This window comes from Pinus tabuliformis, chromosome 1_1, assembly GCF_031772625.1.
Source record: "Pinus tabuliformis cultivar Carrire ecotype Pingquan chromosome 1_1, CPIR1, whole genome shotgun sequence".
Classification (NCBI taxonomy): Eukaryota; Viridiplantae; Streptophyta; class Pinopsida; order Pinales; family Pinaceae; genus Pinus; species Pinus tabuliformis.
In genome coordinates, this window is record NC_142297.1 from 435,056,894 (window position 1) to 435,128,982 (window position 72,089).

At 38.4% G+C, this 72,089-nt stretch overlaps 2 protein-coding genes across 2 annotated transcripts; both read right to left on the reverse strand.

Moving 5' to 3' along the window:
- Positions 1–34,552: 34,552 nt before the first annotated feature.
- Positions 34,553–36,027, reverse strand: LOC149213586 (uncharacterized). The gene is made up of 2 exons (XM_089389080.1): positions 35,944–36,027; positions 34,553–35,797 (listed from the first exon to the last, which is right to left on the reverse strand). The coding sequence occupies exons 1-2, from the start codon at positions 36,025–36,027 to the stop codon at positions 34,829–34,831; spliced, it is 1,053 nt and encodes a 350-aa protein (XP_089245206.1). The 3' UTR covers positions 34,553–34,828.
- Positions 36,028–43,253: 7,226 nt separating this feature from the next.
- LOC149213587 (disease resistance protein Roq1-like) lies at positions 43,254–46,800 on the reverse strand. Its single transcript, XM_089389081.1, has 5 exons — positions 46,253–46,800; positions 45,036–46,128; positions 44,622–44,900; positions 44,094–44,480; positions 43,254–43,703 (listed from the first exon to the last, which is right to left on the reverse strand). Exons 1-5 carry the CDS (start codon positions 46,798–46,800, stop codon positions 43,254–43,256), a joined length of 2,757 nt encoding a protein of 918 aa, XP_089245207.1.
- Positions 46,801–72,089: the final 25,289 nt, after the last annotated feature.

Genomic DNA, 72,089 nt, shown 5'->3' on the forward strand with positions numbered 1-72,089 from the left:
CCATCAAAAACGTCAAAGACACCTAAAATTATGAATTTTCACAGCTTTTACTTGGATTTACAAAAATCCTTTCAAAATCTGGCCAGAATTTCCATAACTTTCAAGGAAAAAAAAGCATAATTTTTAAACTACGGCTATATTATTCATTACTGGGAGGAAGACCGAATATTGCATTACTTCGGTTTCCTTAGAGGCCACCTTCAGTCCGTTCTCTGTTTGGAGGCCATTGGTGATCTGCTCCTCAGTGGCTCGGCTGATACGACGATTAGGGTTTGGAAAAGGGAAGAGGGCAGCACCAGAATATGTTGCATTGCAGTGATGGAGGGGCACAGTGGTCCCGTCAAATGCATCAGTGTCACTACCTTGGATCTCCATGACAGTTCATTTATGGTTACAATGGAAGCCTATACAAAATGGTGAAGGTGTGGATGGGTCGTATAAAAACCACCATGATAGATATTAAGGGAACTTTATCAATACCCTGCCCAGAATTGAGTATATCATAGTAAAGCTGGTCCGGACTCATTTCTTCTTTGTAGCACAAACCCCAAGCATTTGGACCACCAGTAGCAACAGAGTAACCACATGAAGTTTTAGCTGCAACATTGCCAAGGAAGGTTGCAATCTCCTTCTGTTGCACCAGCTGTCCTCCAGTAGTACCAAATCCTATGCCCTCGAACTGTGAAGCCGCGTTGATGAAGGAATAGTAATCCTAGAAACCCGACGCATGAGCCACCAGGGTATTCCTCTTGGAGAAGAGTTCTTCGAAATTGTCCACTGTGAAAATTTCCGATATAGTCTGGTTGCAGCAATAAACCCCCTTGCATTCCCATCCCTTGTCGCAGATCTTCATTTTCTTCTTCGACGCCAGTGAAACATTCAAACACAGTGCCAATGCCAACAAAACAACCAAACAAATCCTTCCCATTGCCATGACAGGCGAGATCTCTGCCAGATCTAGGAAGATTTTGAAGCTTAAGGCCAATATTCAGGGTCCCAGAATTGAGTATATATCTTGGAAAAGCTCATAAATTAATTCGTAATGTTGACTTCTATCAAGTTTTCCTTTGGTTCCCCTTAAACACATTATGAATGCACTCTCCTGTCAAGTCCAATCTATGGCATGAAATCAGGCCTGGCCACCATTTAAGGTCTGTTGGAGAAAGTGGTATGGTTGACTAAATGATTTTTGATATTTTTTTGTGGTTAGATTCTCGAATTTCGTAAACAATCCTGAAGTTATCGAGTGGGTAAACATATTGGAGTCTGGGATTTCACAGTTGGAGGAAGCCAAGAACTTCCAGCTTGGTTTGTATTCATAGGTAATTCTCTCTCTGTATGCATAATGATCGATTGGAATTTTTTTCTTATATTAAGACGTAATAAGTTTATTTTTCTAGGATGATGCCGATGAAAAACAATGACTTCAATACATAAGGCGTGGAAAATTAATGATTACGCAACTTTTATAATAGAGATATTTGTTCAATGCACATTGCATTTAGAATCAATTGCACAATATAATATTTCAATTTAGGTGTTTAGACTACTCTGTTTATCTAAAAATAAGAATAGAAATTAGCATGCCATAGTCAGATTACATTTGACATATTTGTTGATTAGATTTCAATATATTGTGGTTTGATATAAATAGCAGCAGTTGCAGAGAATCATTTAAGGTACAATTTTACAAATATGCATTTTCTCTACTGAACATGAACCCCTGTTCTACTAGCAAAAATTCAAGCATAGCTATATTATTTATTAGGAAAACTTACAAGTCAGTGATTATTCTTAGTCAAACCAGGTGGTGTTTCTTGATTGGCATTAGCATTGGCATTGGCATCGTTGTGCCTCTCCTCCTCCTCTCAGAGTTTCTGCATTGTGTGGTCTAGTCTTGTGCATCTGTATGTTTGGAGCTCCATGTGTTGTGTGTGTATGAGTGTGGTCTGGTCTCTGTTGTTATGTATGTTTCTGTCATCTATTTGGTGAGTCTATCTATGTGGTGTGGTTGTATAAACAATTTATGCAATGGTTTTCCAACCTTGAAGAAAAACATATGACCTTAGAGATGTTCTCACCTTGTCAGAATTCCAGTTGTTGCTCTATCAGAAGATTCATAATTTTCAGTCTTCTCTACTTTCTGGCAGTGACCATCTATTTTTTCAATATTTTTTAAAACATTTACTGAACAAAATGCACCAACTACCTTTTCCTTGTCTAATTATTTATGCTTTTCATTTGTGAAGTTTTCAACACTACGGTCCAATGATACGTCTTTGTTTGATTCTTGTGCAATAAGTGGCTATAGAATTCTTACTCACTTGGATGTGCACTTGGGAGATTCTGTGTGTTCTATGCAACTGTTATCCATACCTCCTAACCAATTTACAGCTTGCTCCTCCCAAGCATCAAAACCGTAACCAACATCTTGTGTTGCAGAAGACCTTTTCAACTGCCCACTCCTAGGATAAGGTTCCTGAGTTTCCCCACCCCTGGTTGTAGTCACGACTGAATTGGACCTCAGCCTTTTCTTTAATCCTTTTGACAACAAATAAAGATGTTAAAATCAATCTTGCATGCATTCCACTATTTTATTATTCAAGGTTACAACATCCTAATATCTTTGGTCTGATTTCCACCCATTCCTAGACCTTGGCTGTCAACATGGCATTGGGATGGAAACTCCACAAAAGCTAAATGAGCACTTTGATTTAGGGGTTGAGTCACACCAAAGAAACATATATCTTTTTCTTCTGCTGACATCATTCTTGGACGAAATTTATCGCAAGGAAGCACCAAATCCTAAATAATAGAGCAAAGCATGTCATATACCAAGACTCGGTGAAAGAATAAAATTACCTAGGCAAGTTTTGCCTAGTGGAGCATAATGCATCCATCTAATGAACTTAAACATTACAAGACCCACTCCCAAATTTAGTATTCCTTATGTCTCCATGCAATATAATACTACTTTGCAACCATGTATAAACGCCTTTTGAAGAGTGAGAGTTGGAGGTAGAGGCATGCTTGTGTTCTCAGAGAGGCAAAGGCAGGTAGCCTATCAATTATTGAATCAAGACAACTTTGCCGAGGGATCACATAGTTAAATGAGGCATCAAAACTCTGCCCAGGGATCACAGTTAACTGAGGCATCCGACTGACTCGATCACAGGTAAATGAGGCATTCTGGTAAATTTATTTTTAAACTCTTTGTATTGATAACTCTGATTATGGGTTGTGGGCTGCAAATAAAATTAAAATTATGTGAATGAGAGAGGAATTGTGACTTTGCATAAAATAGGCTTCTTGACAATAAAATATTTACATGGATTCCCATTTATTATCAATTTCTTCCTCTGTAGTTTTAGAACCTTTCATTCCATTCCATCCAATTCCTTATTGGCACACATTAACTACTTTTTCAAATGCTTGATTTTCAAATAATTGCTCACCATTAACAAAATTCTCATGGAAGAGGAATGGAATTACTCTCTAAAAATAACATTCTTTCCATGGGCTGAAAGGAATCTGACTTTGCATTGTACTCTTGAATCCTCTATTTTCTCCAAAACATTCTTGAAAATATGCAATGTTTTTTGCACCTTCATCTACTGACGCTACTCTAAAAAAATGCACACTTGTCTAATTTGAGTTATCTCATTCTTTGATGTTCAACCCTCCATCAAGCATAGCACCTACAATTTGAGAATACATTTTTTCATCATGTCCCAACAAACTGATCTTCCCTCCATGCAACTTCAAGATTTTGTCCCCTTTAACATTGGCATGGTTTTCACCATCCATTTGTGACATTGGGTCTATCCCAGCTTTCCACTCTTTTGTACTATGAATTTTCCTTAAAGGATAATGTACCTCTAGGGAGCCCTTTTCAACTATTTTTCTTTCTCTATGTTTCATAAAACTTGTCCTTTTCATGACCAAATTTATTTCTTAATATCTTGTTACTTTTAACAAATGGCATTGGAAATAACATTTAGAACCAAACATTTCTCCTCAAAGAATCGTGGTCAATTTTTTTGGGACAACATATTATCCTTATAAATGAAACTAGCAATAGGAAATATCTTGTGCATACCACTAAAGTTGTTTGCATACATTACAAATATCATCATGGAAAAGATTCAAAACACCTTTGGATTTTCAATCCTTCCCTCTTTCAAAGGGTAGTTTGTGTTGCTTGCTTTTTATTCTTTCTTCTCATGGATATCAAGGATATAAACCACCATTTATCATCCATAATATTGTACAACCATTGTTCCTTTGTATCTAGTTTTACTTATCAATTACAAAGCATATTTCTTTCCAAAACATTGAAAAATAGAGTAGGCTTTATAATTTCACTAACTAAAAGAAAATTTTACTTAAAATAGGAAAACAAAGCATATTCATCAACATGGAGGTATATACCTCTCACCTTGACCTACGCATTACAATTCCATTCAATAGAGTGCTTCTTTTTATCACCCAAAACCACCACAAAGTGGTTTTGTCTTTTACAAATGAAATAAACCAATCATTGTGGTTAGTGATATGCTTAGTAGCTCCATAATCAAAGAATCACTCTGTCAACTTATCTCTTGCTTAAGATGCAATGAAAGCATAAATTATTCTTCATGTTTTGTGACATTGATCTACTTCTTTCTCAATTGCCAATTGTTATACTACTCATCTTGAAGCAAGAGGCTTGTAGTTGTTGCTAGTAGTTCCTTCTTTCTTCTACTTTCCTTTGTCCTTAATATTTGCTTCAAAGGTATTTTGGGGTGCTTCATTACACTTTTGAATACAACCTACCCATCTCACGCCAATAAACATCTACACACCAATCATACTTCTATGAAAATAAACTTTGGATCTGCTGGGGAATTCTAAATTGCATGAGCACATAACCATGCCCAAATCTCAGTTGCCCACCTCGTTAAATTTCCTGAATACCTACATCCATACGAATCAGTTAAGCCCATAGGTGGCCTACATGCCTATATCTTGCCTATGAGGCATTTCAATCTTGTAAAGTGCCTAGTTCGATGATTTGTAGTGATTATCTACTCTCGCTGGTGTCAATAACCTTACAGTGATCCATGCACAGGTTTGAGAGTTCTAATCCTTTTGATTACATACTCATGAAACTAACTAGTTTTGTCGATACGGATTTAACCTATAGCTCAATTGATTAATACATGGCATGCCATACTAACATAATGGTACTAAAACACTTTTACAGAACATTATGATTTAATTAAGCAATCTAGATAACAACATGGCTATGACTTCTCCTAATGGACATTTAACGAATAACTTACCAATCCAGGCCATATTACAATTCATTTCATATATAGTGAATTTATTGATTATTCATAACTATAGTGTAGATCATGGACAAAGGTGTAGCATAAGAAAGATGAATAGAACTGCTTTAAAACCCAAGGCTCCCTGCTACATAAGGACATGGAGTAATTTGAGATTTGTAGCACCGAAAATTGAACTTTTGACCAAAATAACTTAAATATGAATAACGTAACAAAGAAAAAACAAGTCATGATTAAATAGTGACTCTATACCTTTGATGGTTCCTTGTCTTGAACGCACGATAGAATTGGGTTTTTTTTAACTTGCAGAATTACGGTTTATGGTTGATAGTTAAAGCCATCAGTTACTCTACTAGATGGCGGTCAATCTCTAGCACCATGCACCCATGCTTAATTCAAAATTTAACTATTTCTTAGGTTATTGGATTTGTAACTACTCCATGCTCCTAAGCACTGCAAAAGCATTCATAAACCTGTAATGATTTCCAAAGAAAATGGAAATTTGTCTGGTAATTAAGTGTAACTTCTTACTAGTAGTCTACAGGAAATGGGGATTAATCCTTCAGGATTTCCCTCAGGTCTACCTAGCATCATTTCCATGGTGTAGATAGTCACTTGAGGAGTCTTAATACTCCCAAGTCATTTAGTACTAGAGTAAATTAAGGCAGTTAGGGGACAATATCCCATGAACCCCCTGCCATGTAAATATACATGAATGTATTTGTAAAGTTCAGCAAAACTGTCTTTACGATTTGGGGGCTATGGTCACTACCCTAGTGTTGAGAGGAAGTGTTGGGCTTGGAAGTTGCTCAGGCATGATTTGACTACATTTATAAAACAATATCAACAACCAAGTAAACAACCATATAAATTATCATACTTCATACATTCGACATCATCATATCAATTCAACACCCATACTCTGAAATTCACTGTACAAAGAAAGCATGAGAGGTGCGTATTTCAATTAAGACCAGGAAACTGAGCTCGGGACTTCGAATTTCCACTTAATCATAGACAAGCTGCAACCAGGTCTCTCTTGCAGTCCCCAAGCCAGATTCCAGGATTTCAGTGAGAGACTTGCTCAAGGATTTAACTGATATTTCTAGCTAGAACAAAGACTCCAGAAGCCCAATCACCTCCACCCACCAGCTAAATCACAACACCCAAATATGCACAAGGACTTTCTGAAATTTATCACTTCCACCATAGCTACCAATGAAGTCCAGTCTTTCTCGACTCTTCAGAAATGTTTCTTGACACTAGTCACATCAGTAGTGCACTTAAATAACTGCATAGGTCCTGGTGGAGCTCTGCCACGCTCGAGTTCATGCTTGGCCAGCCAAATTCCCCCAATAATTTCCTAACTCTCGAGCTCACCCACATCACTGGGAGTTGAACCATTGGCCAAATTCCACTCAAAACAAACTACTGAAGATTCTTTCATAAGCCTATTAATCCTGCACTGATATACATGTCTTCTCAGCAATATTAAGATGTCTTCCCAACAGCTATACGATGATTGTCTTCTTCAACACTGAGATTCATGTTGTGTCTACTCTAAGGTCCCAACAAATTAATGCACGTAGTTCAGTCTTCCTCCTACCTACGTATCTCCTGGCCTACATATACTTCCTGCAAAAAGTTGATTCTCTTATACCTACATAGGACTCCCTACAACAATTTGATTTCAGGTAAGTGTGTTTTCCCCCGTTTTGTTGTCTCTAGGTTTTGTGCTTTCTTCCTCTCCCCAAGTTAGTGCTCTCTCCCCAAATCCTCTCGATCAATCTAAGTTGCTCCATCTGTCTCTCTGTTTTTAGATTTTTTTTTGTTGGTTAGCCTTGTCATCCTTGGTTTATTTGTGTCTTGCTACCAAAATATTACAAGCCAATCACCATGGTGCCACTTAATCCTTTGACCCTTGCCACTTGTCAATCTCCATTGTGATAATAAAAACAAAATATATCCCAAACAATAATCTTTCTCAGCATTGGAATCTGTGTCTTTTATTTAATTTATTTACCATGCTTATAATATTTATAAGGATAATGAGGCTATTACATGTAGTGTTTATTTTTTTGGGTAATTTTCTATCAATAAAAGGCAATTATATTTGCATGTAACATAGCTTTATGGTTATATTATAAAGATTTGCAAAGTTAGGTGAAAATGAGTTTTTTTGGATAGCTATTTTTGTTGGTGGGTTATAATGTTTAAATGGATAATAAGAGTTTCAACATGACACTATGTATTTGTGAAAAATTGAAAAATATTAAAATATGGTGTGTTTAGGTCAATATGTATTGTATTATGTAATTTATTAGGAAAAGTAGTGAAATCGCTATTAGGGTGCACCTTGTCCTGCAAATAAGGGGATCTTATAAATCAAAGCCTAGTGTCTCACAAGGTCATGACCCTAAAGTTAAATTAATTTTAATTTTAATACTCTAATGCAAAACATGCATTATTTGTTGGATACTAAACATTAGGTTTATCTCTATCAAGAAATCTTTCGAGAAATCCAGTTCCTAGCCAATATAAGATAGGGGACAATTATCACCCTTGAAATGAAACTTGACAAGAGCATTACGAATCTATTTCAATGAGTCAAAAGACCCCAAATTGGAGACGGTTAGGGAGACTTACCCCTATCAAGGATTAGGAGAGGGATTGTCACATTGGGTAAAAAGTTCAGACCCATGGTTTCATGGAAATGACAACACTACCCTAAAACATGGGCATATTATGGATGAGACCCCGATCTTTCTGAGAATCATACTCGACAACAAAACCTCTTTAACATAGGGATAGCTGCAGATTTCTTCTTAGATTACCAACACCTAGGTTGTAGAGATCCATTGATTTTGATTTGTAAGTTTTGCCCAAAGTCTGTTGAATCTATATTTTAACCCATGCCAATGATATATTTGGCCTAGATGTTGGCATTCTCATCTATCATAATGGTTAGTGCAAGGGCCTCTTGGGTCATACAACCTTGCCTAGAAGAGAAGGCAAAATGGTAACCTACACCCAAACCTAACATGAATCCCTCTTTAAAGGATCTATTAAACCTATCAATCACTAGATTCAATCTTGGTCGACAAATTATTGCATTGCATGGGGCCAAGAAGACGGTGGTCACAATTCGAGAGGAGGAGATTCTTATTACTTTCATACTAGATTTGGAGAGGCAATGGAAATGTCATTGTCCTCTAGGGTCATAATGATTTTAGAAACAATTAAAGGTAGATTAAGAACATTCACAAAAGAGGAGAAAAATGTCATCAAGAGACAATGATGAGGGAGATAGAGGCGTCCATTGGAGAGAAACTAGGGTAATAAATAAACCAAGTGGTCATTGGAAAGTAGCAAATGTTTTTACTCTAGTTGCAACATATGTCATAAAGTTTGTTAAACTTCAACCTTGAGGTTTGAAGTTTGACAAACCTAAAAGAATTTCTCAAGTTCCATCAGATTCGCCACACCTCAAGTCAAAGATTGAACTTTAAGTCGAACTCAAACCTAAAAGAAATTTTGATCTTTATTATTATTTTTTTTCTAAATTATAAAAATAAATTATGCTAACCCTAATTATTATATATATATATATATATCTTATAACAAACCTCAATTAAACTTTATAAAAAGTTTCAAATTCAAATCAAACATAATAAGATTGTATATATATATATATATATATATATATATATATATATATATATATATATATATATATATATATCAAAAAAATTGAGCCTAGAGGCTCATTCTACAGCCTAGTATGATGTGTACATCAAAATTGAATTGAAATTTTTCTCATGTCAGCGAAAATAAAAATTATGAAAAATCTAAAAAAAAAAAATAACTATACAAAACATTTAAATAATGTCGGCTCATAAACAAATTTACACGTGAAGAAATTGGATTCCTCTCGGCTCATGTTAGATCTGTATTTAAGATGGATCTATGCTGATATTTATAGAAATCTTTGAGTCTAGAGGCTGATTCTACAACCCAATATGATGTGTAACCCTGGCTCATCTTAGATCCATATTTAAGATGGATCTATGCTGATATTTATAAAAATATTTGAGTTGAGAGGCTGATTCTACAACCCAGTATTATGTGTAACTCTATTAGTCTGTCATCAAAGTTGAAATTTTTGCTCATGTCGGCCCAAAAAAAAAAATAGATAACTATATAAAATATTTAAATAAAGTTGGTTCATAAAAAAAATTACCCTTGAAGAAATTGAATCCCTCTCAGTTCATGTTAGATCCGTATTTAAGATGAATCTATGTTGGTTATAAAACAATTGTCCAATATTAATTTAATATTATAATGCAACCGGTAATAAAATCTTTAAAAAAAAATTATGAAGATTAAAAGAGTAATACAACCTGTAATGAAGATTATGTTTTATTAATGAAAACCTAGATCAGTTTAGTAATCCTATTATTTCATAAGCATCTATTAATGGAATCCCTGTTCAGTTTCAAAATAATGCCCGCTAATAGTGGAAAGATACAACTTTGAGAAAATAAAGGGTGTACTTTTAAATGGATTTCAGTAACAGTGAATTTTATATAATTCAAATAATTACAAAAAAAATATAATGGTTATAGCTGGAGCGTCCAAAACACGTATCGATTCCCATACACAACTCTCTTATTTGCAAAACTGCAAGTTTTTCCCCAGCAGGCACAAAAACAAGCTTTAAGATTCTGCCTGCGCAAATCTTTCATCGTCACCCTTCACCCTTTTTGAGTGCTTCATTACACTTATGAATCTCTCACAACCTTGACCAAATTGTGAAGGAATTTTTCACATCGTGCTCTTGTTGGAGCATATAGTACATCATGAACCTTTGTATGAAGTATTTGCGTATAGTACATCATGTTGGAACCTTTGTATGAAGTATTTGCACCTGTGAACACACCCATATTTTAGAGGATTTGGGACATTTATATCTAGGAAGAAATGATTTGAGAAACGGTGGCAGCTAGAGTTGAGAACGTGAATGGCCTAGTAGTCATTGGTGGGAAGAATAAAGATGAGAAGGGACTAGGAATGGTAAGAAAGATGATAAATGTCTCATTCTGAGAGGGAGGACCTGAGGAATGTGACTGGTTGCAAATGTCACAAGAAGGGATGCTATGCAAGCCAATGTTTAAAACTTTAGAGAAGGGTAAATTATGATGACTCTCATTGATTCTGAGAGTGCTCGTAACATCATTGATGCAAAGATGGTAACTTCTTGCACCTAAAAGTAGTCCAGTTATAGAATTTCCAAGCATCAGTGGCCAATGCTAGTATGATGGAGTGCAAAATGATGGTCAAAGGGATGAAATTGCAATTGGACAACTATGAGGGCTGATGTTGTTGTTGGAGCTCAATGGTTGAAGACCTTGGGCGAATTCCGCATGACTATGGAGGAACTTTACCTAAAATTTGAGGAAGGACAACAATTGATTAGTGTTAGAGGACTAGAACTGAGTGCAAACGACCTGATTACACCAAACAAAATTTCCAAATAGCTTGCTAAGAATGAGCTAAGTTTCACTTTCCTGTTTAATTCCACGAAGGGTTTGCATAGTAGGGTAAGGACCCAAAAAATAACAATACTAAAGGAGCAATGGTTGATTGATGAATTTGCAAGTATCATCCAAGACCTATGCCATTGACTACCATTGGGTAGAGGAAATATCTACCAGCAGAAGAGGTGACATAGTGAGGCCTAGATATTCTACAATACCCAACATTACAACTAATTTGGGAGCAAAGCATTTCAAGGAGGGGGGCTATTACAATACTTGATACTCAACCTCAAAAGTAATTATCATGGAGCCATTTTAAGCATGGCCATATTCTAAGTGGTTCAGATGACACACAAATCTGTTCGTGGGACATTAATGCACCTACCAAAAACAAAGTGCTTGAGGCCCAACAAATATATAAGGTGAGTTATTTTGACAAATGTTATTCAAAGTAACTTTGTGTCTGACTGCAAATAAATAGACCCATCATAATGCCCTCTTATTATCATTAGGTTGGAATCTGAATATAGTTCATGAGTTGGATGAATTTTCCATATAATAGGATTGGTTCATATTTTGTTGTCTGTCAGTTGCAGCTTAGCAGAGGATTCTATATGAAATTGAACACACACAGGTTTTTAGGCTTCGAAAGTTATTTTCTTTAGGTTTGTTAATGTTTCATGCTATTCAAGTTGTGTCAAAAGCCATTTTCATCCTAAAGTTCATTGGTTTTACATTATGGTAGCATGGAATAAAAAAAGGGTAAATACATTATTAGAACTGAGCTCACAACCCCACAAATGTGACCATTAAAAGATGCCAAGATTATTCTTAATGTTTACTATCAATTTTTTTGTAGAAATTTAATGGGATTTGTTGGTGAGTTTTTGTTTATGTGTATTTTTTACTTTACAATGTCAATTTTGTTATCTTTGTTGAAAATGTTTGATGACCTCATGTTAATGTAGGTCCATGAGGGTGTCGTGGAAGATGTTGCATGGAATTTAAGGCACGAGTACCTTTTTGATCTGTTGGATACGATCGCCATTTGTTGATATGGGACTTTTGTACATCTGCAACTAATAAACCACTGTATTCAGTAGTAGCTCATCAATGTGAGGTAAGTCAACTTAGTGTATGCCTAATTATGAAATTTTGGTATTAGATGTAGTTTCAATATGTCATTTTCCATGTTTGCTCCATCTAAATGCTCCTTCCTATGTTACAAATTTAACTTTTCATTTAATAAAAAAGGAAAGACATACTCCTGCATGTTTGATTTCTGTTACAGATTGGTTTCCTAGCTTTTTGTTTGGAAAAATGCCAACTACAGTGATTTTCTTCTTTAATATAATGTGTGTAGAAGTTTCTCAAAATATAGAATTCATATTAGTTTTATGATGCATTTCTTAATATATCTTGTTTTTTCTGACTCTTGGTCCCCTCACTCATCCTCAGCTGTAAGCTCTAACAAGGCTTGTTGTCCTTTCTTCTCTTGCTCAATACTGATATTTTTAGAGCTTTTCAGTTTATAACATCTATATTTGTAATGATATCTTAGCTTATACTCTCTTTTTCTAGATAGTTAACATCCAATTCGTAAATGCCTTGGCACTCACATTTTTTACTAACAATAGATGTACTATCTTTGTTCCTTTGACATACTTTTGTGGTCATTTGGTGGACACAAATAAAATTATCTTATCTTATACTTGGAACACAACCTGTATGTGTATTTTTCCATATTTGTTTTATGTTTTCTTGTTGTTGGGTTAGCCCTAGGATATTTTTTGTCTCTATAATGAAATCGTCATAGAGTGAATGTCTCTTTGTTTCTTGTCAAGCCCAGGGACATTCTGGGACCCTGCCTGTGTGTTCTCTGATTGAATCTTTAGAATAAATGGGTTAAATGCAAATGTTTAATACAACCAATAATTTATTTATGGATAGTTCCACTCAATCACATAAGTTTGAGAGTGTGCACCCTCATTTACCATTATGAATAGATGCCTGCGTCTCTAGATTTACCAATACCTTGTAATGTTATTTTTCTAAATTATACATGAATTTCACTAATAATGACATGGATTTATATATTTATTTCAGCACCAAATTGACATCAAGGTAACAATACAAATATCCCATTAAGTATGAGCTAAAGATGATTCAAATAATCTCACCTTTAGCCTAAGCATGTGGCAGAGTAATTTCTGAGGTGTGAAGTTTTATTAGAGACATTGTTTGTTTGTTTTTTTTGGTTAGAAAATGGTCTGCGCTTGGTTTTATGTGACTTTCAATTTATCATTTGTAGCATGTTGAGAAATGGGAAAGAATAATGTGTGAAATTTATCTTGCAGGAATTGATGTTGAATGAAAGTATACAGAGTTTAACCAAGCTACAGTCTCCTTTGGTAAAGGAAGAGGAACATCTTAAAAAGTTTCCTAAGAGTACGCCATATATGAGTTTGAACACAAGTAATATATGGCTTTTTATTTTGCAGATATGTTCTTTTTTCTACCCAAGATATCATAGCAAGAAAAATATTGATATTGTAGGAATTGTTTGAGGACCTCATTGAGGTCAATTTTTCTGATGTCCTACTTGATTGATACCTTCTCATGACTAGACGACTTTAAATATGAATTAATATGTCCTTGAAACAAATCAGATTCAAAGTTTATAGATATAAAAGATAAAAACAAATGTCAATGCCTATGTTTGATTGTTACTTTACTCTGGTGTGGGTAGGTTATAGGAAATGGGATTGGAAAAAGGTTGGGGAGACCATGTATAACATGTCTTGGATATGATTCATTTGTTGTTGGAGATCCTTCAAGCATATGATCCATCAACTTTGGAAATGTTTCTAGTAGGGATTCCTATGGTTTTTAATGTTGTGATTCTTTCAACTCATGGTTATTTTGGGAAAACAAATGTTATATGAATTCCAGACACTGGTGGAAAGGTATTTTTTTTTAATTGCAATGTCCATTCCATGATATCCTCTCTTTATTGTTGATTGTATTTTGAATGTTTCCTTTTTTTTTAACTATGAAATCGAAAATATTTGGTATCATGTTCATTTAAACAACATCCAAATCTTGAAGATGAAATTAGTATTACACGATATTGATTGAAATCCTTTTAATTGTTTTGTGTTAAAATATTTTCATGACTATTAGAAACGTTTAATTTCATGTTGTTATTTGAGCACATGATGCATTAGAGAATGAAATGCTATTGAGAATAAAATAACAAGGATTAAGCATCACACCTCATATTATTTGTTTTCACGAGTTATCTACAACCTAAGCTTTTTAGCATGTAACTTAGTTGGCATGATTGTGCCTAAAATTATCCTAAAGGTTCAATACTAAGTTACTAAGGTGTTATTTTATATGGTAACGTTTTATTTTCTTTGTTTATACAGGTCATTTGGCCACATAGTGGCCACTATCACCCAACTGAAGAAAACTTGTTCGAGTTTCTTGCTTTTCTCAGGAAATATGGCATTGACATTGTTGATGTTAGGTATATGTCATATAAATCCTTTATAGTTTACTTTAGTTTATATTCCAGTGTTCATCGTTTTTTATGTCTTATACTCTACATTGTTACTTCTTTCGTTTTCAGAAGAGGAACTCAATATTGATGGTAAAAAGAAAAAATTGAAGAAAGAGGAGAACAATAACACTAGAGCGACAAATGCAGAAAAAGGGAGAAGAGAACCAGTCTAGTGATCCTTTAAAGCCAATATCCCCCATGAGACACACACATAGAGATTGATGGTCAAGTCTTCAGAGTTGGTGAATTCACCTGTAATGCTTTGACAACACAATTATAATGTTTTGAAGTGATGAAACAATATTTCATGTGTAAATTGTAGTCCAACCAATATTAAGTTGGAAACTCATATTGTAATACTTGACATTTCATATAATATAATTTATGTGGTTGAAATTATTTATAGTTGTATTTGATATTATTTAATATTGTAATTAACATATGCAACTTTGCGTTTTCATATTAGGTGAACATTGTATGACATTTTTTTAATTTAGTCACAAAATCATACTAATTAATTTATGTTGATTAATAATGAACACATAAAATCAATCTAAAACTACTAAATTAGCAGTTTGTATTGATTATCGATGAACACAAATAAAATGAATATACAACTAAATTAGTCGTTTATAATGATTATTAATGAAAGTAAATGACATGAATATAAACTACTAAATTAGTCATTTATATAATGAATATGAAACTACCAAAAAAAGATATATGACTACTATAAATGATAAATTTGTGATTACAAATAACGACTAAATTTTGCATATATACGACTATTAGTAGCTAATTTACAGTATCTTATAACACGACCGAAATTTAGTCATATTTATTTGGTCATTAATTAGTTTCAAATCATGACTAAAATTTGCATATATATGACTATTAGTAGCTAATTTACAGTATCTTATAACACGACTGAAATTTAGTCATATTTCTTTGGTCATTAATTAGTTTCAAATGATGACTAAAATTTGCATATATATGACTATTAGTAGCTAATTTACAGTATCTTATAACGTGACCAACATTTTAGTCATATTTCTTTGGTCATTAATTGGTTTTCTGGGATGATCATATAGTAGTATATTTTGTTGTGTATTTGGTCATTAATTGTGGCAATTAATGACTAAATCAATGACTAAATTAGTGACTAGATTTATGACTAAATATACTACTAGATGATAAAATTGAGACAACCAATTAATGACTAAGCTAAAAATGACTAAAAGTTGGTTGTGTTATAATATATTGTAAATTAGCCACTATTGGTCACCAGCTGAAAAGTGGTCGTTTATATGAAAATTTTAGTTTTTGTTTTAGTAATTAATTAGCCATTTTATACTAGTGATTCCTATTGGATGGGGCACAATGTGACTTCACATAAATGGGTAGTGGTTTCTTCCAGGTAGTGGTACAAGCAAGTGTTGCTTCGGTGGGCTTGTTCTTGATAATAAGTTGCTCCTTTGCAAAAATGGGTGCATTGACAAGGCATGGAGGAGGGATTATCAGGAAGAATAAAGTAGAGGGTCAAGGGAGGGGAGACAAGAGGTACAGGAAGCCTGGGGGAAACCATGTAGAAGGGACATAGGAAACAGAGATAGCTCTACTAGAGCCATAGCGAATGGGAACCACTAATAGTGTCATGGGTAGAAAGTAATGGAATCAACTAGAGAGAAGTGAAGTGGAAATAATAAGGCAAATTGGAGTCATAGATCAATGGCTAAGGTCACAAAGAAGAAATTATGGTATGTGAGCATAAAGAGAGTAGGGTCGATTAAAAGAAAATATAGAGAGAAGCACATAAGGGAAGGAAGAAGACGAAAGAACGAAAGAGAGTGTATGCATACAAAAACTATTGCCAAGCCAAGAGAAATCCAGTGAAGATGCATCCAAAGCCTTTTACTAGTAGCAATGAGTATATGAACTTTGATTGTTTGGTACCCTGAGTGCAGGGCATTTGGACGGTCATCTAACCTGCAAGAGGAAGGAAAGTGAAAAAGAAACTGAAGGCTCTCAAAAGCATGGAAATTTTCACCTGCACTATAGTGCCACAAAGCGAAAGTAGGAGTGACTCCACTAAAATGGTAGTTTCCCAACAAGTGATGTCAATTTTTTCCATGTCGAAGCATAAAGGAGCATAATAGTGTAGAATGAAAATTGAAGCTATCACACACCACCAAAGGTGAGACAAACTAGTTGTCCTTCCCACTGTCTATTGCGAATTTGAGCTTGGTATGGGAGAAAAATGAGTAAATCAGTGGCCAAAATCATTGTCGTCTAATACTTTACATGGTGACTAGAGCCCGAGCTAAAAAATTATTTGCAGGGATTACAATTAAGATCGGAGTGTGCGGTGCCTAGGGCATTGATGTTTTAAATGATGATTGACATGCAACTAGACTGAAAAATTCATATTTTCCACCAGGGCATGCTACCATGTGCCCTGGTCCTTTGGCTAAGAAGGATTAGGGAGTTTTTATTTATTAAATTCAACATAGAATAGGGATTTTTGATGACCAGTATAATTTTGGTGGAATGTTGTAATTTTGATTTAGTTATTATAGTTTAATTTTTAGTTAGAAATGATGTATAAAGTTGATGGACATATCAATGTTCGTCATCCATTTGAGTTATATAGCTATGCTAATTTTAATCTGTTTCTTTTGTGGGGTAGATTGTATTTTCTTTTAAACAATGAATTACATAATAATACTAAAAATTCTTACATCAATATTTCACTAGGGAGACTAGGTCCAAGCCAAAAGTTCACTCTTCGTAGAGAGGAAAAAAAAATCGAGTACTATGGTAATTCAAATTTAACATACAAAAACTTAAAAACTAGTCTAAATGAACTTGGAAGTGGATAGTAGGAACAAAAAACCAATAGAGAAATGGCATGATATAAAATAGGAAAAAGGATCAAAATCAATGGTTGCAACCTGGATGGGATCTTTGTTTTCACTTGGAATGCCTCTAGGTGGGGTTGGGATACCAAGGGGTTGTTAAATGTTCTCCATCATTTGGTATAGTTCCTTCATATGGTGATGCATATTCTCAAGTGAATGGATGACATCCACTCGATGCTCGTGCCAATCCAATAAGGTTCTACCAAGGAGGAACTTCATGTGCCAATACAATTCAACTATGTGCATACACTGGTTGAAACATTCATAAGTGTGCTTAGTGTCTAGTACCAAATATTCCATCCCAGTAAGTACCTATGTTTCTAAAAGCTAGAGGCTATGATAGGTTCCTTACTCCTCATCAAAGTTTAGTTCCTATTGGAGGGTACCCAACGTGAATTTGAAGAAACATGAAGTGGTTTCCTCCAGACATTGGTGTGATCATGTGTTTCCTTGGTGGGCCTACTCTTGATAGCAGGTAACTCCCCTGTGGACACATTTGCACTGATGAGGCATGGGTGAGGGGTTAGAAAGAAGGAATTATAGGTTGAGGGAAGGGGAGACAAGAACTATAGAAATCTAGGGGAAATCCACATAGAAGGGACACGGGAATGAGAGACAGTGCAATAAGAGTTAGATCCAATGGGAACAACTAATATTGTCCAAAGGTAGAAGGTATGGGATTCAGTGTGAGGAAGGTACGTGAAAAAACACTGAAGTGGAAGTATGGAAACTACCATCTACACTGTAGCACCATAGAGCGAAAGTAGGAGCAAATCCACTAAAATTGTAGTTTCCCAACAAGTTATGCTCACTTTTGCTAAGTTGGAGTACAGATGAGCATAAAAGTAGAGAATTATAATTGAAGCTATCACAAGTCACCATTGGAGAGATATAATAGTTGTGTTGGCCACTTTTTCTTGCAAATTTGAGCTTGGTATGGGAAAAATGCACAAAGCCATGGACAAAATCATTGTCTCCTAGTACTTTGCATAAGTGAAGTCCCAGTTAATAGATGTTTGCATGGATTATAGTTAAGGCCTGAGTGTAGGGTGCTCAAAGTATTGATGTTTTGAATGAGAATCAACATGAACCTAGCTTGAAACATTCATATTTTCCATGGGGCCATGCTACCATGTCCCCCAGTCCTTCGGCCAAATGGGATTAACGGTTTTAAATTTATTAAATTGGAAATAGAAAAAGAAATTTTACTGACTAGTAGAATTTTGATGGATTGTTGGAAATTTGATTTATTTATTGTTGTTTAATTTTTAGTTAGAAACTAATGTATAAAGTTGATGGACCGATGAACGTATGTCAACTAAAATAGTTATATATCTATGCTAATTTCAATATTTTTTGTGTGGGGTAAATTGTATTTCCTTTTAAATAGTGGATTACATGATAATACTAAAATATATTATGTCAATTTCTCATCAAGGAGACTAGACCAAAGCCAAAATTTCACTCTTTTTAGAGATACTAAAGAAAACAAAGTATTGAAATAGTCCAAATTTAACGTACAAACACTCAAAAGTTGGCCTAAACAACCTTAGAAGTATATAGTAGGAATAAAAAACTAATAAGTAGAAACATGAGATAAACTAAATAGAATGATCAAAATTCATGGTTGTAACTTGGATGGGGTATTTATTGTTACTTTGAATGCCTCTAGTTGGGGTTGGGATACCACGGTGTTATTCAATGTGCTCCATCCATCGGTCCAAATCCTTCACATGGTGATGCAAATTCTCAAGTCAAAGGAGGAAATCCACTCAATCCTCGTGTTGATCCAATAAGTTTTTTCCAAGGAGGAAATTCATGTGCCAATATAAATCAAATATGTGCATATATTGGTTAAAGCATTTGTGAGTGTGCCTAGTATCCTATACCCAATCTGCCATCTCAACAAGTGCCTTCTTGTCCAAAAGTTGGAGTCTATGAGAGGTGCCTTCCTCCTCAGCACACATTATTTCCCCCTGGATGGGGCCTGGTGCAAGTTTGCGAAAATAAGTTGCGGTTTCCTCTAGGTGGTGCTACATGCATATGTTGCCCCAATGGGCCTTCTCCTGATAGTAGGTCACTCCCTTGTGGACATGGGCACATTGACGAGGCATTAAGGAGGGGTTAGAAAGGACAAGAAATAAAAGGGGAAAGGGAGGGGAGATAGGAGTTGTAGAAAACTGAGGGGGAAGCCATGTAGCAGGGACATGAGGAAGAGAGATAGTGCAATAAGAGGCATAGCTAGTGGGAATTTCTGACAATGTCCAAGGTAGAAGGGAGGGGAGTTGGCTAGAGATAAGTGGAAAAAAAATAATATAGTCAATCGAAGATGTAGACCTGTGGGTAAGGTCACAGAGAAGAACCATGTTATGTTAGCATACAAAGAGTAGGATCAATCAAAATAAAATAGAGAGAGAAAGACAAAAGGGATGGAAGAAAACCAGAGAATGAAAGAGGGAACATGAATCCAAAAATAATTGTTAGGTGAGGACAAATCCAATGAAGCTACATTCCAATCCTTCTACTAGTAGGAATGAGCACAAGTGCATTTGGACGACCATCTGACTTGCAAGAGGGAGGTAACTGAAAAACTAATTGAGGTTGTGGGAAGTATGGAAATTGTTATCTGCAATAAAGTTCCATAGAGTGAAATGTATGAGAAACTCTACTAAAATGGTAGTTTCCCAACAAGTGATACCAACTTTTTCCAATATGAAGCACAAAGGAGCATAATAGTGGAGAATGAAAATCGAAGCTATTATAGGACTCCACTAGTGAGATAGACTAGTTGCGCTAGCCACCATCTATTATGAAGTTGAGGTCGGTTTAGGTGAAAATGTGTGAATCCATGACCAAAATCACCATGGCTAGTACTTTGAATGATTGGAGTCAAAGCTTACATATTATTTGCAGAGATTACAATTAATAAATGATTTCATGGTGCTTCAAGTATTAATTTTTTAAACGATGGTCAATAAGCAATTTGATTGAAACACTCGTATTTTCCATAGGGGTGTGTTGCCATGTTACTTGGTCCTTTAGATAGGTGTGATTAGGGGTTTTTCATTAATTAAATTGGACATCAGATAGGGATTTATGGTGACCAATGTAATTTTGGAGGATTTTTGGAATTTTGATTTAGTTATTGTAGTTTAAATTTTGAGATAGAAACTGATGGATAAAGTTGATGGACCTATCAACATTCGTGATCCATTTGAGTTATATAGCTATGCTAATTTCAATCTCTTTTTTTGTGCGGGATAAATTGTATTGCCTTATAAACAATTGATTATATGATATTGCGGAAAATCTTAGGTCAAGCTCTCACTAGAGAGAGTGGGCCAAAGAGAAAAGCTCACTCTCCATAGAATTTTATTGGTGTGGGTATTACTAGGAGCAATTATATCACTCACTTAATATTCATGGATGATATTATGCTCTTTGGGAAACTTTAAATGATGGAATTGGAGCCATATTATTTTCCTTTTTGGAGATGCGACTGTATTATATATGAACAATTCTAAATCATTGTTGATTTATTCATTTCCCAATGAGGCAAAATCTTGGATATTGTTGGAATTTATATTGTGGATCATGTGTTATTAGACATGGGCTTTAAATATATTGGTTTCTTCCAGAAGCCGAAAAATTATGGCAATAAGGAGTGGCATTGGATTGTTGATAAATTTGAACATGTGTTGGCTACTTGGACACATAGGTGGATTACACTAGGAGGTAGATTAATGATTGTTCAGGTGGCTCTTCAAAGCATAGTGGTATATTGGTTTCAACTCTATTTATTACCTAAACATATCATCAGGAGGATCAATTCTATCATTTCAAAGTTTCTATGGGCAAGGTCCATGGATGTTCATAAATATCATATGGCTCGTCTAGAGGTCATATCTCAAAGAAAGGAAGATGGGGGATGGGGTATTAAGGACTTAAAAACTTTTGGGTGGGAACTTCTAGTGAAAAGTTGTTGGAGGGAATTATTTGGAGATGGAATATGATAGCAAATTATTAGGGAAAGGTACATGGCGAATATATCATTGGCGGCATGGATAGAGGATGGGGTTTTTTTTCTGCATGTTGTCTCCTACATATGTAAGGGATTTATGAAAGCCATGCATTTTCTATTAGGGAACATTAAGTGTCAGATTGAAAATGGTACGATGGTTGAGATTGGGCTTGATCCCTTCTCTACAAATCTACCTTTGAGATCTATGTAGAAAATCTGACTGTAGATTAACTCGATAATGCAATATACCAAATCAAAATACAATAATATACTTCTACAATCAAACTTGCGGAAGCTTAATCAATTTGAGAAAGATCAAGCAGAACACATATAACAGAGAAGAAGAATCAATACACATGAAACACATAAGAATACTCTGGGGAAAGCCTCAGCTAAAAGCCCCCCTATTTGTATTATCATAAAAGGTGGAAATATTTCAGAATTACACAAAGCCTTAGCTGTCACAGCTAGCCAGCTCTCAGTACAATCCTCCTGGATGCTCACAAGCAATCAAAGCTTCTCACAAGCCTTCTCCTCTACCCTCCAAGCTCCTATTTCCTTATGTAGTTTCTTCTGGGTGATCCAATTGTCACCAAGTGTGACACTGATCACTTACACTGATCTTACACCCTGTAAAACTGTGCAATCCTCAAGGAACCTTGTTCCTTCTGCATGGATGAGTTTCCTTTATAGGAAAATTCCTCCAACTGATAGTACATTGTCCCTGTCTTTAATTTCAACTAGGTCTTTGTCTGAACTGACATGCATGAGTTATTTATGAGAGAATATTGAGTTATCTGGAGTACACTAGTTGCATGCATGCATGTAGGCATTGACTAACTGCACTCACAACTAGTTCCTTAAACTATTTGGAACTAATTTAACTGGACTTAACTCAGTTAACTGAGCTAACTAATTACAACTCAAATACAACTCATCCTTATCTCCTTAACTAAGGGATAATCTCCTTAATTTAGGGAATAACTGTTGCATGACTTCACAAAGACTTCTAGCTTGAATTTCTCCAACTAATTAATCCATATTGAATTAATTAATTATTTTTCAAGCAGCTGGTGAGACTAAATTCGAGTTTTAATTCTCAATTTTAATTCAAGTACAAATTAAATTGGAATATACTGAATGCTATTTTTATCTTTTCTTGTTGCTATTCTCAACACTCCCTCTCAACAAGAAAGGCAATCAACTCGATCCCGATCTTGAACCTTTGGAATGTTCGGCATGCAACACTTCTCTCAAGTGTTGTTGCTCCAGCAACTCCAGAAACAAAAAAGCATGCAACCTGAATTAGAATGATGCCTCTGTCATCAAAGTCTCTGAATACTATTGCCTCTATCGACTAAAAACTATGTGCTTCTGCTGACTCAGCCTTTCTACATTGTTGTCAATCCCTCTCTACGCTCTTCAGTATCTGACTTCTCTAGCCTCTGTCACTTTGATCTTTGACTACATCAATCCCATTGATTCCTCCCGCTACTATGTACTTTGGGCTCCTGTACCAAGGTACGATCCATGAGATAAAACCTCTCAATGGACCCTGCCCAATTTCATCCTTCTTGACACTATCACTTCACATCGCCCCACCTCACACCTGGAGGTATGGTTGCATGTGATCCCTCTGCTGACTTCTCCAATTGTGGCTCCTCCACAATTGTCTGAGACTTCTTCAAGGACTTCATGTTGAGAGGTAATTTACTCTCCCTATCAACCACCAAGTCTCTAACATTTTCCTTGCTCCTCAAGGCTTTGCATGCATCTTGAACCTCAAGAGCATACAGGTTCTTGACTCATGAACCGATCTGCTTCACCCATCCCGTGGTGATGTGTCTAAGGAAAACCTTTCCCTTACTGAAGACAAAATCATAGCCTTTGTCCTCCAACATCACGATCGATACCAAGTTCTTCTTTAGTCCAGGCACATACTTCACATCTGTCAAGGTAATAAGATCTCCATGCTCCCTCTGAAAAGCAACCGTGCCTACTCCTGAAACACTATACTTTTCATCATTACCCATCTCTATGCGAATCTTGAGGTCTTTCTCCTCCAAGGTACTAAATAAAGTTTTATCATTGGTCATGTGGAATGAGGCTCCATTGTCAAGATACCAACCACAACCCATCATCAATGACACCATGCATGCGATGAGAGTAAATTCCATCTCGAACTACGAGGCTAATGCCCCACCTTCCGATCCTATCGAGGATCCCTTCTTGGACTTCTTCGATGGGAAATTAGTCACATAATGACCCATATCATGACAAATAAAGCATCTCACTTTAGATTTGTCAACCTTCTTCCCTCCATGAGAATAATTCAATTTGGAATGAGAATCCTTCTCCTTCCCTTTCCTTGCGTTACTTGCGAAGGCCGAATTTTCTTCACCATCCTTGGATGAAGAACCATCTCGTGTGCTCCTCCTGATCTCCTTCTGCATGAGATCCGACCACAGTCGTTCCCAGTCCGGAAGTTTCTCCCTTCCATTCACAGAGTCCTGGTAGCTATGCCAGCTCTTTGGAAGGCCAAGGAGAGTGAGGCTCACCATATCATCATTGGTAGTAGTTATTCCCACACTTCCAAGCTCATCTCTACAAGTGGTGAGCTTGTTCAGATATGTGGAAATAGTATCACCGTTCTCCATCTTGATTCTTTGAAGGTTGTCCTTGAGAGCCAATTTCCTCTGGTCGCTACTGTTCTGGTAGAGGTCCATCAATGTCTTCCACATTGAATATGGAGTATCCTTCCCATGGAGATTTGAGACAATATGGTCTCAAACTCCCTCAAGGATGATCCGTCTCGCCCTCACCACACACCTCTTCCATTTAACCAACTCTTGTGCATTAGTTGAAGCTGGTTTTTGGATTTATCGATCAATCAAATCATTCAAGATGTTGTCTTCTAATACAGCCTCCATGCGATCTTTCCATGCTATGTAATTCAAGCTACCATCCAGAGCATACTAGAGTTTCAAGCCATTGAATGCCATTAGTGAACTTTGAGGTGTGATAAGAATTCGATTTTGCACTTGCAATCAAGAACTTCAAAACTTCAAATTTCCTTTCTCTGTATACTATTCACCGCTTCGATCACCTTTTCTCTGATATCATGTAGAAATTTCCTGCAAATTCTCTACAAATCTACCTCTGAGATCTATGTAGAAAATCTGACTGTCGATTAACTCGATAATGCAATATACCAAATCAAAATACAATAGTCTACTTCTACAATAAAACTTTCGGAAGCTTAATCAATTTGAGCAAGATCAAGCAGAACACGTATAATAGAGAAGAAGAATCAATACACATGAAACACAGAAGAATACTCTGGGGAAAGCCTCAGCTAAAAACCCCATTATCTGTATTATCATACAAGGTGGAAATATCTCAGAATTACACAAAGCCTTAGCTCTCACAACTAGCCAGCTCTCAGTACAATCCTCCTGGATGCTCACGAGCAATCAAAGCTTCTCACAAGCCTTCTCCTCCACCCTCCAAGCTCCTATTTCCTTGGGCAGTTTCTCCTGGGTTATCCAGCTATCACCAAGTGTGACACTGATCACTCACATTGATCTTACACCCTGTAAAATTGCGCAATCCTCAAGGAACCTTGTTCCTTCTGCATGGATGAGCTTCCTTTATAGGAAAATTCCTCCAACTGATAGTACACTGTCCCTATCTTTAATCTCAACTGGGTCTTTGTCTGGACTGACATGCACAAGTTATTTATGAGAGAATATTCAGTTATTTGGAGTACACTAGTTGCATGCGTGCATGCATTGATTAACTGAACTCACAATTAGTTCCTCAAACTGTTTGGAACTAATGTAACTGGACTTAACTCAGTTAACTGAGCTAACTAATTACAACTCAAATACAACTCATCCTTATCTCCTTAACTAAGTGATAATCTCCTTAATTTAGGGAATAACTGTTGCATGACTTCACAAAGACTTCTAGCTTGAATTTCTCCAACTAATTAATCCATAATGAATTAATTAATTATTTTTCAAGCAGCTGGTGAGACTGAATTCGAATTTTAATTCAAGGACAAATTTAAATTGGAATATACTAATTGCTATTTTTAGCATTTCTATTTTTAGCATTTCTTGTTGCTATTATCAACAGACCATACACTTTGTTCTCAACTTATTAGACATATCCATAATCAAGGTATATACTATCTTTAATCATATTCGGGTCAACTATGGACTCTTCCCTACATAGGCTAGCTCCTTGGATATTGGTCTTTATGGTGAATTGGCTACTTATTAGGACATGTCTATGCATACATTTTCTTTAGCTGGTATTGTTTTAATTGATAAGGATGATTCTTTCTCTTAGATCACTTCTTCGTTCTTGAGTTAGTCCATTTTCGAGGCATACTAGTATATATCCCTTCCAACTTTACTATCTGCATCTTACTAGTGGTACACGAATATTTAGGGTTGGAATATCCCTCTTAAGCTCAAATGTTTTAGTTGGTTAACTTGGAAGAATAAGGTGTTAACACGGGACAATTTATGTCAAAGAGGTTTCAAAGTTCTGGGTAGATGCATTCTTTGTGGGGTTGATTTGGAGGATGTGGTCCACCTTTTTCTGAAGTGTTCATTTACGATACAAATTTGGTTTGATGTGTTGAGATTTTTTAACGTTAAAGTTCTGTGGAACAATAATTCCATGGAAGAGTATCTGAAAGAATGGATGACTTGGAAAAAGGTATATCACTCTCCTCCCTTATATATTATCAGGGGCATTTGAAAATTTCGTAACTCATATATTTATGATAACTCTCCACCACATATTAATGGAACAATTTCTAATATTTCTCCTTATTTTGACGAATCTAGGCCTATATTGAGAAAATGGTTAGTGCAGAACATTCTTCCACTAAATTCTATAGGCAGATCCCCGCGGGGTTCCTTGATGGGGTGTAAAAAAAAACAACCATGGATGTGGTGCTTATATTTTCATTAATCCGGGACATCATTACCACTTCTTATGGAATGGAGGTGTTGGCACTAATACTCGATTTAGGGTTATTGCCCTTTGGGGGGTACTTTTTTGTGAAAGGTGGTTTGATATTTAGTCATTGGAAGTATTTGGTCACTTGAAGGTGGTGGTGGAGTGGGCTACTAAGCATACATTATTCAACTCTTTGTTGTTGCATAATTGTTTACAAGGAATTAGGATGATTTCGAAACAATTTCAGGTGGTGACTTATACACACATTCACAGGGAGGAAAATGAAATTGCAAACACTCTGTCTAAGGCTGGGCTTAATTATAACTTTGGGTAAATTATACACACTTATTATCATAATTTCACTTTTCAAGGGAGTGGTAAAATCCCATTTACATAATCCAACAATTTGGCTAGTGATATTGTCATCATTTTTATTTTTATTGGTTGTAGATATGATGTGGTGGGTGTTGCAAGTATAGGAGGTAACTAATATTACAATGTGAAATCTTTGTTTCGTAAGATTTACTTGGTCATATAGGGATTCTACTTACATTGTTGATTGCTCATTTTTTTGTGCTCATTATCTATCTTGGTTTGCACATTGGTTGCAGTGTATCAAACAATATGGTTTCTGGTATTATATATTGCTATATATGCCAATATGGTTTGGACAGTGGTGCTTGGGGTTGGTCGATACTAGATTTTTTTTTGTTCACACTCCAGGATAGAGATTTTTTCTCAGCATTATATTGATGTAGGGCCTATTATTGTATATTTATAGAATAATTGTAACGCATTGAGTTTTGATACACAAGTGATGTAGTATGAAGGCGAAATGTAGGCTTCAACAGAACAACATTGATTATATGTGGAAATTAGATCTACTTGACATATGTAAATATCTATTATTAATAAAAACTTGTTGGTTTTTCTTTGTTGAAAAAAAAATCTGTAGAGAGGAAAAAGAAAAATAGAGTATTGAGATAGTCCAAATTTGACATACAAAAGCTCAAAAGATAGCCTAAATGGCCTTTAAAGTGGACAATAGGAACAAAAAATAAATAGAGCAGAAGCATGGCATAAATTAAGTAGAAGGATTAGAATCTATGGCTGTAATTGGATGGGGTAATTGTTTTCACCTAGAATGTTTCCAATCAAGGTTGGGATACCAAGGTGTTGTTCAATGCACTCCATCTATCAGTCCAAGTCCTTCATATGGAAATCCATATGATCAAGTGAATGAAGGACATCTACCTAATGCTTATGCAAGTCCAATAAGGTTCTGCCAAGGAGGAACTTCATGTGCCAATATAGATCAATTGTGTAAATATATTGGTTGAAGTGTTCATGAGTGTGCCTAGTGTTTGGTACCCAATTTTCCATATTAGCAAGTACCTCCATGTCCAAGAGTTGGGGCTTGTGATAGGTACCTTCCTCTATAGCATGAGTTAGTTCTTCTTGGATGGGTCCCCATGTGGTTTCATGAAAATGAGAAAAAATTTCCTCAAGGCAGTGGTGCATTAACATGTGGCCCCAATGGGATCAATCTTGATAGTAGATCACCCCCCTATAGACACAAACACGTTGATGAGGGATAAAGGAGGGGTTAAAAAGGAGAAGAAAGTAGAGGTCTAGGGGAGGGAAGGCAAGAGCTATAGAAAGTTGGGGCGAAGCCACGTAGCAGGGACATGGCGAATAGAGATAATGTAACAAGAGCTATAGTGAATGGGAACTCCCAACAGTGTCCAAGGTAGAAGGGAAGGGAGTTGGTCGAAGAGAAGTAGAGCATAAATAATAAATTCAACCATAGACGTAGACTGTAGAATTTCCAATGTAGATTCAAATTGCTAATTTTAATTTACTAAAACAATATACTTGAATCTACTCTACTCATCAACAGAAATAACTAATTGATGGAGAAATCAAAACATAAACATGAGACAAGATTCAATCACATATGCTCAAAGATTTACCTAAGGGAAAACTTGCTGCTCAAACCCCTTCCTATCTGTATATTGCATTATATCAGAAAAATAGAGAAGATTTGCAATGCTTGCTCAAGCTTGAACAACCTTTGCACTAGTGCAATCTATCTCACTACCTCATATGCTGAATTTGGCCAATACTTAGCCAAATTTGTTGCATGCCAAATTCTTATTTCCTTGTGTTGTTCAATGAGAAATTAGGCTTCTATTTAATAGGAAATTTCCTCCATTGGATTGCGTAGTTCCTTTAGGCTCTTCCTCTGACTGCATGCACCATGTGTACAATTTGAATAATTATACCACAGAGAGCACACTTCCATTAAACTAAAATCTCAACTGGGTAAATCTCAGATCTGACATGCATCAGTTATTTATGGCTGAATTATCAGTTAACTAGTTGAACACATGAAGCAACACCCCACTATCTGTTGTCCTACTAGTTCCTCCATCAGTTGGAACTAGTGTAACTAACTTTAACTCGGTTAAACTGAAATAATTAATTACAACTCAAATGAAAATCAACCAAGGCTCCTATAAAGTAGGAGACACTCTACATGACTCTAGTTAGACCCTCAACTCGAATTAACTGAACCAACTAAGTCAAATTAACTTAGTTAACTTGTCCAAGTTGTCTTTTGATGTGGAATTACAATTTTATTCCTAATTTAATTCAAGGGAAAATTAAATCAATATTTTCTTGTTGCATTTTCAACACTCCCTCTCAACAAGAAATGGATTCACATCTACCCTGATCCAGTACCTTTGGAATATATTGCATGCAACACCTCTCACTATTGTTGCTGCTACTGCAACATCTGCAATTGAGAATAATAAATAAAAATAATCATTGAATCAATATGCAACTGTTTACTGGGAAAAAGGTGCTACTACTAACTCTGCTATTGAGCCTCCTGCTATGCACTCCTCAATATCTGATTGACATTGATCATCCTGCTACTGAATATTGTGGCCCCCCATAGCAAGGTAATAATCCACGAGACAAAAACACCTCAATGGAACCTGCCTAAATTTCTATAATTATTAGACTAAGGATCTACATCGCCCCACCTCTCCTAGAGGTATGGTTGCATGCATGGTGAAATCTGAACTACTCATATTGTTGTTGCTACTTCTCTGTTGTTTCTTCCACACTGTTGCTACAACTATTGAAATAATGAGTCTGATCTCCTTATATCCTAAACTACTAGCTTCCATAGGGATGCCCCCTTTGAAACTAGACTCCCTCTGAGTCTCGATTTCCCTATGGGAAATATCTCTGCTCCTCATTCTTCCAATATCACTTATCACAACTCATGTTTGTGTCACTAAACATTAGGTCACTGATCTTCCCACTAGCAACCTTCTAGCTCCATTAAGAAGTCTGCACACAGGGTCTTCGGGATCTACCCTGAACTAGGACTTCATAACTTTCCTCCTAACAAATCATTAGTTCTTTAATGATCAGTGTACATAAGGACTTCAAGGACTAGTTCTAATGTGATTCCAGAGCTCTGGTACCATGTAGAAATTCCTATGTAGATTTGAACTGCTAATTGTAATTTACTAAAACAATAGACTTGAATCTCTTCTACTCATCAATGGAAACAATTAATCGTTCGAGAAATCACAACATAAACATGAGACAAGATTCAATCACAAATTTATCTAAGGGGAAAGCTCGTTGCTCAAAACCCCTTCCTATATGTATATTGCATTATATCATAAAAATAGAAAAGAATCGCAATGCTTGCTCAAGCTTAAGAAACCTCTGCACTAGTACAATTCGTCTCACTACCTCACAAGTAGACTCTCGCCAATACTTGGCCAATTCTTTTGCTTGCCAAGCTCATATTTCCTTGCATTTTTCAATGAGAAATTAGGCCCCTATTTAATATGAGTTTCCTCCATTGGATTGCTCAGTTCCTTTAAGCTCTTCCTTTGTCTGTATGCACCATTTGTAAAATTCAGATAGTTATACAACTGATAGTACATTGCCCTTGAACTCCAATCTCAACTGGGTAACTCTAAGATCTGACATGCATGAGTTATTTATGGTTGAATTATCAGTTAACTGGTTGAACACATGAAGAAACACCCCACTGTCTAACGTCCTACTAGTTCCTCCATCAATTGGAACTAGTTTAACTAAAACTAACTTTAACTCAGTTAAACTGAATTAATTAATTACAACTCAAAATAAACTCAACCAAGGATCCTATAAAGTAGGAGACACTCTACATGACTCTAGTTAGACCCTCAACTCGAATTAATTGAACCAACTAACTCAAATTAACTTAGTTAACACATACAAGTTGTCTTGTGATGTGGAATTACAATTGTATCCCTAGTCTAATTCAAGGGAAAATTAAATTGTTTTTTTTGTTGCATTTCAACATAAATCGACCACTAAGTTCACAAAGAAAAAACTATGGTATGTGGGCATACAAAGAGCAGGGTCAATCAAAATAAAACAAAGAGAGAAGTGCATAAGGAAAATAAGAAGACGAGAGAATGAAAGAGGGAGTGTGGATCCAAAAGAGATTTCCAAGTCAGGAGAAGTCCAATGAAGCTCCATCCAAGGACTTCAATTAGTAGGAATGAGTATATGAACTCCAATTTCCTAGGAGCCTAAGTGCAAGGGAATTTGGATGGTTGTTTGACCTACAAGAGGAAGATAAGTGCAAAACAAACTAAAGGCTATGATAAGTATGGAAATTACCATATGCATTGCAGTGCCATATAGAAAAAGTAGTAGCAACTCCCTTAAAATGGTAGTTTCCCAACAAGTGATGTCGATTTTTTCTAAGACGAAGTGTCGAGGAGCATAACAATAGAGAGCAACAATTGAAGCTATCACAGGATACCAATGGCGAGATAGACAAGTTGTGCTAGCCACCATCTATAGTGAAGTTGAACTCGATTTTGGCAAAAATGCGAGAAGCATAGCCAAAATCACCATTGGCTAGGACTTCACACAAGAGGAGGCCCAATTGATAGATTTTTACAAGGAATACAATTAAGATCTAAGTGCATGGTGCTTAGAGTATTATTGTTTTGAATGATGATTGACATGTAACTAGATTGAAACATTCATATTTGCCACAGAGGCATGTTGCCATGTCCCTTGGTCCTTTGGCTAGGTGGGACATCGACAACCCATGCAACCCACTCCCCCACGTTTCAAAAAACACCCCTTCCAAGGTATGCTAATTGCAAACTTATTTTAATAACATTTTTTGTTTTTTACTTTGTTACATTAAAACTATTAATATTGTTATTTTAATATGCATCTTGTGTGAACCATGAAATAATATCTTTAATATATTGTTATACTATATATTAAAATACATTTTATGTTAACCATGAAATAATATCTTTAATTATATAAAATAAGATATCATTAAAAAAAAATAGTATATTGTTTGTTTATTATAAAGTTTTTATTTATGATTTTCTAAGGCTAGGAGATCGATCCCTGAGTCGAGCAGCTCCGTCTCCATGGCAGGAATCCATCTGGATCATGCGGCGAGGTCAACAACGGATGTCCATCGCCTTGCGCGGTTTTACGAGGAAGTTTTCAGGTTTCAGAGAATCGATGTGCCCAACTTCGGGTTTGAGGTTGTATGGCTCAGTTCTGTTCCGCCCTCGTTTTCTTTGAATCCCAACTCAAGTCTCTCTGAAAGCTCCCATAGCGCAAGCCCTGATGTCGAAAAGGATCTGGATCGTCTGCCACGCAGCCATCTTTTTTCTTTAGGCGTGCCTGAATATGATGTCTTCGTCAAAACCCTGAAAAGGATAACAAATGTCGCCGCAACGCGTTTAGAGGCCAGGTCGTGCCATACCCAGAACGCGTGGAGCAATGGCACGGGGGGAAGAAGAGAAGAAATCTGGGACGCGGCAGGGTTGGGATCTGCAGGTTTTCACACTGGTTCGGTCGTTGCAATCAAAGAAGGGGGATTGCATGATGCAGATCTGCTCCCTCTCTCAATGGATTGGCCCAAAAATTGCAGATCCGGCCTAGATCTAACCGATCTGGCCAATATTCGAGAACAGCCAGAACCCAGGCAGCAGATTAGTGGCATTGGGCATAGATCGAGAAGAGGGTTTGTAGACCTATACATGCAAATGGAAGAACGACCCAATATGAGTTCAAACCTGGAAGATTGTTTACAACTAGAGTACACGAAAATTAGCCGTGACACCGGTTTAGGCGGATTAGGAACTCAGTCAAAACCCAGGCTACAGGTAACAACAACTCGTTTTCAGATTTTTATTAAAACCCCTGAGGGGAAATCCTGTTTAGTGTGGGTACATGCAGAAAGCACCATCATGCAGCTGAAACAACAAATTTGGGCATTGACGGGATACCCTGTTCAGATCCAACATTTGGTCAGTGGTAGGTGGTCCCTCCAGGATAGTAGAACCCTGAAAAGCTATGAGATTAGTCTAGAAACAACCATTGTTTTAAACCTTAGGCTGAGAGGAGGGGCTCTGCCTCAGGGACAGCCAAGCTCCTCAGGAGGAGACAAGGGGAAAAAGACAGCACCTCAGCATCAACCCAAGGGAGGCTCCTCCTACAAAAACATTTTACAGGGTAACAGAGATTCAGGGTCCTCTCCAGATCAAGGCGGATATACACCTAGGCCATACATAGTAGATCAGCTAGGGAAAAATCCAGCCCTCAACTTTGATTCTACAGGGATTGATGATTTCGTTAAGTCCTATGAAACGCAGACCCTAATCTGCTGTTTTAACAATTTTTGGCCAAAACCAGTGGATCTATTTCACTGGATTTTCACCAATTGGACCATGGAATGTGATATACATTTATGCTCCAAAGGGTTTTTTATAGTTAGATTTGCATCCACGGAAGTCAAAGATACAATCATCAGTGCTGGGCCTTGGTTTTGGGGAACATCGGGGCTGTTTATGACCCCATGGTTTCCAGATTTCGATCCAAACAAAATGACTGTATCCAAAGTGCCAGTCTGGGTCTGCCTATATAACCTTCCCCTTCACTTTTGGAGTGAACGAGTATTGGAAGGAATTGGGAACAACATAGGGAAATATATCAAAACAGATCTGGAAAGGATTGATGAAAGGGTCTACACTTTTGCACGCATTTGTGTGGAAGTAGATCTAAGTAAAGGGCTGCCGGACAACATAAGGCTGATCTACAAACAACAAAATTGGCTGCAAGCACTAGACTATGAAAATACTGCTTTCAGATGTAGGCTCTGCAGGATGACAGGACACTTGCAAAGCACATGTCCAGAAGCCAAGAAAGCAAACAGTAAAAAGAAGCAGAAAGGGAAGCAGAGGAAAGGATGGCAATTCCCCCCCCCTAACTCAGAGGACGAAGAATCAGAAGCAGAAGAGGAAGATACCCCCGCAGAGAATGCTGAGGTATCCCAAGAAATGGAGACTCAGAAGGAAACCACATCAGACAACAAGGCTTCACAGCTCCACTCAAATCAGGCAGAGAAGGCAAGCGAGGATCTGAGTATGGGAGGGATCAAACGGCATCACCACTCAGATACTTCAGACTCAGACAAGGAAACAGCCTCACAGAAAGCAGAAACACAGTTAGTCATAGCTTCGATCGAGCCCACTCAAGGAGAGTGGCGCAAGGTCGAAAAGAAAAAGGGGAGAAAAACTTTAAGTGTGAGCCTTTTACTCCCTACCGGAATCCAATTTTTCTGCCTCTTTCTCCCTTCTTCTCTCTTTTCCTTTTTTCTTCTTCTAAATGCACGTTAGATTTGTAATGCTGCTTGGGGTGCGAAAGCACTTGAGCCCAATGGGCATCTTATGCAAATGCTTCAATGCATCTTCTTGTGTAACTTTTCATTTTTTAAATAAAAGGTTACCGATTTTTTCCTGTGGAAAACTAAAGTTTTTATTTATTTATTCCATTTTCATATATATATATATATATATATAATTATTGATTTTTAAAATTTATTTAAATACTTATTTTTAGCATTATAATAACAAAAAAAATAAAAATAAAATTAGTATAATTTATATTATATATTATTTTTTTAATAAAAAATATAAACATTTTATTGTATTTCTTAAATATCTTAAAAGAAAATGAGACACCAAATCAAAAAAATATACAATTCAATAAAGGTAAATGAAACTGTTAATGGTTGAAATACATCAAAATGTCAATGAAATGACGTATTTCATTTAAAAAGGAAAGAAGAAAATCACTCTAATTTATTGAACATCTTTAGTAATGTATAATTGAAATTGAACATGTTTATAACTTTATATTGTTTGAATGTGAAACTTTCCAATTTCACCTTATAACCGTTCAAATTTGGTCTTCCAAACTTTTTGGTATTTGCTAGTGCAAATTACAGAACAAAGATTTAAGTTCACACTAACCTGTATGATTCAGAGCATTTTTACTAACAGTGCTGCTATAAAGAGATATCACAACAACCCATAGTTGAAAATGTCAATTACAGGGCTTCGTTTCGCTGCGGTTCACATACTGCAATGACCATTCTGGCGCCACAGGTGAACATTATAATAATGACGTACTCTGATCCCAGTATTTGCTTTTGACCTGTCATTTTGAAGCGCCTGTTTCTTCCAGCGGCGTCGCAGCGGCTTCCCTACTCCAACAGCGCGCCGACCTTTCTTCCGTCCTTGCCGCAGGTACTTCCATCCTCCCCTACCGAGCAACTGCAGTTTCCCACAATGCTTTGTTGCTAGCACACTCAACAACCCCATATGTTCCAGATTTCCATGTTCTTCTAACTCACAGCAGTCTTTCACGTTAAGCATTCTAAGTTTTGTCAACTGTGCCAGCCCCCCTATGCTCTGCAGTTTCCCACACCCAGCAGCATTAAGTTTCCTCAATGATCTCAAATGTTCCACACCTGGAAGTTCCTTTAACTCGCAGCAATTCGCCACGTTTAGCACTTCAAGTCCTGTCAGCTGCTCCAACCCCTCTATGCTCTGCAGCTTCCCACAGCCACTCGCATTAAGATTCCTCAACCGCTTCAGATGTTCGAGACCACCTGGAATTTCTTTTAACTCACTGCAGTTTGCCACGTTTAGCACTTCAAGTCCTGTCAGCTGCTCCAACCCCTCTATGCTCTGCAGCTTCCCACAGCCACTCGCATTAAGATTCCTCAACCACTTCAGATGTTTGAGACCACCTAGAATTTCTTTTAACTCACTGCAGTTTGCCACGTTTAGTTCATCAAGTCCTGTCAGCCGCGCCAATTCCTCTATCCTCTGCAGTTTCCCACAGCCACTCGCATCAAGCTTCCACAACGACGTCAGATGTTTGAGGCCATCTGGGATTTCTTTTAACTCAGTGCAGTTTGCCACGTTTAGGTTTCCAAGTTGTGTCTGCGCCAATCCCTCTATCCTCTGCAGTTTCCCACAGCCACTCGCATCAAACTTCCACAACGAATTCAAATGTTCAAGACCACCTGGGATTTCCTGTAACTCACAGCAGTTTTCCACGTTTAATTCTTGAAGTCCTGTCAGCTGCGCTAACCCCTCTATGCTCTGCAGTTTCCCACAGCCACTCGCATCAAATGTTAAATTGTAATTTCAACAGCGCAGGGTGGTTTTCGGAAAACCACCGTGGTCTCCCCGCACCACCATTCGGCGAAGGCAGTTTCCATAGCAGGGGTGCCGACACAATCAGGGTGCGCCACGCGTCCCATGTACGAACACCCCAAAACCATTTTCCCCGGACGGTAACGAGCGTTTGGTTTGCCCGAGGAGGGTGTGCGAACCACGTCGGATCAGCTGGGCGCGCGATCTCAGCCGTCGATTTCCGAAGTTGCCCTCCGCCCGCGTCAAATCAATTTTTACGTGGAGTGGAAGTTTTTTCCCGTTGACCACCGTAGTGAAACTTATGGAATTTAATGTTTTTTCGTAGATTTAGGTGGAGGTTTTTAACATCGTTATGGGCATGTCTTTAATGTAGTGATGGGCATACACTTTATATTTTTTTTATATGTTTTTTTTGTACACGTTGTCATAAATATAGACTATGCGTGGTAGTTTAGTTTCGTTTTTTTTTGGTATGCATGTTATATAAAAAACAGTGTGTCGAGCCCGTTTTTTTTGTAGCTCATGGAAATGAAGAGAACGCACAGCAGTGCGATAGAGTTTGAAAAACTGTGATGTAATGTTTTTCTTTGGTGCACAGCAGTGCAGTTCCATTTTGTAATTTTGGAGTGGGGTGGCTACGTAGAGTAGCGTAATGTTTTTTTTGGTGCACAGCAGAATACCACAGGGGATGTAATTTTTATTATTGTAAAACTGAAGTTTTTTTTTGTAATTTCTACAGCAGTAGAAAATCTGTGAGAGCAGCAGAGTTGTTTTGTGAATCCCTCTTTGCACAGAGGATGGAATTTGTATCAGTCTTTCAGTTTTAAATTAATAGAAATGTGTTGTGACTGTGTAATGCTGTGTTCTGAGTGAGTTTGTTTTTTAAAGGTTGTCTGCAAAAGATCCTGGACAGAGGAAACAGAGTATTGTCTCTGTGGTGAATTTTATTCTGTTGGTTTTGGTATTTTCCCATTGCAAAAATACCCAACAGTGGTATCAGAGCAGGCTTAGGCTCTTTGTAGGAGACAAAGAAGCTGAAGGGAGAAGGTTGTTGCTGCAGCAAAACCTCTCAGGCAGACAGAAGACTCAGACAGCGAAGGATTCAGGTATTCCCCAAAAACATTTCTCTTGTTATTGCTGAAGACAGTCAGTTTTTTAAAAAAATCACAGTCAAGGATTTAAAACCATAGTTCAAGATGCAAGGAATGGCAAGCACAAGCATGGGTATGTTCAACACCCAGCTCCCACACTTTAATGGGAAGAACTATGACTACTGGTCTATAACCATGAGAGCTTTGTTCATCGCTCAAGATATATGGGAACTAGTAGAATATGGGTTTGAGGAACCAGCAGATGAAAATGAGTTCAATGCACTAACTCAGGGAGAGAAGGATCAGTTGAAGCTCAATAGGAAGAAGGATGCAAAGGCCATTGTCTTGTTGTATCAAGCAGTGGACCAGAGTATATTCCCAAGGATAGCAGCAGCTACAACATCACACAATGCATGGCAAACCCTAAAAACTGCCTATCAAGGCATGGAGAGAGTGAAGACAGCAAAATTGCAAATGCTGAGAAAGGATTTTGAAAACTTGAAGATGAAGGAGTCAGACAACATTGAATCATTCTTCACTCATGTGATTGGTGTAATCACACAAATGAGAACTCATGGAGAAACAATTGAAGATAGAAGAATAGTGGAGAAAATATTGAGGGTCTTACCCTCAAGGTTTGATGCCATAGTCACCACCATTGAAGAAACAAAGGATCTCTCAAGATATTCAGTTGATGAGCTACATGCATCACTGATAACTCATGAGCAGAGGTTGAGTAGGAATGAAAACTCATCCCTTGAGCAAGCCTTCAAGACCCAGATGTCCTTTGGAAGAGGAAGAGGTCAAGGAAGAGGAAACCGAAGAGGAAGAGGCAGAAGCCAGAACAGAGGTGGAAGGAACAGCCCAGCAAATGCACAAGGAAGAGGCAGCAATCCAAATCAGAACCAAGGTCAAGGCAGCAGCCAACAAAGAGATCAATATCAGGCTCAAGGACAAAGGTATGATAAATCTAATGTTCAATGCTATTATTGCAAAAAGTATGGACATTATGCTAGTGATTGTAGAAAGAAACAGCATGATATGAACAGCAGACAAAATGCAAATGTTACAAGAGAAAACAACAGTCAAGAAAATGTCCTGTTAGCTTGTAACATGGCTGAAACACATAGTGAGGACATATGGTTTTTAGACTCAGGTTGCAGCAACCATATGACAGGGAATGTAGCCCTCTTTTCAGCCTTAAATCAGAATTTGAAATCAGAGGTCACACTAGGAACTGATAGTAAAGTGTCTGTTATGGGAAAAGGGGAGGTAAAAATATTTACAAAACAAGGAGAAAGGAAAACCATAGCAGATGTCTACTATGTCCCCGGAATGAGATGTAACCTATTGAGTGTTGGACAGCTTATCCAAAAGGGTTACAATGTTTACTTTGTAAATGATGTGTGCACCATCATGGACATACCACCCAGCAAAAGATGCATTGCTGAAGTGAAGATGACAAGGAACAGAATGTTCCCTCTTAGAATAAGAGCAGACTTGAAGAACAAGAAGGAAATGGCAGCAGTCACCCAAGAGGCCTTCCAAAGCGTGCCAAAGGATGAGAACTGGTTATGGCACTTAAGATTCGGGCATCTAAATTTTGGAGGTCTAAATTTGTTGAGCAGAAAAGGAATGGTAAAGGGATTACCATTGATAGAGAAGCCGGACAGCCTTTGTGAAGGTTGTATATTGGGCAAACAACATAGAGAAAGTTTTCCATCAGGGAAAAGCATAAGGGCAAGGACACCCTTAGAGATTATCCACTCAGATTTGTGTGGACCAATGCAAGCTCCATCTTTAGCTGGCAGCCTATATTTCTTGACATTCATTGATGATTTTACAAGAAAGACTTGGATATATTTCCTCAAGAACAAAAGTGAAGTCTTTGAGAAATTCCAAAACTTCAAAGCACTAGTGGAGAACCAAAGCGGGCTGCACATAAAAGTATTGAGAACTGATAGAGGAGGTGAGTATATCTCCAACGAATTCCTAAAGTTTTGTAGAGAAAATGGAATTCATAAACAGTTTACAACTCGGTACACCCCACAGCAAAATGGAGTTGCTGAAAGGAAGAACAGAACCATCATGGAGATGGCAAGGAGCATGTTGAAGGCAAAGCATTTGCCAAATGAGTATTGGGCTGAAGCTGTACATTGTGCAGTGTATATACTGAACAGGTGTCCTACAAAAGCAGTCATGAACAAAGTGCCAGAAGAGGCATGGAGTGGGAGAAAGCAAGGAGTCACCCACATGAGAGTTTTTGGGTGTGTGGCCTATGCACACATTCCGGATCAGCTAAGGAGGAAGTTGGATAGCAAAGGGGAGAAATGCATCTTCATTGGATACAGTGATGAATCCAAAGCCTACAGGCTGTACATTCCATCTACCAAGAAGTTCTTTGTTAGCAGGGATGTTCAATTCATTGAAGAGGAAGCTTGGGATGGAAGCATAGAGAAAACAGTGAATGTTAAAAACTGTTTGTCTCATGATGAAGATGATGAGGAGGTGGCTGAAATGAATCCCCAAACAGCAGCACCAACACAAGAACAGCAAGGTACACCATTGAGGATCAATGAGAGTGCTTCTCCAAGCACACCACAAGGAGGAAATTCAAGTGCATCTTCAAGCACTTGCACACCAAGTGAAAGAGGTAAGAAGTTTAGAAATCTAAGTGATATTTATGATGAAGGAATGAATTCCTTATTTGCCTTGTTTTGTCATGTTGATGATCCTATCCATTTTGAAGAAGCTATTAAAGATAGGAAATGGATAGAAGCTATGGATGAGGAGATCAATGCCATAGAGAGAAACAAGACATGGGATTTGGTTGAGTTACCAAAAGGCAAAGAAGTCATTGGTGTGAAATGGGTCTACAAGACCAAGAGCAATGCTGAAGGCAAGATTGAAAGGCATAAAGCAAGGCTGGTTGTCAAGGGGTACAAGCAGCAATATGGAAGAGATTATGAGGAGACTTTTGCCCCGGTTGCAAGAATGGAAACCGTGAGAGCAGTGCTGTCCATAGCAGCTCAAAACAAATGGAAAGTCTACCAAATGGATGTGAAATCAGCATTCCTAAGTGGAGTGTTAATGGAAGAGGTCTATGTGGAACAACCTCTCGGATATGAGAAGAAAGGGGAAGAGCACAAAGTGTGCAAATTGAAGAAAGCTCTTTATGGGCTGAAGCAAGCGCCAAGAGCATGGTACAGCAGGATAGATTCATATCTATTGGAGAATGAATTTGACAAATGTGAAGGAGAACCCACAGTCTACATCAAGGAAAAGGATGGTAAAATTTTAATAGTTGTCTTGTATGTTGATGATGTGATTTTCACAGGTAATGATGATCAGCTCATTAAGAATTTTAAATCAGTCATGAAGGATGAATTTGAAATGACTGATATGGGTTTCTTGAGATACTTCTTAGGCATAGAAGTAGATCAAAATGAAAAAGGAATTTTTATATCTCAAGCAAGATATGTAAGTCAAATTTTGAGTAGATTTAAGATGGAAGAATGCAAGGCAGCCATCACTCCCACAGTAATGGGATTAAAGCTCAGCAGAGAGGACAGCAGCAAGGATTTTGATCCTAGCTTGTATAAAAGCATTGTGGGCAGCCTTATGTATTTAACAGCAACTAGGCCTGATATTATGTATGCTGTTAGTTTGATTTCCAGGTTCATGGAGAGGCCAAAGGAGGCACATTGGCAGGCAGCAAAGAGAATTTTGAGGTATGTCAAAGGCACTAAAATGTTTGGAATTTTATATCATGCCTCAGAACATTCAGATTTGGTTGGGTACACAGATAGCGATTGGGCTGGAAGTGTAGATGATCGGAAGAGCACTTCCGGTTATGTTTTCAATATGGGTTCAGGAGCCATTTCATGGGCTTCTAAGAAGCAATCCATTGTAGCGTTATCTACAGCAGAGGCAGAATATGTGGCAGCTACAGCAGCAGCATGTCAGGCAGTATGGATGAGAAGAATGTTGAGAAGCTTAGGCCAAGAGCAGGCAAAAGCGACAGTGGTCTTTTGTGACAATAGCTCCGCTATTGCTTTGTCAAAGAATTCAGTGTTTCATAAGAGAACGAAACACATCGACACAAGGTTTCACTACATCAGAGAGTTAGTGAACAATGGAGAAATTGTCCTAGAACATTGCAGGACCCAGGAACAGGTCACAGACATCTTGACAAAGCCACTGGTTCAGAAGAGTTTCGAATTTTTGAGAAAGTGCTTGGGAATGACTGAACATGCGGCTGTTAAAATTAAAGGGGAGTGTTAAATTGTAATTTCAACAGCGCAGGGTGGTTTTCGGAAAACCACCGTGGTCTCCCCGCACCACCATTCGGCGAAGGCAGTTTCCATAGCAGGGGTGCCGACACAATCAGGGTGCGCCACGCGTCCCATGTACGAACACCCCAAAACCATTTTCCCCGGACGGTAACGAGCGTTTGGTTTGCCCGAGGAGGGTGTGCGAACCACGTCGGATCAGCTGGGCGCGCGATCTCAGCCGTCGATTTCCGAAGTTGCCCTCCGCCCGCGTCAAATCAATTTTTACGTGGAGTGGAAGTTTTTTCCCGTTGACCACCGTAGTGAAACTTATGGAATTTAATGTTTTTTCGTAGATTTAGGTGGAGGTTTTTAACATCGTTATGGGCATGTCTTTAATGTAGTGATGGGCATACACTTTATATTTTTTTTATATGTTTTTTTTGTACACGTTGTCATAAATATAGACTATGCGTGGTAGTTTAGTTTCGTTTTTTTTTGGTATGCATGTTATATAAAAAACAGTGTGTCGAGCCCGTTTTTTTTGTAGCTCATGGAAATGAAGAGAACGCACAGCAGTGCGATAGAGTTTGAAAAACTGTGATGTAATGTTTTTCTTTGGTGCACAGCAGTGCAGTTCCATTTTGTAATTTTGGAGTGGGGTGGCTACGTAGAGTAGCGTAATGTTTTTTTTGGTGCACAGCAGAATACCACAGGGGATGTAATTTTTATTATTGTAAAACTGAAGTTTTTTTTTGTAATTTCTACAGCAGTAGAAAATCTGTGAGAGCAGCAGAGTTGTTTTGTGAATCCCTCTTTGCACAGAGGATGGAATTTGTATCAGTCTTTCAGTTTTAAATTAATAGAAATGTGTTGTGACTGTGTAATGCTGTGTTCTGAGTGAGTTTGTTTTTTAAAGGTTGTCTGCAAAAGATCCTGGACAGAGGAAACAGAGTATTGTCTCTGTGGTGAATTTTATTCTGTTGGTTTTGGTATTTTCCCATTGCAAAAATACCCAACATCAAACTTCCACAACGACTTTAGATGTTCAAGACCACCTGGGATTTCCTGTAACTCACAGCAGTTTGCCACGTTTAATTCTTGAAGTCATGTCAGCTGCGCTAACCCCTCTATGCTCTGAGGGTTTCCAGATCCGCAGGCATTAAGCTTCCTCAACTTTGTCAGATGCTGGAGACCCCTCTATGCTCTGAGGGTTTCCAGATCCGCAGGCATTAAGCTTCCTCAACTTTGTCAGATGCTGGAGACCACCTGTGATTTTTTTTAACAGGCAGCAGTTGGCCACGTTTAGTTCTTCAAGTCGTGTCAGCTGCACCAACCCCTCTATGCTCTGCAATTTCCCACAGCCACTGGCATTAAGCCTCCTCAATGATGTCAAATGTTCGAGACCCGGAATTTCTTCCAGCTCAGAGCAATCTTCCATGTCTAGCACATCCAGTTTTGGCAGCTGCGCCAACCCCACTATGCTCCGCACTTTCCGACACCCACTGGCTTTAAGCTCCCTCAACAAAGTCAATTGTTCCAGACCTGGAAGTTCTTTTAACGAACAGCATTTTTCCGTGTTTAGCACTTGAAGTTCTGTCAACTGCGCCAACCCGTCTATTCTTTTCAGATAGTGGCAGTTAACCTTCAGCTCCTTCAGACGTACCAACGTTTCAAGACCTGGCAGCTCCTCAACTGTGTGGCATGCTACGAGTTGGAATTTCTCGAGCCTTTCAAGACCACAAAGTCCTATTTTCCTCAATGTACAACACTCGCTCAACTCTAGCTCTTTAAGTGTTGCTGGCAATTCTACAACCTCCACCAAAAAACCACATCTAAGAATGCTGAGATATTGAAGGTTTGGGCAAAGGCCTTCACAAAATGATAACCCTGAAATGTTTGTCCGGCACAGTCTTAAGTGTTTTAGCCCAAACATACAGTTGACAATGGAAGCGTCCACTTTATTCAACACTATTCCCCTTCAAATTTTCTGAATTGTAGTTCGCTAAACGGATAGCCCTCTATTTCTAACAGTTGAAGAATGTTCAGCGCCATGACACATGATGGTAAGTACTCTAAAGCCGAATTCTTGATTTTCAACTCTCTCAGCTGGGTCAACAATCTAATGGAATCCGGCAAATGTTTCAACTGAACGCAACCAGAAAGCTCCAATTCCTGTAAGCTCCTTAAGTCACCGATGTTATCGGGCAGACGTTTCAATTGGCTTCCTAAATGCAGAACTTGCAAATCACTTAGCTCTCCGATAGCACTTGGCAATTCTTTTAAATTTGTACCAGATAAAAATAATTTTAGCAATGACCGGTTATGTGAGACTTGGGGAGGCCATACTTCAATTTTCGGACAATCTCGGAGGTCTAAGCATTCAAGGGAACTTATCTTTCCAAGAGTTTCAGGAAATATCTGCAACTTTCGACAAGAGAGCAAAACCAAACGTTGCAGGTTCTATAACTCCCCAAAGGAATCTGGGAGCCTCTCTAATTCATTGGCACAAGACAAGTCAATATGTCGGAGGTTCTTTAACCTCCCAAAGGAATCTGGAAGCTTCTTTAAGTTACGGCAATAAGACAAATCAATATGTTCGAGGTTCTTTAACTCACCAAGGGAATCTGGAAGCTTCTCTAGTTTTCTAAAAAAACGGAGCTTAATACGTCGGAGATTATTTAACTCGCCAAGGGAATCTGGAAGCTTTTTTAATTTATGGCAAGAAGACAAGGCAATATCCTGGAGGTTATTTAAATTCCCAAGGGAATCTGGAAGCCCCTTTAATGAAGTACAGTAGGAGAAATAAACCTCTTGGAGGTTCCTCAAGTTTCCAAAGGAATCTGGAAGCCCTGTTAATGAACCACAATCGAATAAATTAAGCTGCCGGAGGTTACATAACTTCCCAAAGGAATTTGGAAGCATATTCAACTGGTCACTACAGGACAGGTCAATATGTTGGAGTTTCGTTAAATTGCCAAAACAATCAGGCAGCGACTTCATTGAACCGCAGTTGATTAAGCTCAGGTTCTCTAAAGACTGCAGATGGCAGAATTCATCTGGCAAAGTTTCCAGATGAAGAGTAGAAAATTCAGATTTAAGGACAATTTTTTCGAGTTGTTTCAACTTACCTATGGACTTTGGAAGTTCTAAAAGGTCAGAGTCAATAATACTCAACTCCCTCAAGTATAAAGGTACCTGCAATGTTCACAAATTTTCCAAAAGTGAGTTGGGGCCGTGGATGTCAATTGTAAACGTGGTGGTCTACCAAGATGGAATATATCCAAAAGCCATTTCATAAGGGAAGAACAAGCTCGATTAAATAATTACTACATATACCTGAATATTATGATCTTCCCACAGTGTTTTCAATGTTGCCGACCTGCACACTTGCAGAACCCTTAAACGCTCGATTGGAATCCAGGGAGGGAGGGAAGAATAAGGACATCTATCCCATCTGAGCCATATGAGATGTTGTGACCGTGCAGCCTTGAATATGTTTTCTTCCAAACAATCCCCTTCAACTCTAAGCAGCTTCAACCCGGGCATACCACGGAAAAGATCGCCCAGCTCCGCACGGTTTTCAACCGGCGTTTCAACCATGTTAATTCCACGCACCTAAATTGTTCACTGGAAACTGTTAGAAACAATATTGACATCCTTGCAAAACCTACAAATTCAGTTCTTTTAAAGACAATTTTGAGACCACAACAATAGTTTGAAAGTCCTTCTAAAATCTTAAAAAATACATACAGTTGATTTGTCGGGCACATCCTGAAGAAAGTTGTGAATTAAGCGCCAAAGCCTATCCGGAGGTTCTTTCTTTCCAATATGTCTGCCCATGTCTCTGACATGGTCGTGCATTCTTATACAGTTTTCGCGGTCAATCTCCACAAGACATTTGTTTTCAAGGTTCCGAAGACCAAGATATCCTTCCCAGCCGGATTCGTCCCATACTCTGACGGCGGTATCCATGGCTTCTCCTATGAAGAAACAAGCAATGTCTAAGAAGATCTGCTTCTCCTCTTCATCCAGACTGTCATAGCTAATTCTGAGTCTGCTCTGGATATCGTCCGGAAGAATTTTGGAGATTTTGCGCAGCTGTGCTTTCCAATGGTTCAAATTCTTCTTACCACGAAGAAGGGCCCCAAGCACTTTCAGAGACAACGGTAGTCCATGGCAGGCATCCAGAAACTCTTCAACCACTTCATCAAATCCTACAACAGGATGAGGCTGGCCAAACGCATGCGAGCAAAAGAGCTCTTTGGAGTGCTGTCGATTCAGGCCTGTTAGCCTGTAAATGGATGACTCTGGGATGTCTGAACTTGTGAGAACATCCTTATTGCGAGATGTCACTAAAATTAAGCTACCGGAATCAAGGGCATCCTTAGCTGGTAGAAGTAATGCATCCAACTGTTGAATGTGATCCACATCATCTAAAATGATCAGAGCATGAGAAGATAAGAGAGAGTTTCTTAGCTTCTCTTTACCTTCGTCAGCATTGGATATTTGCACATTTAATTGAGTGATGTCCTTAATAAGGATACTCTGCAAGGAATGCAGGGAATTTACAGATTTTTCTCTGACATCAAATAAAAAGCAAGTTCGCTTGTAATTTGATCTCAGACGGTTAAAAAATTCTTTTGCTAAGGTGGTTTTGCCAACCCCACCAAGGCCCACGATTCCTATAACTCTAGTTTCCCCGCCCCGCTGCTGCTGCAATAAATCTTCAAAATCTCTTACTTTTTGATCCAAACCTGTTGGATATTTGGACACGTCCAGAGGTGGCTTTTTGACCTTTTCCAATACTAGTTGCACGACCTCATTCACTAGCCGCCACTCGACACTGAATTAATATTCACAAACAAAATCACCAATTACCAGTAAGAAACGCCTACATAAATGCTTTGTTATATACCTATGAAACTAAACAATATAATAAGAGAAACAGGAAGAATTGGAAGACTAACCCATTGTACGCTCCCTCCAGGTCGAAACCGCTTATATGTGAAACAGTTGAAAGAGCGTTTCTCCATTTTTCTATGATGTCGGAGTCGTAACGGGGCTTCTCTTGATGCGTCAGGGAGTTCGTTGTTTTCTTCCCTTGGAGCTTGGTCAGCGCTTCAGCATACACTCCGTCTTTGCCGAGTGTCCAGCGCAGATCAGCAGGGTTAACACCGTAGAATATTGGAATAATGGTTGACCGCCCCGACTCCATCGACTCCATCATGACTAGTAGCTCATTGAGACACCACTCTGAGTCTGCATATCCAGGGGAAAATATTGCTATATGTACGGAGGCCGCTCGTATAGCTGCAGCTATTTGAGATGTGAAGAAGTCTCCCTTCTCCATTTCTTCCTTGTCCAGAAACACTTGCAATCCATGTACATCATGAAGGCGATTGTAGAGATGGCCGGCGATGGATAACTTGGTGTCCGGCCCGCGGTGGTTGATAAACACCTGGTAGGGAGCCTTGTTGCCAGACGAGTTGGACGACGATGCCAAAGGATTTGCCATGGAATACACAATGAAAAAGCAAAGATGAAATGTATGAGAGAGATTGGGATTAAAACCTGGATCTGGTTGATCTCACAAGTGTGAAGAGCCTACCAGCCGCTTCCAAGTTACAACCAGGGTTTGGTAATCTTAATATTTTCAGATTCCTCGTCTGGTTGATCTCCCAAGTGCAGAGTGGCTACCAGCCGCTTCCAAGTTCCAGCGCGACTTTTGTATATCTGTGTATATGTCTGCCAATATGTTAAGAGCAAAACTGCAATGATTTCGGTTTGTTTCAAACCAGAGCTCCTTCTCCTATTTCAAAACCCTAATTCATAGGTAGAAAGTGGAGTTATAATGTGTCACGAAATACTACTCATCAAAGGAAGCTACTTGGGAACTTAGTGGGTGAAACAGGGAAGCATCTCGCCACCGACCACACCACATGGAGGCCACTGATCACCGACCCACAACATGTCAGACATACAGTTCGTTGAGAGGGACATAAAGTTTGTGACCAAAATATTATATTATAATAATGGTCGCAAGTCCATGCTAATTCGCCAAGAAATTTGACGAGCAAATTGTCCGTTACGTTATGAGTAACATACTTCACCAGGGATGGAATTTGACAACATGGTGATTTGTCCATTAAATATAGCTGATTTTTGGCTATCAATATTTTGTGATAAATTGTTTGGCTATCAATATTTTGTGATAAGATGTTTAAATGAAAATTAAAATCCAAAAAACAATTAATAAGTGCTTTAAATTTGAAATTCCTACCCTGCCACTCAGATACATACACTCACACAGATTACACCGACAGATTAGGGCTAGACGAGGCATCACAAGTACAAATTTGACAAGGGAGTTGGATTTCATATTGCAACCCTATGTGGTTATCTTTATGTATGTTTGGTGTTTACTCGGAAGAAATATTTCCTGTATTATCAAAGACTTTGGCACATTCCTATCCAATCAAACACTTTATTTAAAGAGAAAACGATTCAATTACGATCTTAATATTATTTCTTTAAAACCATTTAAAAAATAGATATTTAACAATTACAACGAAGTCGTTTGAATTCTTAGATGGATAATGTCAAAAAGTTTTGTCGATGAGGGACTTACGGGGTGAATAAGTTTAATTTTGGATAATTACATTTAAATATATGTAAATATTTATAATTAATTATATTAGTTAAAGAATTAATGGGTTAATGAGTAAGGCATATGAATTAGTTAGTTGATTAATGGTGAGACGGATGGTGAGTTAGTGATTAATGGTTAGAAGGTGTGTTGGTTAATAAGTTAATTATAAAGGGATTAATGGATTAATAGTTGGGGTTAATTTGGCATATTGATTTAAGGAGTAATGGTTTAGATATTAAAGGGTTTATAGTAATGGATTGAGGTTAATATTTTAGTGGCTCATGTTTAATTTAGATTTATAAGGTTAATTTGTTAGAGGCTAGAACCTTAATGTCTTGATGACTAAATAGAATGAATAAATTAAAGAGTTAAGTGTTAATGAATAAACTAGGAGAGGGCCAATAACATAATAGGTTAACATAATAACATTGATATTCTTGAGTTCCAATTTCCAAAACATTAAAATCTTTATATATGAACTTTGCTTTGTGAATATAGTAGAGCTCAATTTGAACTTAATAATGAAAACAATGATTAACAATAAAATATTGATGACTGAATAGTTAAAAACATTGTAGCAAACATCATTTTGTTTTAAATTAATAAAATGGGGAGAAGAACTCTCTCAAATGTAAGAATTAAGAGATGGTTAATGCCCACATTTCTATTGCTTGAATGTTTTCATAAAACCTTTTGAGTTTCAAAGTTTCATGAATTATATTTAATAAAACAAAATAGTTACAAAATTCATATTTCACTGATCATAAATCCCTAAATATCCAAACACATTTTAAATGATTAGTGAAACTCTTCTTTGTTCCGTTTTTTAATCAAAATCCAACAATAATTTTTTTTGGTGAAATTATGGTTTTTTGTTGTTATGCATAGATGGATCTAGTGCATGAGAAACCCCTAAAGCACTCCAATTATGTAGATTTCACAAATCAAATTTGTGATCTAACAAATTCTTGTTGTATTTTAAGTAAAATTGAGCAATTATATAGCCCCCAAAAAACCAAACCTAAAAAATTTAAAATATGATCACTTTAAAATAGTAATTACAGAAATAGACTTCTTTTTCCCACAGAAAAAAATCATATACTTGTAATTCACGTGAATCGATTTATACATAGAAAGGTTTAACAATAGGCAAATGGATCATAAAAAACAAAATACATGGATGCTAGTTGAGTCAAATAATCGAGCCAATATACACAGAAAATGCTTTATTGTTCTAGTGCCTTGGTAGAAAACAAATTTAATGTTTGTAGCCACAAAATAGGAAGGCCAAAAAACATCCCCCAAGTTTATAAAAAGGAAAATCGTTTCTCTATAAGGCCTAATTGGGAGGATTCTAGGAAATCCCACTACCTAGCTAGTAGGTCTGATCTAGACTTATGCAGGAACACAACAAAATACAAATATAAACATAAATATAGAGATGTAACAAAAATAAATCTTCATTTCATTAATATCAAAGAACTAAAATATGTTTACAAACAAAATGGAAATAACTAACTCGGTCGATGGTAGTTTATATCTAAGAAGAGATGTGGTGAATACATGCCTATGAACTATGTTACAATGAGGCTCAAGTACCTTTTTATTATTGAAAAACAAAGGGAAACCATAAACAACTAAAACCCTAACCCCAAGAGATGGAACACGAAGAGTTTGTGGGCCCCATTGGCAATAGTTGGGCAACCAACTTCTCGGGGTCGTAACTTGGTCATATGATATTTGTTTGGTGCATACGATACCTCATTGGAAAGATCTCTCCGAGCACTATAGGATTTGTGGCAAGCCCCTTCCTATGATTATGGGCCAGCTACAGATCTCAAGATAACGCCGTTTAGGGGGTCAAAACAACTCTAGAAGTTCAAGACATGAAAAGCTGCTAAAAATAGTAAATGTTGCTATAATCAAGGAAAATGATGAAATGAGCTAGAGGTATAGGTGGAATAGGTGGATGACCAACAATATCCACCTTAATCATTCGCCCCCCTTTAGGAAGCAACGGTCCCAATCACAAGCAGATCCTTCATTATGTGAGGAAATTTTTGTTCAACCTAGTCCCTGGGGAACCACTTGCCTTGATGAAGGAGTTGGCCTTCTTTAACAACTCGATATAGTTGTATCCTTTGTTGGCAAGTGTTCTTGAATTTGTGTGTTCATGATTCTGTCAGTGGTAGCCTGTTGGATGCAACCTACTTTGAGCTATGTTGGTGTTAGTTTCTTAACAACGTCAGATGTGTCCAACAATGGGGGAAAGTACGGTCGCAGTCGATTCACATTGAATACTAGGTGTAGGCCAAGGAATGATGGAATGTTGAGCTCGAAGTCATTCTCTCCTACAACCTTGGTGATGGTGTACAAACCATATCATAGCGGGCGAAAGTTGTGGTGGGCCCAGTGAGGCGCTCCTTCTGCAAATGTAACCAAACTTTGTCGCCCACCTGGAACTTACGTGTCATGTGACATTGATGATGATGTTTATTGTATTTAGCATTGACTTTGTCCAATATGTCATAAACCTACTCTCAGATGTGTTGAATGTGCTCTATGAAGATGTTAGCCCTGTCAGCTTTGGACTAGAATAGAGTTGATTGATGATTTAATTGGTTAATCACTAAGGCACATGCCACATTGTTGGACCCTCCACTAGTGCTCTACCAGTTAGAACTAGTTAAATTCACAATGACTCAAACGAATTAAAATAGATTGCTAGAAATTAGCAATAAATCATAACTAAACACAACTCAAGTGTCTCCAACTTGAATTAATCAATTTAACCGAGTGATAAGTGCCATATCACCTCATTTAAAATCCTCCAAGTATTTTACTGAAATTGAAATTTGAATTTATTATAATTTAATCAAGGCAAAATTAAATTAGGAAGTTCTTGCTTCATTTTCAACAACTCCTCTCATCAATAAAGGGATTCACATCTACGTCGATCCAATGCCTTTGGAATGTATTACATGAAACACTTCTCTCTATTGTTGTTGCTACTGCAACATTTGCAACTAGGAAGCATACATAACAAAAATATAAAATAATAATAAAAATAAATAAATAAATAAAAATAAAATTAAATTAAAATTATATAATCATTCTACAACTGTCTACTTGGAATACTGTGTTGTTACTGACTTTGCTAATGAGCCTCTTGATTTGTTGTCGACATTTCTCTACACTCCTCAGTATCTGACTAACACTGGTTCTCTTGAAACTGAATATTGTGGGTCCCTGTAGCAAGTGTAATGATCCACGAGACAAAAAACACCTCAATGGACCCTACCCAAATTTTTGAAACTCTTGGATTAGGGATTCACATCACCCCACCTCACACCTAGAGGTATGGTTGCATGTGCTCCCTCTACTCACTTGGCTCGAACTCTCCCCCTACTTGAGGTCTCTACCTTAGTGGATGTCTCTACATTGCCTCCTTTCTGCTTCTCCATTTGTGGTTGCTCCAGAACTTCTTGAGGCTCCCTTTCGAGAGGCAAATCATGCTCCCTCTCAACCACCAAGTCTCTAACCCTTTCCTTTCTCCTTAAAGATATACATGCATCTTCTACCTCAAGTGCATAAAGGTTCTTGACTTGAGCATCGATCTGCTCTACCTGTCTAGTGGCTATGTGGCTTAAGAATACTTTCCTTTTGATGAACATCACATCATAACCATGGTCTTCCAAAACTGCAACAGAGATTAGATTCTTCTTTAGACCCAAAACAAACATCACATCCTTAAGCCTAAGAAGGGAGCCTCGCTCCCTCTGAAAGATTATGGTACCGATCTCGGTAGCACTGCACTTTCCATCATCTCCAAAATCAATGTTCCTTTGGAGATATTTCTCCTCCAATTCATTGAAAGCTCTCTATTCCCCATCATGTGGAATGAGGCACCACTATCCAAGTACCACCCACTACCCATCACCATGCTCAGCATGCATTCGATGAGGGTGAAATCAAGATGAAACTGTGAAGCCAAAGATTCACTCATTGCTACTACTGCAAGCTCCTTCTTACTCTCCTTCTTATGTGAACACTTTGTGCCATAGTGCCCGAATTCATGATAGCTGAAACACTTGATTTTGGACATGTCTTTCTTCTTTCCCTCTTAGCTGGAATCAACTTCACCTTGGAATTTTTTTCCCTTGGAATTATTTCCTTTCTTGACTAATGAAAAGTCCTCTTCCACTTCTTTGAATGAGGTCCCATCTCTAGTACTCCGCTTTATCTCCTCATGTACCAAATCAGACAAAAGGAATTCCTAATTTGGTATCTTGTTCCTCCCATTTACAAAATCTTGGTAGTTGTGCCAGCTCTTGGGAAGCCCTAGAAGGGCTAGGATCATGAGATAATCTTCTACAGCTGTAATACCAACACTTCCAAGTCCATTCCAACATTGGGTTAACCTACTTAGGTACTATGGTATTGTGTCATCCTTTTCCATCTTGATCCTCGAAGCTTTTCCTTCAGTGCCAACTTATTGTGGTCATTGTTGTTTTGAAACAATTCTATCAAGGCTTGCCACATTGCATATGGAGTCTCTTTCCCATGGATATTTGAGACAATATGATCTCAAACTCCCTCCAATATGGTCTTCCTTGACTTTTCCACACACTTCTTCCAATCACCTAGATCTTAAGCATCAGATGTTGAAGGCTTCGGGATATCATTATCTATGAATTCCTTCAGCTCATTATCTTCCAACACTACCTCCATTGTGTCCTTGCAAGCAATATAATTTGAGCTACCCTCAAGGTCATACTCGAGTGTTAGGCCATGGGAAGACATCTTGTTAGCTCCGAAGAATGATCCTGCAAATTCGATTCACCTGCAAAGACAACTTCAAATTATTCTCTCCTATTGTGATTCCTTCTCTGATACCATGTAGAAATTCATTTTAGATTCAAAATTAATAATGCAGTTGACTAAAACAAAAGACTTGAATCTACTCTATTAATCAACAGAAATAAAATTTAATCAAGTGAGAAATCACAACATAAACATGAGATAATATTCAATCACATATCCTTAGATATTTATCTAGGGGAAAGAAACTTCTCAATATCCCTTCCTATCTGTATTACATTAGTAAGAAAATAGAGAAGAAATACAATTCTTTCGCAAGCTCAAGCAACCTCTGCACTAGTATAATATATCTCATTGCTTCACAAGCTAGATCTCACCAATAAGTAACCAAATTCATGCCTTCTTAAGTCCCTATTTCCTTGAACTGTTCAATTAGGAATTATCCTCTATTAATTAGGGAAATTCCCCATCCAGAACTGCACAATCCTTGTAGTACCTTCTCTGAGTGCATGCACCACCTGTATAATTTAGAATTGTCTACAACTGATAATACATTGCCCTTGATTTCCAATCTCAACTAGGTAACTAGAGTTGTCTACATGCAATAACTATTTTGGGCTAATTGATGAGTTAACTAGTTGATCAGTGAGGTACACAGCACACTGCTAGACCCTCCACTAGTTCTCTATCAGTTAGAACTAGTAAAACTCAAAATAACTCAAATTAACTAAAATAGATTGCTAGAAATTAACCATCAATCATAACTAAACATAACTCAAGTATATCCAACTCAAATTTACTGATTTAAATGAGTGATAAGTGCGATATCACCTTAGTTAAATTCCTCAAAGTATTTTTTTGAAGTTGAAATTTCAATTTCTCCTAATTTAATTAAGGAAAAATCAAATTAGGAATTTCTTATTGCATTTTCAACATGGTATGGCCACATCAATGGGACATAGTGGCTATAATCCCAACACCACCTAAAAGGTTTTGTGGCCAATTGAGTTATGGAGAACTCTATTGTAGTTGTGCTAGACAAAGGGGAGGATTTCATCCCATGTGCATGGATGGTTCGATTTGTAGATGCACAAAATGTCCATGATCATCTTGTTGATGACATCTATTTGGCCATCAGTTTGGGCGTGTAAGGCCATGGACATAGTGAGCTTGGTATCCAGCATTGACCAGAGACTTGACCAAAATGTACTCATGAACCTACTTTCTTAATCTGAGATAATGGAATGTGGGATCCCAAACTGTACCCACCCTCATTCAAAGAAGAGCTTAGCAATGGCTTCTGCTGTGATACTCTTCTTGTAGGGTGCCATAATGGCCACCTTGGAGAAATTTTTTATGCCCACGAAAATGCACTTGTTGCGAAGCGTAGCAGAAGGAAGGATGGACATGTAATCCATGGATATGGATTCCCAAGGCTACCTAGGAGTAGGCAAAGGAGTATATAGGCCTTGTTTCTTGATCATTAGTTTAAAAATTGTGCAGGAAATGTAGGATATGATGTATTTCACAACATCCTATCGAAGGTTCAGCCAATAAAAACACTTCTGCAACACTGCCATTGTCTTATCTATCCCAAAATGTCCAACGAATAAACTATAGTGTGCCTCCCAAATAATCTTGGAAAGCTTCCTTGAAGGAAAACAAAGGTGTTCTAGGTGGCATAACAAGGTGTCTTGGAGGTGCATATTTGGAAATTTCTTACCTTCCAGGAGCATCCGGTATGTGGTGTCAAATTCAGAATCAATCTTGTAAATATGTGTTTATAATGAAGTCTCATGTCCACAAGAGTCGAGCACAATGGTCAACACTATGACTAACGGTCGGCTGAGGCAATCTGCAACATTATTGGTGCTGCCATTCTTGTACTTAATGATCAAATGGAACTATTGCAGGTATGTAGATCATTTCTGATGGCAATTGTTCTGAAACTTTACTTGTGTCTGTACGAATTGCAGTGGTTGGTGGCCTATGTGTGTTGGGTCCTTCCTTTTGATTTTAAAATATTTTGATTATTTTGGCTTTCCATAAAATGAAGAGGAAACGGGTGGCAACAATAACGATCAAGTTGTGGTGAAGACAGCTGGGGCAAAATGCAGGAACAGGAAGTAGGGGGATGGTTGCGGCAAATTATTAGGAGAAGGTAGAGGAAGTCGAGTGGACAAGACGGATGAGAGGCAGGCAAGGGAAAGAATAGTCGAGCGGGAACTGGTAGTGCAAGTGGCAAAAGGGATACAAAAGGAGAAATCCATAAGGAGAAAGGGGTTGGTTGGTGTGATGGAGCAGGAGCGCCTGGACAAGGATGAGTAGAACCTATGGGTTAAGGATTGAACCTCCGAGTTTTTCATAGGTAGTTAGAACCTGTAATCGGGTATTTCTTGTAGTCACCTATGGTTAAGGCCGATGTATTATGTATTTCTCTTATGTTGACTTAAGATGAATGAAGATCTTAACTGGTTTCTCAGTACAATGTATGTGTTTGCTTATGATGTATGGACCTACTAAAATTTTAAATATACTACAAGTTTATATATGTGGTAGCTTCATAATTGTTGAACAATATTCTATTGTCCCGAATGTGTGTATGATGTTGTTTACATATTGATGCTTGATATACTCTTTACCCCCTGGTGAACACTTCTTATTTCTGGTTGTGGCACACCTCGGGTGAGACTCCTTACCCTTTGGGTAAGGTGAAAATGTTGGTGTTTTCCTAAACTACAACAAGCCATTGTTGGCCCTCCGCGGCTAAACCCAGGGTCTCGCCCTGATGACCCCTTTGTGCCAACAAATGGTTCCATTGTCAGGACCAGAAGTTACAAGGACTTGCTCGAAACATGGTGTTGAGGATATTTAAGAAAGAGATTAAAGATTGGTGGAATAACAGAGTAGATCAATTTATAGGAGAACAAGCTATTCAAAGGGGTCAACCGATTGTGAAAGTTAGCGAAGAGGCTTTTTATGCTAAGGGTGCTAGTGACCAGTACGAGATCTTCTAGTGCAAGTTCCCAAAAGACTTGTACAATTAGTTAAGAAGGATGAAAGAGCAGAATCGATCGGGGGGTATGATGTCAGGTCATCACAACTGGACTTTCTCAAACCTTATATCACTCCAGCAGTTAGACAACAATTTGACAAGGGCAGTTGAATTTTGGGTAAATACTACAGTGGAGGGGTATATAGTTGAGTTTGCCATAGAAAGTTATCAATCTTTCTCAAGGGCGGAAGTGGTGTTCAGGTTTAGGTTAAGAGGAAGGTTGGTGAGGGAAGTGTCATTGTGGATTAAAATTTTCATGGTAGAAGAAGGACTACTTCCCTCACCTACTTGGAGATGGTAGTGTAAAACCCTAATACTAGGGGAAGGACCCAAGGGTAAAACGCTTCCGGTTGGGGAATAGAGATGTTGTTACAGGAATGGATGTAGAAGGGTTGTGCAAATCTAGAGACGTTAGGGCACAAAGGAGAGTGCTTTTAGTTGACAAGTGGAAAGCAAGAGTGGTTCAGACTCTGAAGAAGAGAAAAATGGGACCCCACCAAGTAGGAGTAGTGTTGAGGAACCCACAAGAGGAAGGGAGAGTAAAAGAAGATTCAGGACATGACATGAATGGAGATTAGAAAGACAGGAGCCAGAATGATAAAGGGGGTCCTTCATTATATGTTGCAGGAAGGATAGCGGAGGAACAAATACTGAGCAGTCGTGAAGAGGAAAGGGAAGAGGAAATGGGCAACGCCATGAGAAGGTTATTTGCCGAAGGAGAAACATCCACAAGAAGTCAACAACAATATCCCCAAGGTACAGGTAGTATTCCTCCTGACCTTCCCCTGGTGCCTTACTATAATCAGGAGAAATTTGTTATTAAATTACCCAAAGCAATACGATTACACAGCGTGCACAAGAAATATAAGGCCGGTTTCAATATAGTAAATAACAGGGGAACTAGTGGTATTAGTAATCTGGGATTGCAAGGATCTCAGCAGCTTGGAACCAAGGGATTTGTGTTATTGGCACATGCTCAAATAAGCATCACGAGATCTTTTACCTGATACCCAGAGTTTGCGGGTAGGGGAAATGAAGACATAGAACAACATTGGTATCTCTAAGCTATATGGAGAGCACGACAAACACCAGACAATGTCAAAACAGTTGAGTTCCAGACCACACTAAGGGAGAGAGCTTTGCATTGGTTTACAAAATGGGGGGAATAGATCCATAATCCCACAATAGATGAGATCAAGAGAGAGTTCGTACAGGAATTCAAAGTACCTTAGACTGACTAGCAACGACTATCGGAGCTATGAGAAATCAAGCAGAAGGAAGGCGAAACTTCTTGGGAAATAATGCAAAGATTTAAGGATGCCATTGCTAAGCTGAGTCACACCCTAGATCCTAATCACTGGAGATACTGGTTCATCAAGGCGTTGTTACCCCTTACAAGGATGTCGTTGACGCAACAAAAGATTGGGACTCTATAGGATGCTTTAGAGAAAGCATCACGCATAGAGGCTATGGCCGGTTATCCGCATGAATATTGGGGAGGGACAATATTGCAGGATCTATCGATTATGGGTCTTCAAAATCAGATTGCAACATTAACAGAGAAATTGAAGGATCGCCAACTGGTTCAGCCAGTCAGACCCAATGTATGGTGCACACACTGCATGGTGGAGGGACATATCACAACAGAATGTCCTATGTTGCAGGGAATTAATCATCTGTGGGGATTGCATGATCATTAGGAAACCCACCAATGACAGGAGTTGCAGCAGTAGGAGTGCAAGGAGCTTTCCCCAGTCAAAACAATTAGGAATATTGTGAAATATGTAGGATGTATGGACATCTACTAAGACTGTGCCCAATACTACAGAATTACTCCAACGTCCCTAATAAAAACTATTGTGATTTTTTTGCATCTACAACTTATCACACTGACCAGTGTAGGGCATTGTATGCCTTAGTAGAATGGATGGACATGTCAACGTTTAGAATCAATGAGTCCAACTAGGGAGGATGAGGAGGAAATGGGAGAGGAGGAAGAATGGGAGGAAGAGGTCCCATAAAGTGTTACAACTGTGACCAAGAGGGGCACGTCACCAGGGAATGCCTGCTCCCTAGGAGACCGTGGTGTTGACAATGCAAAATAAATACACATGCCATAGAGGATTGCCGAGAACTCATCGCAAAGTGGGAAGAAAGGACTATACAAAGAGGGGCTAACCTGGTTAATGTCGAACCCCGTACAGACAATGGTTTTCCCATAAATAATATAAATATAATTATAAGATGGGGAAAGATGATGGGGGAGGATCGAGGTGCGGTGAACCCACCCTTGATCGTTAAGGCAGTGTCCCCAAAGAAATCATACCAGCCTGAGTGAAAAAAATAGTATTATCACGAGGCAACTAAATTGTTCGAAGAAATGAACGAGATAAGGGAAAATCAGAGACATAATAACCACATACTCAACAATTCTCATTAGATATAATGGTTTAAGTTGTTCCTGCAGATCATTGAGGATGAATACATGTTGAAAGAGTTGCGCAAAAGTTTAAAAGAAGCATTGTCAGAGGAGGAAGGGGAAGCAAAATGACCATCTGCCAACTTACCGAAAAAGCATACCAGAAGAGTGCAGCGAAATAAGAAGATAAGAAGAAAGGAATTCTAAATAAGTGCTCACGTTTTAGGATTCCAAATCAAGGACACGATGCTGGACCTAGGATTGGATGTAAACATCCTTCCTAGGAAAACATGGGACGCGATGGGGAAGCCCCAACTGAAATATTCACCAAGACAATTGAGAATGGAAAATCAATACTGTATCCTACCCATTGGAAGGCTAGAAAACATAGAAGTGGATGTAGCTGGAGTAAGAACATACACTGAATTTGATGTAATTGACATAATGAGTGATAAGGACCCATATACAATGCTCCTTGGTATTAACTAGGCCCATGAAAACTATGTTTTCATCGACCTAAAGAAATAATTAATGATATTTGAAGAAGAAGGAATGAGGTTGATACAACCCCTGGATCCCTATCAGGGACCTAGGTTCATGGAACTAGTAGATTACAGGGACGAGCTAGGAATGCTAGACTAGCTATACACACTAAAAACAGGTAAAAGAGAAGATTACATAAATCCTACAGCAGGAGGATCTGTCAGCTCGAGAATTATTCAGGGCTCGGAAGTTGGTTCGAAAGCTTGTGGGATGCATGGAAACAAGGCGGATATGGAATTGATACCAGAAGCTGCGCAATGATAGGCTGGATAAATTGGATAGGGGTAGAGGTAAACAACTATCCTAAATTCCATGACATTGAACTAGTGGACATCTTCTTGAACAAAGTAGAAAGAGAAGAAAGGGAAGATCACAAATTTCCACTGCTAGATATCACGCTCCTTACCACACTAACAAGATGGTGGAGAACACACCGCAACACGTTGTGGGAATGGGGAGCCATAAAGAAAGCCATGAGAGAGAGGTTCAGTGAGGAGGAAGACCGCCCTCAAGATAATATGAAATACAAAGATAATTCAGATCCTAAAAAGCACTTAGAGGCGTGCATAAGAAGTTGGGAAAAGGAAAGGATTCCGAAAGAACTTTGGGTACATGTATTCATACATACCCTAGGTACCATTCCCCAAGCTTGGTACATGCAAGTGGAGCTTTGTAAATAAACGACGGATTGGGATACCATGGCGGCTTAGTTCATTAGAAGCTTCTCATTCAGGGATGATGATATATGCATGACTCAGACATTGTATGAAATTAAAAGAATCCTATTCTCCCCAAGACAAATGGTTGATGGTTGTGTTGAAAAAAAGTTATTACAGTATCTTTACAACACTGGTTCTCCATAATATCTAACCTACGACAAGGTAGATGTAGAACTAGATGATGATTGGTTAGAAGGATTGAGACATCTGACCGTTGAGGAAACAAAAGGTGAAAGAGATATAGGGAAAGTCCCTCAGGAGAAGCCGCACACATTCTACAAATGAAATTAAGGAAGAAAAATGTTGGAACGAAGGATAATCCCAAGATGGCATCTGTGGGGGATTATTGGGATGAACAGACGACAAAAGAAATTTTCGAACTATTACAGGAATACCAAAACTTGTTTCCAGTGTCAGTAGTGGAGCTAAAAGGAATAAAAGGAGACATAGCGCAGATGAAGATTGTTCTGAGGTCGGATGCCCATCCAGTGAAGCTTAGGCCATATAGTTTGAACCCTGGGGTGAAAGAAAAGGTTAAGAGGGAGGTTGAAAAAATGTTAGAAGCAGGGATTATATTTATGGTAGATGAAGCAGAGTGGATAAGTCTGATAGTCATACAGAACAAGAAATACATGACAAAAATCATGGTCTACGTTGATTATAGAAGTCTGAACAATGCATGTGTGCATGATCCCTTTCCAACACCCTTTCGTGATGAAGTGCTGGACAATGTAGCGGGAAATGAATCATATTCATTCACGGATGGATTCTCGGGCTACCATCAGGTTCGAATAGTCGAAGAGGAAAAAAGGAAGACAACGTTCACCACTAAATGGGGGTCATATGCTTACCATGCAATGTCGTTTGGGTTGAAGAACACACTTGCGGTCTTCTCGAGGATTGTTATAGCTACATTCTGAGACTACATTCACAGGTTTCTAGAAGTATACATGGATGACTGGATAGTATATAGCCTGTTGAAGAAGCACACAAGCTTACTAAGGGTTATGTTCGAAAGGTGCCAACAATTGAAAATTTCCTTAAACCTAAAGAAGTGCATTTTTACGGTTCCATTTGGAACATTGCTGGGCGACATTGTCTGCAAAGACAGAGTATGCATAGATCTAGCAAAGGTTGTGACAATTGTCAACATGGAACTACCACACAATGTAAAGCAACTGAGGTCCACTCTGGGCCATACAGGGTATTACCGGTGCTTCATCAGGAATTATGCGTCAATCATAACCCTGATGGAGAAGTTACTGAAGAAGACGAAAGCATTCACTTGGACGGAGGAGTCTCAGGCAGCATTGGATATATTGAAACAAAAATTGGTAAGCCCTCAGATCCTTGTCTATCTAGATTGGAACAAGATATTTCATGTACATGTTGATGCGTCAGGGATCATGCTAGGAGAAGTCTTAGCACAACCAGAGGAAAGAAATATGGATCACCCGGTGTACTAATCCAACAGGAAGTTGTCAACTTCAGAAAGGAACTATACGGAAATAAAGAGGGAGGCATTGGCCATGGTCTACTCTCTGCAGAAATTTAGGAATTACTTGTTGGGCGTCCCATTCATGCTTTTCACAAATCATTCAGCATTGAAGTATTTAATGAACAAACCAGTGTTAGAAGGCAGGATATGCCGATGGTTATTACTCTTCCAAGAATTCAATTTCAAGGTGGTCATAAAACCCAGAAGAATGAATGCGGGGTTGAATAACTTTTCACGACTGGAGACTGGAGAGAACAAAGGAACATTGGATGATTAGCTAGATAATGATGACTTATTTAGAATAGAAGCAGTCCCAAACTACTTAGAAGAAATTGTTGGGCTATCGGCAATAGGGCACTGCCCAGAGGGGTATGCACCAACATAAAAGCGACACTTAATAGTAAGGGTAGCAGAATACCAAATAATCACAGTACATCTCTATAAGATGGGTCTGGATCAAGTCCTAAGGCGCTGCATACTTCAACACGAAAGAGAAGATGTGTTATGGCAACGTGACGTTGGGGTCGTGAGAGGTTATGTAGGAGGAAAAGCAATCGCAAGGAAGATACTGCATGTAGGATTATGGTGGCAAACCATCCACGAAGATTCTAAAGAATATGCTAAGAATTTTAATGTCTATCAGAGGGTTGGGAAGCGTTCCTAATGGGATGAACTGCCCTTAAACCCCATTCATATAGTGAAAATCTTCGAGAAGTGGGCAATGGATTTCATCAGACCCATAACACCACCAACAAGACATTCACATGCAAGATACATAATAACCACCACTAAATATCTCACCAAATGGGTAGAAGCAGCACCTGTCAAGGACTGTACGACCGACACTACCGCAAGGTTCATTTTTGAGAATATAATTTCAAGATTTGGATGCCCAAAAAGCTTGACAAGTGATCAAGGAACACATTTTATAAATGAAACCGTTGAGTCTCTTCTCAAGAATTTTATGATTCAAGACCATAAAAGTAGTCCATACGATCCACAAGCCAATGGGACTATCGAGGCATTCAACAAATACTGGAAAATGGGCACACAAAAGTTATATTAGCTAACATGGATGACTGGGATGAGCGGGTACTAGCAACTCTCTGGGCATACAAAACAATGGTGAAAAGGCTTCACAAACAAACACCATTTCAGTTGGTATATGGGAGGGAAGAAGTAGTGCCAACAGAGTTCATAGTACCCAACATGTTTATTTCTGAGGCAAAAAGAATGATGTACAATGTAGAATTGAGAGAAAGACTAAATCAATTAATGGAACTTGACGAATCTAGGTTCTTGGCCGAATTTCACTAGTCGGTATAGCAGAGAAGGAAAAAAGCTTAGCATGACAGGCATATCAGGAGGAAGACACTCAAAGTTGGAGATCACGTATTATTATATGACAAAAAGTTCCAAACGTTCTCGGGTAAACTACCGATGCACTAGATGGGCCCATTCATAGTTGTGGAAATCAAAGATTCTGGAGTGGTAAGGTTGGTGCAACTGGATGGATATATGCTACAAGGTTGGGTAAACAACGCATGGCTGAAGCCCTTCCACATGCCAACAAACATAATCTCAAGTTAAGGGGCTCTCAAAAACGAGCCCGCAAGTAGGTAGGAGTTAATAAAAGGGTAGCCAAGTCATTTCAACATTCATTTGAAGTTTATGTCTTTTATCATCCTTTTAACAATAATAAGCAAAAGAGCCAATAAGGTTGCGACAACGTTGTCATAATACCACAACCCTTTTTGGTCGGGGGGAATATGTAAATTTAACAGTTACTCGTAGGTGCATGCATTTCCAGCTCTTAAGTTACATGTAGGAAGAAACTTTTTCAGTCTTTATGGTCACACGCTGTATCCGCCCTTTCCCCCGTGTCAGTAGACATTTCCATAACAAGTAACTAATAATGAAACTATCAAGTTGAAGCCGTAAAATATTTTCCCGTTAGGAAAAAATCTAGTTAATAAATACCCTCCATCATGCCAAATTAATAAGCCATGCTGCCCACTTTGTCCTTTCCCAGTCCACGTAAAAAATGTCAAGTCGAGGTCAGCCGACGATGACAAAGCATGGTTAGGATACATGGGGAAAGTTTCCGTACTAATTACTTGCCAAAGTCCAATCAAGAAACGTTGTCTCAAGCCCAGCTACTTAATTTTCAAAGATAATGAAGAAATCTACATAATTTCAATTGCAGGTAGCAGAGAAAATCCAATCCTGCTTTGAAGAATAGTAGCAGAAACATAGGAGTGTGAAGCCTCAGGTGATGATTATCTATTAGAGACATAGAGTAATGGCAAAAGGAATTCTCTCAGTTCAATTGGATAAACTAGATGAGCGAATTGAGCTGCTAGAGAATCCATATGGAAAATATGACAAGTCGATCTTAGTTGATAATGACCTTACTGATTGCTTCCAGTTTCCGACACTAAAAAGGGGGGTCTATACAAAATAAATGCAGAAGGAAGATCGTACCAAAACAACCAGATTCAGGGAGGATTTTAGAGGATTGCAGAGGTCGATGCTGATCAATTTGAGAAGTTTACCAGTCTTCGACCTCAACTGGCTGCAATGCAGTGTACCAAATTATTGGCCAATAGAATGCATGGGGGATCTCCATGGATCGACAAGGAGTAACCAATTCACATAGATAATATTCATCGTGTCACAGGGCTATCAGCCAAAGGAAATGTGGTAAACGCATCATTCTAGACAAGTGCCAAAAGAGAAAAGAAGTAGGGAGAAGAGAATTATTATGCAAAATATGGAACAAAATGAGGCGGAAGGGGAACAAAAATTGACATGATAAAAAAAAATTGACATAAGGTTTTCCTACTACATTATAGCAGGTAAGACTATGAGACACTTTGCACAGAATGAATGCACTCTAGATGCAATTTCAGTTGCGGAGCACTGCTACAATGGAGCAGAACTCAACTCGTCTGCTTTCGTCTTAAATGAGCTCATCAAAGCTTGTGAAGATATTTACAGGCAGAGTACCAATTTCCTATTTGGGTACATACTAATGTCTTTGGTGATGTGGAAATGGTGGCCACCAAGAGGGAGGGAGACGATGCCTATTGTTGAAGGACAACCACTAGTACTCTGGTATGAGCCATGGAGGGCTTCAGGAGATCCAAGCAGTAAAGAGATTAATGAGGTGGCTTTCAAAGAATGGTATGAGATGATTTTGATTACAATCAGATCGATAGAGAGGATACCTAAACCTCTACTAGATGAGTTCTCTGAGGAAATTTGATTTGGAGCCTCGCATGGGCACACTTACCTTCGACCATAGTGTGTCCATCTTGGCACTTTCAAGATGAGGTCACAAAAATTTGTTTTGATTGAAGAGGCACTCCATAGTGAGATTGGATCATGGCCGAGGGCCACTTACGAAATTACTAAGGGGAAGTACTGATATCTGTTTGGGGGCTTGAAGGCATAGTTGTAAGTGGGAGAAGTAAGGGAAAGCATCAGAAAGAGGCTAGATGAAGATGACCTTCACCCGATGGTGCTTCAAATGGAACATAAAATGTTTGCGATAAGGCAGACGATCAAAAGTTTCAATGAGCACTCAGGTGAGGCTAACTAGCCCTCACAATTTCAAGGTTCCACTATGTTTTCGCCAATTATTACAACTCCATTGGCTATGGCAATGCCCATTGGGGGTGCTCGCACCCCATCCCAACCAACAGGCCCGAAACCCAAAAAGGAAAGATTCATTCAGAACCTGGCCATTAAGAAGCTGAGAACTACCTTGGAAATTCACATTTTCGACCTTATTGATGAGGTTGGACAATTAGTCTCCACATCCCCAGCAGTTTAAGAAATCCCCCCCACTACCTCTACTACCCTACCTCAATCGCGGGAATGTTCCCCCCACACGGTCTCCACTTCCACAACCTTATCAGAAACCTTCCCTTTGGGCACACGAGAAGAAACTATAGAAATGGAGGTTAAGTCAACATAGCCGTTTAGAGGGGCCACCTCTTCTAGTGGCACCCAACAGATTTTGGTAGTGTCTCTACTTTTTGGGTTGGACCCACTCTAGGAGAAAGGACCAAACACAATTCTTTGGTAGGAGTGGGGGGCGAACCGTATCAGTCACTTTTCCCTATAATTTTCTTGGTGGTCCCTAACCCTAATACCGTTCGTCCCACTCCCTAGTTCACTCCACAATCATAGCCAATTCATTTGCCCACCTCCCATGATGAGAAACCCATTGCTAGCGGCCTACCAATTCAGCAACATTTTCCAGAACCAAGCACAATGCAAGCCAACACCTTGCAGCATTGGTCTGCAACACAAATGTTTGCATTTATCCAAGAAGTGGCACAAAGAGCCGAGAAGATACATGATGATCTGGCTAGAGAGAATGAAAAGAAACAACAACAATTGTAGGAGGTGACAGAGGAGAGAGATCAACTGCAACAATAAAATACAAATTTGCAAGTGTAGGTTAATCAGGTAATAGAGAAGTTTCAGTCATTATGGCTGATGGTCATAGATGCCAATGTGGAAGCTCCAAAGGATATTACAACCTACACGATGGTGAGTTGTTGCGACCATATCCAAGTAGCATGTTCAAATCTGGTAGCAACCAATGCTGATATGAGGAAGAAGTTGGAAACAAGAAGATCAACGTTACCAGACGTGGTCAAAATATATGCGAGAACAATAGAGGGAAAGATCAACGAGGTAGAAGCCAAAAAGAAAGAACTCGCTGATGCACTAGTAGATGGATATGCCCTGATGGATAGAGTCCATGATTGGTTGGGAAGTCTTGCATTGAAGAATCATTTAGTATACCCTATGAGAGAGCAGCTACAGGTACTGTTTAGCAATATCAGAGACTGCGTGGATTCCAACCAACTCCAATAAATTGATGTCCAAATCATCGCCATTCAAGCTCAGGTTGATCAGATTGAAGAAGTGTCAGCAAGGACCAAACAGCTGATAAGGGATCTGCACCCACTGGTCTATCTATAGGTCCTGGCCCTAAACGAAATCTGCAACAACAATGGAGAATAGTAGGATCATCTATGAAGTCAAAAGCCAACTAAATTAAAATCCAATACGAATGAATAATTCACCCAACAGGCTGATGCGATCATTGCTAGATGGGAGGCTACCCTTTAGAAGTATAATGAATTCAGGCAGCAAACGACCACCGTTGTTATGAATTTGGGGCCTTCGTTGGGGAAGGAAGGGCAGTAGATGGAGGAAGGTGTAATGGGAGTGAAAACCACCCCGCAAATGATGACCGAGACAATGGGAGAATTAGTTCATCAACCAACAGAACTAGAGCAACCACCAATGGGAGTACCCACTGAGACACCAACATGACTGGTAGAGCTCGAAATGAATTGACTCAAGGACGAGTCAAATAATTGTGGTCGGGGTTTGTTGGGGCCTTCATTTTGATTATTTTGGATTTCCATAGAATGAAGAGGAAATGGATGGCAGCAACAATGATTAGGTTGTAGTTGAGATAGCTGGGGCATAAGGTAGGAACAATCAGTTGCGGGATGGTTGTGGCAAAGTGTCAGCAAAAGGCAGAGGTGGCCGTGCAGACAAGATGGATGAGAGGAAACCAAGGGAAGGAACAATAGAGCAACAACTAGAAGTGCAAGTGGTAGAATAGATACAAAAGGAGAAATTTGTAAGGAGAAAGGGGTTGGTTGGTTGCTCTATGAAGGAGGAGGAGCATCTGGACATAGACAAGTAGAACCTATTGGTTAAGGATTGAACTTTTGAGTCTATCATAGGAAGTTAGAACCTGTAATCAAGTATTTCTTGTAGTCACTTGCGGATAAGGCCGATGTATTATGTATTTCTCTTCTGTTGACTTAAGATGAATTAATATCTAGACTGGTTTATGAGTACAATGTATGTGTTTTCTTATGATGTATGGACCCACTAAAATTTTCAATATAATGCAAATCTATATTTGTGGTAGCTTCATAGTGTTGAACGATATGCTATTGTCCTGAATGTGTGTATGATGTTGTTTACATATTGATGGTTGATATATTCTTAACCCCATGGTGAACCCTTTTTATTTCTGTTCACGGCACACCTCAAGTAAGACTCCTTACCCTTTGGGTAAGGTGAAAATGTTAGCATTGTCCTAGACTACAATGAGCCATTGTTGGCTCTCCACACCTGAACCCAGGGTCTCCCCCTGATGACACTTTTGTGCCAACAATGTGGTTAACTATTTCCTTCCCTATAATGTAGTTATTCCATTTTTGGCAGGCCTTCACAATGGAATACATCTCTTTTTCATAGGTGTGATACTTTCAGACTAAGTTTGAAAGTGTCTCATTGTGATATGCCACCAAATGCCCCTACTGAGTAAGAACTACACCAATAGCAAAGTCAGAGGCATCTGTCAAATGGTTGTTGCAGGTCTATTAATGTGAACACTGTCACAGAGCAGAGGTGATGCTTCAACTTGCAAACACATTCTATTGGGATTCAGACTAGAATAAATTTTCTTTCACTTCGCCATCGGTGACTTGACTCAAAGGCCAATTGATATGAGAGAAACCCAACACGAACCTATGGTAGAAATTGGCAATACCCAGAACGTTGTGTGGCTTTGTTAGAGTGGTTGGGGCTAGCCAATCTTGAATAACATATATGTTAGCCGGGTTCACATGCACACCCCACTCATCAACGATGTACCTCAAATATTTAACTTGGGTCATACCAAAAGTTATTCATACCAAAAGTTATTTCTCCAGATCAGCACACAACTTGTGTTGTCCTGGGGTTTGGAGGACATGTAGAATATGGTGTAGGTGCTCTTCCCAACTCTAGTTGAAGATCAAGATGTCGTCCAAATACACTACAACAAATGAGTTGGTGAAGGGTTGCAATATGTCATCCATTAGCCTCATGAAGGCTGCAGGGACATTCATCAACTTGAAAGGCATGACCAACCATTCGAAAAGGCCCTCCTTAGATTTGAAGGTAGTCTTCCACACATCAAAGGGTTCAATTGGAACCTCGAGATAACCACATTTCAAATAAATCTTTCTAAAATATTCGACCCCATTGAGCTGGTCTAGAATTTCATCAATATGTGGGATTGGATAGCTATTCCGAACAATGATCTTATTCAACACTCAACAAAGTCTCTAGGTGTCGTCTTTTTTTTGTGCCAACATGATCAGGATCCCATAGGGTCATAAACTTAGCCTGAAGTGCCCTTTCTGCAATAACTTCTAAATCTGCATCTTAATTTCATCAACCTCCAAAATAGAGTGTTGGTAGATATTTTCGTTGGGTAGCAGCATGCCTGAGATCATATTGATGGAGTGATTGACCTGACAGTGCACGGATACCCCTATGGGTGAGGTGAATATGCCCCTATACTCCTTGATGACATTGTCCATCTGTTTTTGTGATACAGAGGAGCCCTGTATAGAGGCTGTGGATGTGGCCACAATTGTCTTCTTTCCCTAAGGGAGAATCATAAGGAAGACAAATTTCCCATTCTGGGAAATGATCTTATTGCATTTATTCATAGAGATCAAAGAGATGGTGGTAGGTGGTGCTACCTATGGTATCGTGTATAACTTATTGCCCAAATAATTAATAACAATGCGAGGCCTAGACTCATACACAACATGACACTTCTATATGTATGTTTTTCCTAATAATACATTACAACCTTCAAGAAGAGAAAAATCACATAATATCTCATCTATGAAGGGCTTGATGTTGTAGGGAATATGAAACTACTGGCTAACATGAAGATCTCATCCTTGGTGAAGCGACCTGATGGTGTATGACTACAGGTGTGGTGTGGTCAATAGACATAACCACTTCATGACCTCTACTAAAATGAGGTTCTTCTAGCTTTCACTGTCAAAAATGAACTGCAAAGGAGAACCCTTCACCCATATTTGTGAGTGGAAGAGACACTGCCCCTCCTTTCGACCTTTGGATTCAATCTTATGGATCTTGGTGGCGGAAATGGTGGCACTGGGCTTCACATGAATAATATTCTTCCCTTTATCATTCTCCTTGTCTGGTTCTGACTCAGAGTCAGAACATGCTTCTAATTTTGAAGCCTTAATCTTAGCCACTAGTGCTTGCTTGGCCTGACACTCACTCATGTTGTGAGTGGGGCTCTTATGGAACTCACACCATTTTCCTGTGTCCTTCTTTATCTTTGTGGTGTAGTTCTTTTCTTGTAGCTATGGAAAATTTTCCTGGGTCACCCCATGTTGGCTTTATCCTTTGTTCTACGATTTGGGGGAATATTTTCCTTGTTTCAAATTTGTAGATCCGAAGTCTCAATTCTTATGTTTAAATTTTTGCTTGATCTTGACAACGTATTGATAGGAGACACCAATCGAGGAGATATCCAAGCACTCCATCTCATCCTGGATGTACTTATGTAGATAGCCATGGTACTTATGTACCAGATGCCACTCATAATCCTTGATAACTAACTTCATGCGAATGGTATGAAAAATATTTGTGAACTCCGACACATCCTGGCCCCTTCACTGCTGCAAAACGGTCCACTCTGTGTATTTATCTTCATATCTCCCAACAAGGTAATACTGCTCCTTGATGGAATCTGATAAAGAATTCCAAGTGGGTGTGGCTAAAAATAGTGAGGATTCCACCTCGTCCTTATTCTCACAGTATGTTTCCCACCAGTCCTTGACATGGGGGGTCTCTTTGAGGAGTGAAAAAGTAACATTTTCCCAATTGCAAAAAATCATTAACTGAAAAATTTCCTTCTAATGTATTTAACCATTTATCTACGACATCTGCATCTATCTGGACTTCAAATATGGGGATGTCAAAGTTGACTTGTACCATAAAGGGAGTGGTGTAGCTATTAGATGATGATGTGTCACCTATGGGTAGTCACCAAAGGTTCTGGGTAAAGTTATCCATCATTGTATTCCATTGTCACTTGAGGGATTCCTTGACCAATATTTTGAAAGGATCTATTGCTCCTTTATATTTATTTTCTTCCACCATGGGATTTCAATGGGGTTTTCGAGGCTGGTCTTGCAATGGTTAAAGCAGTTCGAGCCCTAAATCCTTATACCCTGACCTTGTTGGGGACATGCAAAGAAAAACAAAGAAATAAAAGACCACATTGATACCACTGATTCAGAATTATGCAAGAATGCAAAAGAATACAGATATAAACATAAACAGAAATATGTAATAAAAATAAATATTCATTTCATTAATATGAAAGAACTAAAAGATTCTTACAAATAGAATGGGAACAACTAGCTTGAGAAATGGTAGCTTATATCTGAGAAGAGATGTGGCGAACACATGCCTTTGAACTGTGTTCTAATGAGGCTCAAGGGCCATTTTATTATTGAACAACAAAGGGAAACCCTAAACAACCAAAACCCTAACCCCAGGAGATGGAGCACCAAGAGTTTTTGGGCCCCGTTGGGGTTAGTTAGGCCGCCAAATTCCCAGGGTCGTAACTTTGTCATATGCTCTTAGTTTGGCATGTACAATACCTTGTTGGAAATATCTCTGTGAGTATTACAAGATTTGAGGTAGGATCCTACCTATGTCTATAGGCTAGCTGTGGACCTCAAAAAAATTCCATTTACGGGGTCAAAACAACTTCAGAAGTTCAAGACCTGAAAAACTGCTAAAAATAGTAAATGCTACTATAATCAAGGAAACTAATGAAATTGACTACAGATCTAGGTGGAATAGGTGGGTGGCCACCAATATCCACCTGGAACAAGGTCAACAGATTTTTTAGACAACTGATCAACTAGGAAATTGTGTTCTCGATGAATATGGAAAAATCTAATTTCCTTGAAAATCTCCTACAGCTACATAATCTTCAATTTCCATGGTGACAAAGTTAATTTGTTTAAATAACTAATACCATTTAGCTAATTAATGGCAACTCAAGAGTTGTCATATACCTAAAAAAAATTCATGGTTCTCTATGAGGTGAAAAACAATGTGAACCACAACCCCACAAGCTTTTGTTTGTTCTTTTTGTGTGTTCCCAATCCTAAACTAAAGGAAAAGTAGTAATCAAAATTTAGATAAAAGAGGATGTATGCCACACATTTTTCAGGGGCTCCCTTCCTGGCCCTATGAAAGAATACCCAGTGTAACTCTTTGGAAATCAATTGGCCAATAGGAACCCATGTAGGTTTAATGCACCTCTCCTCTTTGAGCTTAAAAAAATAGTCATTGATTTTGTAGACCACCCAGCTAGGAATATTGGCTGTGTGGTCCTATTCCTGGAACGCCAAATTTTCCACATAAAAAGACAAGGCAGGAAAGTAAAGATAGTTAGTAATGACGTTGTTAACCAGCTAAAAATCCACTCAATAAGAGTTTGACCCTCCCATAATCTAGGACATGCCAAGTCAAATTGACTGATCCACTAAATAGAGAGGGAAAAGTTACACTTGGAAAAAATATGATACACAGTCTCTAAATCCTTTTGACATAGTGTGCACCAACTTGGGCCTACCCAACCTCATTTCTACAAGTTTTAATGTGTTAAAATAATTTTATGGAGTTCCAACCAAAAAAACAATTGATTTTTGAGAGGGAATTTACACTTCCATATTACAGTGTACCACCAAAAATGGCTTGTTCCCCAACTCATGTTCCTTTGCTACTTCATAAGCTACTTTGGTCATGATCGTTCTATTCAATTTATTTATGGTAAACAATAAGTGGTCTAAACCTTACCTTAGGGAAATGTCATTATGTGTTGATGAGCTAATATTGAAGACCATTAATTTACTTGATCAATTGAGAGACCCATTACATGTGTTGTATACCACTTCTTTGAAGGATCAGTGTCATGTAGCTATGCCACATTAGCAAGTGTGTTGATTCCTCTAAACTTTAGAGCTAGCATAAGGATTAATGATAACTTCTTGACTCCATTCCCAATTATCCAAGGAAAAGAGGATATGAAGGCCTACCAGATATTTGACCCCCATTTTCACGATTTTGAATATGATCTTATCTATTGTGTACAAGCTTGTTCCTCTAGTGCTTGTCCCTAATAAGTCTAACATAGAGACTTGTATCGAACATACATCT

Bases quoted from the DNA above. Each gene is read 5' to 3' on its own strand.
- LOC149213586 (XM_089389080.1), bottom strand. From the start codon at position 36,027: ATGGGACGCGTGGCGCACCCTGATTGTGTCGGCACCCCTGCTATGGAA. The intron at 35,798-35,943 runs GTGGTTTTCCGA...TGTGAGTTACAG, and splicing joins GGTGGTGCGGGGAGACCACG to GAAATCCCAGGTGGTCTTGA.
- LOC149213587 (XM_089389081.1), bottom strand. From the start codon at position 46,800: ATGGCAAATCCTTTGGCATCGTCGTCCAACTCGTCTGGCAACAAGGCT. The intron at 44,901-45,035 runs GTATGTATTTTT...TGAACAATTTAG, and splicing joins ATGTGCCCGACAAATCAACT to GTGCGTGGAATTAACATGGT. The intron at 44,481-44,621 runs GTATATGTAGTA...TGAACATTGCAG, and splicing joins GGGAAGATCATAATATTCAG to GTACCTTTATACTTGAGGGA.